Genomic DNA, 72089 nt, shown 5'->3' with positions numbered 1-72089 from the left:
GTGATATTATATAATCTTAAGTCATTATATAAATAAGGGAATAAAATAACATGATAAGTCAATTTTACGTTACCAAGAAGAGATAGCAGTTTTCAATCTGAGAAAAGTGTGTTAAATCTGACATTATCGCGTGCAATATCTGTGTTTTGCAGCGACAGATAGACTTTAGGCACATCACGTAAATATACAAAAACAAATTATCTTATACAGATGTTAGAAACATCTTTACTTAACTAGCGACCCGCCCGTCTTCGCACGGGTATCTACTTGATATCACATCACATCATCAACCCGTTTTTGTCCACTGCTGGACATAGGCCTCTCCAAGTGCACGCCACTGTGGTCTTTCTCCGGCTACTCGCATCCAGCTCCTGCCAGCCGCCTTGCGTCTATCGTCACTACGCCGTGCTTGAGGATGTCCTACGTGTGCCGAGACGGGGTCTCCACTCTAGAACGCGTTTCATTTTTAAAATATTTTATTTATATATTGTATAATATTTTTTTTTATATATAATAAAATATTTTATTTATAAAAATGAAATCTATTTCAGTTTTTCGAAGTGCATTTCTTGTCATTTATTAAGTCAGGTTTAATTTGAAAATAGCTTAAAAAAATTAACGGATTTACCTGAAATGTAATATTTAATTCATAATTAATATGGTTTAATATTATACAATTTCCTGGACCAACAAACACAAATGTTATTACGGTTAAAAAATTAAATATAAACTAGTTTTAATAAAATGCATTTGCAGTAGAAATATACGCCATTTTAATTTTTGTTTAATGAAACTTAAATAGTACGATCAAAAATTAAACACCATTAATTAACAGTTAAGACATTAATTACATTTTACGTCTTACTAACAACAGAAGTACATTTTACGTCTTATTGTTTCACAGAGCACGCTGTATATAAAACTCTCACGCGTAAATTTTCGGCTAAAGACCGATATACTTTAGACAAGATCTGAAGATGAGTCTGTTTATTCCCCTGTCAGATAACAATCGGGCCTTTACCTGTCAGAAGAGCAAATGCATCATCTGTTGCCAGATAAGAAAAATTTAAATTCGGACTATCTTTATCACGATGTTTCCTCAAGGTTTTGTTGTTAAACAAAATATAAAAAAAATACATTTATTTGTTTACGTATTTATATATTATAGTAAAGTAACAGCCTGTAAATTTCCCACTGATGGGCTAAGGCCTCCTCGCCCATTAACGAAAGGGCTTGGAACATATTCCACCAATGCGGGTTGGTGGAATGCACATGTTGCAGAATTTCGATGAAATGCAGGTTTCCTCACGATGTTTTCCTTCACTACCGAGCACGAGATGTATTATAAACACAAATTAAGTGCACATATATATAGTGTTGCTTGCCTGGGTTTGAACCCTAAATCATCGGTTAAGATGCACGCCTTCGAACCACTGGGCCATGTCTGCTGATAAATGTTAACTTTTATATATATTTAGGTGCTAAGGTATTTAAATAATTATTTCAAATAAATATTTCAACTTTAATATACTTTCTAAGCAATGGTAGCCTCACTTAGTTGTTAAATGACGATTCAAAAGTGCTTGTAAAAGCTCACTTGAATAAAGTTTATTTTGATTTTTGATTTTAATACCACAAGATTCTTTAGCGATATGTCCTGTTGCTATCCTGTCGCTATTGCTAACCAGTTCATATTGTAAATTATTATCTATACTTACTATTGAAGTGCATCAAGATACCGGACCAAGTGTTGACCAATCTGCTGTTTGCAGACGCATGACTTTGATGAACTCTGTGACAAGACTCATGAGCAGGATATTGTATATATATCATTATGAAGTTATTGTTTTAAATAATACATTATATAATTGTTATTACAGCCTCCGTACAGATCCTTAGAGCAAATGTTATAAGACGATAAGAAACCCAGTGTTTGCGGTTTCTTTTCGGTGGAATTTATATTAATTATTCTGGACCTTTTACAGAGGCGCCTCTAGCCCTTGAGGCGCCCGTGTGCAACCAATACCCTAGCACCTACTTAGGAGGGGGTCAAAATAGAATACTTGCAGTTATATTTTCTAAGGGAAATTCGGATACAAATAGTACAATTTTAAATGGTCGGGAAGTAAATGTGTTTTTTAGGAAGAAAGGGTTTTGAGATGGAATAATTCCCCGTCTATATCGTATCCCTCAGGGATGACTTGTATTTTTCGTCATACTTAAGCGAAAAAATATTCTTTTTCAAAACCGGAGTGAGCGGGAAACTGAGCATTTCGCACGAGTATGGACAAAGAGTTAATATGCTTGTAAAGAGTTGGTAAAGACGCAGTGTGGTGGCGCACCTTGCCTTGCTACCGGTATGTACCCGGCATTGGTCGTACCACGGGTGCATAGTCTTCAAGTTCCGCGAGCAAAGCATCTTTGGATGTGCCTTACACTGCACTATAGGTAAAGCTGCCTCTGCAATCTCTATCATATAATGTCTGTAATGTATCTCCAAAATAAAATGAATGCTTGTTAAAGTCCAAAATTTAGCCTAAAATTACTTTGACGACCTCCCCAGTCGAGTAGTGTCTCTTTCATGGATACGCCACTCCAAGGTCCCAGGTTCGATTCCCGACCGAGTCAATGTAGAAAAAGTTTATTAGTTCTCATGTTGCCTTGGGTCTGGGTGTTTTTGGTACCGTCGTTACTTCTGATTTTTCCATAGCACAAGTGCTTTAGCTACTTACATTGGGATCAGAGTAATGTATGTGATGTTGTCTAATATTTATAACTATTTTTTATTACTAAAAACTTTATTGGACACGTGCAAATTTGGCCGATTAACTAAGTACAAGACACGCCTGGCTCATCGTCATTGCTTTAAGATGATCGATCGATCAACTTGATAGAGATTTTGTTATTCCAATAAACATATCAGATTGAATTTATCTTAATATTAATATTTATTTTTACATTTTAGTGCTCAGCGCATCGATATTGGAAAAATTGATAATATTTATTTCTTGCAACAATTTTACTTCCTCGGAAAGCTACCATTGGATGTTACATACTTAATTTGTTCATTAAGCTCAACCCTAAAGCTGCAATTCAAAGAAAAGCGAATTCTGGTAAAATAATGGATGAGTTAGTAAGTCTTACTACGCAAGTAAATTATTAAACTTTCTGTTTATATCTTATTATTTTTACTATCTATATTATTATTTTTATTATCTATAATAAAATTACACAGTTATTTTTAACTTTACCGTTTCATAAAAGGCATATTATTTACCTTACTATTTTCTATTACCTCCACTGATGACAGGAGGACATTCATGTAATGCTCAGATCAATCAAAATAATGTTAGTTCTTATTTGTCATACATTTAAGGTCTTGAAGTAAATAATCCTCATGTAAGTAAACAATGCCTTATTTGTCGCTTTTTATTATCTTGTCAAATTCTATTAATTGGATTCTCTAACATATTCTTTAGACACAAAGTCACAACTCACCGCAAAAATCAATCGGAAATATTCGAAAATATGAGGAATTTTCTGTAATAATTATGACATTAATATGAATCATGATTTTATTATACGCTAAGTGTATGACCGAACATCGGTTTGTTGTTTTACAAATCCTATTCAAGTATTGCTGTGAATCGTCTATATAATAAAATAAAAGCGGTTGGCTCACTATACGACCTCTGTGGTCGAGTGGTGTGTACACCGGTTTTCATGGGTACACCACTCCGAGGTCTCGTGTTCGATTCCCGGTTGAGTCGATGTAGATTATCATTATTTTTTTTTATCATTGTCTTGGGTCTGAGTGTTAGTGGTACCGTCGATACTTCAGATTTTCCATAACACAAGTGCTTTAGCTACTTACATTGAGATCAGAGTAATGTATGTGATATTGTCTCATATAATATAATATACATATGACGTAATAATAAATTGTTGTACTTTTTATCAGCATAAGTTTATTATATTATTCGATGGTAGCTTCACTTAAAATATTTGTTAGATGACGATTCAAAAGAGCTTGTAAAAACCCTACTTGAATAAAGTATATTTTGAATTGTTAATAGAACATCATTTAGTTATGAAAATAAATTCGATATTCGAAATTCACAATTTGAAAGTTGCCAGTATTTTCCCTTTTGTAGCTCGGAAAGCAGGTACAGTTACACCCTGTTGGTCCTACGCCTAAACAAAACTCTCTACTAAAAATCACGTGATTTTCAATCTCATTGGATTCTCTGAAGGAATTAAAGAGACTTTAAACCTCATTACCGAAAAGTAACAATTCACCGCTTCAGCTTTATTTGAACTAATAGTTTAAAATTATAGTTATTTTTTTACATTGCATTATAACCAATATTGAGTGTAATGTAATAGTGTATAGACTTATGTTAGTAGGAAAGTACCTTCTCGGTTAAATAAATTTCTTATTTTTATGAAAATTAAAAATATATATCTAAATGTCATCTCACGCACACTAAGGCATGTAGTTAGCACGTGCGTCACTTACACTAATGAACGCCGATAATGATTTGACTAGCCGTAAGTGAATAAATCAATAACAACAACTCACACTATGCCACTCTTATATAATCCTAACTTTAATTGTTATTTAGTAAATAAATGAAATATTATTAATATCATTACATAATCATAATCATTACATATATAATAATCATTATCATTACATAGTATACAACAATGTCGCTTGCCGCTGTCTACCCCTATGTATGCCTAGATCTTTAAAATTACGCAACGGATTTTGATGCGGTTTTTTTTATAAGATTGACTGATTTGAGAGGAATGTTTCTGTGTATAATTCATAAACAATTTAGTAAAAGACACACTGATAATTTTAGAAGTTTCTGATATGATGTCATAGCATTGGACCCGTCCGAAGCCGGGCGGGTGTTAGTTGCTATTATAATAAAATAATTTCTTTTTTCAGTCGCTTTAATAACAGACCACACTGCCCAGATATTTCAGTCTGCTCTACACAGCTTCTATTATCTCCCTGCGTCTCTTGCATTTCCACTGTTATTGTCTTCTATTTTTAGTAAACGCGATTGTGGAGACGCCGGTGACAATACATTCCGTTAAAATGTGGGACATTATTATATTTGTTAAATAATGACGTAATGCAAAACTTGAAATAAAAAGTTACTTGACAATTTAAGTTATATCGCTGTTAGAATTACATTGAATTATAGCACGACCAGGAAACCAATGTTATTAATAACTGATAAGCGACAGGATAAAGTGTAACTATAACGCATACATAAAGGCAAGTGTTCTGAGTGATTACAATGACATTAATTTTTATTAATAATTAACTCGACAATATTCTTTATTATTTAACATGTCATGAAATATTTCTAGATAATTACAAACTTAGATATTAACTATAGTCTATTCTAAGCACGTGCGTAAAACCCAAATAAATACTGTTTGACGTCGAATTGACGTAATATATGTATGTGAAATTGTATCTGTCTGTATGTGTAACTGTATCAATTAAAATAATATTTTCTCGTATGAATTATTTTGTCCCGTCAAATTTAGTTGAAACAGTTATGTGTTGTGTTCTCCACAATATGTCTAACATATAATCGTAGTACTATTAACCAGTTATGCCACGTAATTATAAATAATCTGAAAAATTTACGAGTACATTATTATATTAACTGAACTTAAGTATATTCTTAGAAGGACATTTAAATGTCCTATTATAGAGTTATAATAAATGGAAAACTCAGTTATTACTCGTCTTTCATTATTTCCACCAATAAATAAATTAATGTACATTAGCACAATATACTAGCATTTTGTCACCAGTCCGCATAGTCGTTATTGTTAAGTATATATTAATTTTCATTTATATACAACGATAACTTTAATATAACAAATTCGTAAATGAAAAAATAAAATAAATTTAATTAATTATTGACACGAAAAACAACAAATAGCTCAGTAAAAGCCATGAGCAGAAACGTGATAAAAATACCAGAATATTAATTTACGACGATTTAACATGACATTTTTATATAGAAAAAATATTTGCACAAGGCAGTCTAAGTGTACGATAAAAATATATGATTTCCATGATTTATGGTCACCCTATTATCATAAATGATTAGTCTGAAAGATGCTATATAAACGTTTTCATTCAGCATCACACGGGCGACGACCGCGCGTACATGTAGCGCATAAGCTGTTATGTGTCATACACAACATATAATAATTAACACGTACAAGTAAATATATTATAAAGTCTATAAGGCTTGTGACTAACTGTGATATGAAATAATTTACATTTCTAATTACTAAGAATTTATTTGTCTGGTAAGTGAAATTATTCTTTTGATAATATTAGTTTAAAGTATCTTTGAGTTTACAGTAATAATGGTTCTCGAAATGTCTTATATTAATGTGCTATAATATATAAGAACTGTTTATTTATTTTTAATTCACAATAAGTGTATTAATCGTGATCGCATAGAATACCTAATAACATTTCCTGGGGTAAAATTCTACTATTTTCAACCGAATTACTGCATAACAGTACCTTTCATGTCGATGGCAATAAATTGACATTATTAGTAGAATTAGCCCCTGAACGATCCGCTATTCTGATTCTTTATCGTAAAATGAGTCTTGTATTACACAAGGTTATAAGAAACTAATTTTGTGTTAAGAGTTAGAACTGTGTCGTTATGTAAATATTTCTATCGTATTTATATCAAAGGCTAAGTTTGTGTTGGATGTATGATTAATATGGATCAATAATAGACAAATAGGCATATGTGCTTATTATTATTATTATTTTACTGTTACAATTCTACCCGTGAAAGGTACTGCATTGAATACATAGATGTATTTACTCAGAAATAAGTTATGAGTTTAAGTTTGATCCTAGGAATATTTTAGTGACGTTTAATTTAGTAACAGCTAATGTTTATTAATATTAAGTAAGATACATTTGTTGAACGTGTTAAACGACTTTTATATAATTGTACGATTATATTATATGTAGATTATATATAGTTCGTGTATTTAGGAAGGCAAGGCTATTAAGATCTTATATAAGGTATTGGGGCTATAACTAGAATATCAGTAGCAGACCAATAACGAGAAACGTCAACAAATATTGCAATTCTGAGTCATTTACAATCAGAATTTTATGCTATGAGGATAAAAGTGTTATATTTATTAGTATCACTTGAAACTCATAACATACCAGTACGTATGTAATATTGTATTGGTATTATTTAATTTATAAGTGATTTCGAATACGCTTTGACAAAGTAAAGTACCAGCCTGTAAATTTCCCACTGTTGGGCTAAGGCCTCCTCTACCATCAAGGAGAGGGCTTGGAGTATATTCCACCACGCTGTTCCAATGCGGGTTGGTAGAATGCACATGTGGTAGAATTTCGATGAAATTAGATACATGCAGGTTTCCTCACGATGTTTTCCTTCACCGCCGAGCACGAGATGAATTATAAACACAAATTAAGCACATAAATATAGCGGTGCTTGCCTGGATTTAAACCCGGAATCACCGGTTAAGATGCACGCGTTCTAACAAATGGGTCATTAATTAAAAAAAAATACAATTATTTTTTAATGTAAATGTATTTTCATAGTACGCCACATTTTTTATGTGTGTGACCAAAGAAAGAGTATAAATATTTATGATTTGATTTTATCTTTATTGATTCACCGATAATTTTATTTACATTTGTGGTATTACAAAAGGCGTTTAAATAATAACAAGAAAGGAGTATATTTATAGAAACAAGCATACTTTAACAAATAAAAACATTAGTTCAATATTATATGTTTACACGTACACCGGGCATATTTATAAAGTTTAGATGTAGTTAGATGTTTGATACAAAATTCGATAGGTTTCGAATTTACAGATTTTCATAAAGATATGATGATGAATTTTGGAAACACAAAATGAAACTTCAATAAATTCCAGAAAACGCGACTGCGATATTATTGTTATAAGTTATTGAAGTCACTTTTTTCTGTTAATTTATTTTATACATGTCTGTTATAAATATTTAATTTTATAGATATGTAATACCTACGTGCTTTCAATTGGGCGATATGTTAAATGGATATTGAAAAATCATTTTAGATGAGAATTTATTAAATATTTACTAAAGTTTATAATCTTATGATATAAATATAATGTTAACTTTATGGTATTCAGAAAAAATGAAGTTTTCTACGAGTGCGTTTTTTTTGGGAATATATAATTTGTTCCGAATATGATTACCTCTCTAATATTAATGTTCGTATTTTCTATATTAAACATACTTTTGTTACAGATCTCGAATATTTTGTTTATGAGATTATTAAGATAGACTTAAACACATCACAAAATGGTCGGCAATGAAACTTACAAGTCCAACGGTGACACTCATACAGAAATCGGTCAAGATTTGAAGGACATCAACAAAATAAACTCGATTAAATTAGAAATTAATAAAGAAATAGTACCTCATTACACTAAGGACGATTCGCCTCCAGGAGAGCGTGTTAAGTTTGAAGGTCTGGAAGACCTCGATAGTATATTTTCAGAAGAAGATGCTGATAAATTGCCACCTATCCCTGATGGAGGGTGGGGATGGGTCGTTGTCTTCGCTGCATTCCTAACATCTGCTTGTGCGGACGGCCTGGCATACTCCTTCGGTATTTTACACGAAGAATTCACGAACTACTTCAATGAATCACAATCAAAGACCTCACTGATCGGTAGCTTGTTCATCTCCATACCTTTAATATCAGGTCCGATAATGAGTGCTCTAGTCGACAGGTACGGTTGCAGAGTCATGACAATGGTTGCGGCTTTACTGTCAACTGTTGGTTTCTTATTGGCTGCCTTAAGTAATTCAGTGGAAATGTTGTGTTTGACTCTTGGTGTTATCAGTGGTTTGGCGATGGGAATATTTTATGTAACCTCAGTAGTTGCGGTTGCATTTTGGTTCGATAAGAGAAGAACCCTCGCAGTATCTATAGCGTCGTGTGGTATCGGATTTGGTACATTAATATATTCGCCGCTAACTGATTTCTTTATACAGCTTTATGATTGGAGAAATACACTTGTATTACTAGCTGGTACGATTTTAAATGTATGTGTCTGCGGTGCTCTTATGAGAGATCCAGATTGGATAATAATTAAAGAAAGAAGAGAAAAGAAACAAGCTAAAACAAGGTCCCGAAAATCATCAAGTGCTGGCTCTGTCTCTTTGAAATCAATTGGTGCCGAGTCATTGTATCTGAGTGCAGATGAACTTAATGACTTACTCAAAAGTGGTAAGAGTCCAGAGTATATTTTGGCAACGTTGACGACAACACTAGCCGCAGCTGAGCAGCTGGAGGCAACAACACAAGCGAACGTTGAACAGTCTTATAAAAGGGTACATTCGGACATACATTTGCCGACATTTATACAAACAGGCGACCAGGTACGTAATTTATAATACAAAAAATTCCACTATTAAAATTTACTATATAAATGCCCCATTTACCCCCTCCATTGGACTTAAATTATCTCCACGCCAAATTTCATCTCTATCGGTTCAGCTTTTTGAGCGTGTAGAGGAAATATGCCTATTTCCGTAGTAGAGTAACTTTCGCAGTTACAATATTAATATAGATGTGTGTGTGAACATACGTTATTATTAATGTAATATGATATTAATAACTTATGTCGTTATTTATTGTAGGTTCCATTTGAGGTTATCGAAAAGCTAATGACTAACAAACGTCTATACAATATAATCGTACAAAATTATCCCGATTTACTCACAAGACGACGATCGGAAGTGAATTTAAACGTGGAACCTTCCATAGCGAATACGCTGACGGAACCAGCTAAAATGAAATTAACGGTGATGGCAAAAAAACCTAAAGCAACAGCAGAAACTGAAAATTCCAAAAAAGCTGATGACGTAAAACATAGTCAACATAATGAAACGACAAAGAATGCTGTAGTAAATACAACGGATGCCAAAACAAAACAAGAGAAGCCAATGCCAACCAAGGCTGTTCCCATCGAGCCTCCTCAGCAACCGGGTTGGTTGACGAGACAAATCAACACAGATCATCATTATTTGAGGGACATGGCGTTATATAAGAATACGATCATGCATCGTGGAGCGATGATGAACATACCGAGATATAAGCTGCGGGCTTCGTCGTTACCTGATATTTACAGGAATTCCACTTGGTCATTGTGGTCGGGTTCCGACGATAATAAGGTTGGTAATGTTATTGATAAAATTAGATCTCTATCAATGGTTCTATGTCTAATTTGATTACACATCTAAAACTTTTAAAAAAATACATTACGTCGCAATATATTAAATGTATTGCTAATCAATTAAATTGCATATGACCCATTGGTATACATGAACAGTAATTACTAAGATTTTTTTTTTCGGATATATAAGTAATATATTATAACAATGACAAGACCTATAAATTTTAGCCCAGTTTTAAAAACTTAAATTACATAGTTCCGTAAAACAAACAGAACAGAAAATAAACGGAAAATATAGACAATGTTTGCTCTAACTACAGCAAAATAAAATTGACACCGTAAGGTATCATAAATAATATAATTATACGGTATCGTAGATTGATCCATATCTAGACTAAACAAAGGCTGAATATTGTGAGCGAACGGTAGAAGTTATGTATTTCAGAATAAACACAATAAATTATACAACAGGCGTATTAACGTTGAATAGACCAACTGCATTGTGCATTGAGGGCTTGAAAATAGTGTTTATTATTCATCTCATGCTCGGCGGTGAAGGAAAACATCGAGAGTAAAACTGAATAGGTGGAATGTGAATCAATAATATGTGTATCCACAAATCTGTTTCGAATGAGGGAACCAGAATCCAGATCCATCTTAAGCACAAGAAGCACCCAGCAACTCTTCTGCTCCTTAATAAAAGACCTTAAGAGACTTTCTTAGGTATCTAACTGATGGTCCAAGATTTGAAAATCATCGGAAATCATTGAAAAACTTTCGAACTTCAGTAATACTTTTTTTCAGAGGTGAAATGGATAGGAAACCTTTACCCTGCAGTAGAACCTGTATGTATAGGTTATATGATCCAACTATATTCTTAAACATACATATATATTTCAGAGATGGTACGACAAACTTATCGACGGCTTCAAAAGCACCTTCGATTTCAAGATGTTCACTGAGTTTCACTTCCTCATTTTCAACCTGGCGTCCCTCATCCTCGCGGTGTGGGCCATCATCCCTTACTTCTTCCTGAAGTCCTATATGACAACTATGAATATAGATGGAGGAGCCACGATGATCAGTATTGTTGGTATCGCGAGTGGGATTGGAATTGTGAGTATCAAATGTTGATAGTAACTTGATCTTTAGGCCATATATATAATAGTGACTCTACTTAGCTTGTTGTCTCATGGTTGTCGATACGTACCTATAAAATACTTTTTAAATCTTTCCTATCAATTGTATATTCATATGAAAGATTGTCCATATATAGATATTAGATACTTTACTGTCGTTAAGTGTGAAGCTTAGTATATTGACTTCAGTTTCGAGTATTTATAATATTAAGATTTTTTTTATCATTTTATTGTAACACTTGGACACTATAATATGACACTATATGATTATAAACAAAATGCATTTAAATAAATTATATCATGAAATAAAAAAATATATTTACAAGATTAATATAAAAAAGAAGGTAACTTATTATCTATCAAAGAGCAGTTAAATCTCCAAAAATCTTTGTCTTAGAGTGAAATTCTTAACCAAGCAGATTTATTTACCGTTCTTTACTTACTCTCAATTTTGATTGATTCATTAATACATATACAAATAATACTGTTATTAAAAATGAATTAACGTCAACAAGATCGAAAATATTATTATCTATTTTATCTCAATCACTTGCATCTGAATATGATAGAGATTTTTCAATCGTACAATACGTACGGTATATCTTATCTATTTTGAACTGTAAATATTTAATAAGCCTTTGGTATATTTGCCTTGTAACATAATGATTCTATATTAAGACTAATATGATTTGTAGAAAATGTGTTAATTGTCACCAAAACCTTGAACCGAAAATAGATAAACACATGTGTAAATAATAATTCAAGTGTTCAATATAAGCTTTAAGATTCTTCCATGACGTCATTAGGTCTTCTAAATTAACTGCAAAGTGCTCGAATTTCCACGGGATAAATATGCCATGTAATAATCTAAATATGAATTGTCCCACAGATCGGTAAAGGATTTCTGTCCTTCCAAACATGATTTGGATCTTATCTCATTAGGTTGCTCTAATGTGGATAGGTGGATACTCCTATATGATACTCCTATCCGCATTATATACCTTTCGATTTCTTCACGGTAACTCTCATCATCGTCAAGATTGATTATTAACTCTTATACCGCAATTGAAAACCTCATGATACTCGGCCAAATTTTAAGCGAAAATCTGTTTTTTAAATTCACCTGTTTCTGACCATTGACCTTATTAAAAGTACGATTGTATTGTTAATTTGAGCCTAACAGTACTTACTATTACTATTATGAGCTGAGATAGCCCAGTGGTTAGAACGCGTGCATCTTAACCGATGATTTCGGGTTCAAATCCAGGCAAGCACCACTATATATATGTTCTTAATTTGTGTTTATAATTCATCTCATGCTCGAAGGTGAAGGAAAACATCGTGAGGAAACCTGCATGTATCTAATTTAATCGAAATTCAGCCACATGTGCATTCCACCAACCCGCATTGGAACAGCGTGGTGGAATATGTTCCAAACTCTCTCCATAATGGGAGAGGAGGCTTTAGCCCAGCAGTGGGTAATTTACCAGGTTGTGACTATTTACTATTACCAGTTTGGAATAAAGAAAATAATCCCCGAAAATATATCCGCTTTAAAACATCAAACTTTTACACAAGTGACAGAAGATACGATGATTTTTGGAAGTAGACATCCATAATGATAAAAAATTCGATTTAAATAAATGTTAAAATAACAGATAACATTTGAAATAAATAGTAACATGGCTTACTCTTTGCAGGTTGCGTTGGGCTGGGCTGGTGACCAACCTTGGCTGGATGTAACGAAAGCATTTGCGGTATGCCTTTTTATCTGTGGCATCTCTATCGGCGCATACCCTCTATTTATCACCAACTATTGGGCTCTCGCCGTGATATCCACAATATTCGGGCTCTCATATGCCAGCTCGTATTCTTACACGCCAGCTATTTTGATAAAATTGGTGCCTATTGACTATTTCACCCTCGGTTATGGTCTTATCTTGCTGAGTCAAGGGCTTGGACATCTCATTGGTCCTCCACTTGGAGGTAAGTTGTTTTTCTTTACACATTAACACATAAAACGTGTATGACACAGTACTTCATGGTTAATTTAGGATTTTATTATAATGCTAAGCCTTCTGTAGTTCATAGTTCATGTATCAGTTGCTACTAACACTAAGAAAAAGTTGCAGTTACATTACAGTTGCAGTTAATACCTTTTTTTAATTATCTTCGGGCTTACTCATGTGTCTGTCTCTCTAATACTTTATTATCTACGTTATAAAACAAAACTAAACCCGGTATCTGATTATTATGTAAAAGGATTGGTTATAGATTTTTTTTTTTTTTGATTATATACCCGGCTTCATACGGGCGCTATAGTAATCTATATACAACTTTTTAAAAACTGCAAAAATTATAAAAAGAAAAACTCGCGTTTTTTTCCGACAACTAGCCGGCAATAATGTGTTAGCTTTCTAATTTCAATTTATAAAAACAGAAAAACTAAAACAGTAGTTTGCTGGATACCAGATTAGTAATAGTTGTAAGTAAAGCCGATACTAGCCGCTTTTAAGACCTTTTTGAATTGACAAAAATTACAGAAGCATTTCAACATAATTATCGTATTTCAAATATATTCAGTAGATACGAGAAAATGTATTAATTTAGTTATTTCATTCGTTCATGAAAATAAATATATTATTAATAAATATTTAATTACTTTTCAGGTCTTCTTTTTGACATAACGAATAGTTGGGATATTACATTCTACGTCGGCGGTGTGTGGGTGATAATTGCGGGAGTCTGCGTTGGTATCATTCCCTATACGGAGAACATGCGTCTGTGTGGTTCGGCGCCACTGCTTAATGATGCTGAGGAAGCTCAAAGCAAGAAGTCTGTGAACGTGTAACCAAAGTCATTATATAAAGATGTTTTAAATTATAAGATGACGTTTTTCTTTCAATCCATCAATTTTGTAATAGAAACTTGCGACGATTGAAATTTTTCAAAGAAATATCACAAGCTGACCGTCTTAACATAAACAAGGATATCTTGCCCATTTCCTAACCTTAGATTTTCGCATATGAAATAAAGTAAAAATATGGACAAAATATTAGTTAACAGTCCTAAAACAACAATTTTCTTATAAGATCACAATGAGAAATCAGAATAATCTAATTTAAATTAAATTTTAAGTACACTAATTATTTTCAATGATGCAATGCTCCAATGCCTTATTTTAATAATATCTCGTAATAAAGGTTGTCTGTAAGACATTCCTTGAATATGGCCGGGTTGTACTATCTCTAATAAATTGTTATTATTATTTGTATTTAACATTTTTTCTTGTGAATAGCCTTTTTGTGTTTCTTTCTTTCCAAAATGTTGATATAAGGACATATTACTATTGTCAGAATAAGTAGTAATATCTATTATAAACTCATCGATAGACATCAAATACTATTTAAATTGTTGACGATTTCACATTGTTAAATTATTTCTGAATCCAAATAGTACTTGCCAGATTTAAATATAGAAGAATAAACGCTATATAAATCAAACTCATTATATTTATTATTATTTATTATTATTTATATTATTCCACGTCTTCCAAGAGGACCTCTAGCTTGAACTCCTGCGAAGATCTATTCATCAGCAAAAATAAAAAATATTAAGCGCCAAGTGTAAAGTAGAATAAAATAAAGGCACGGGCAAATGTGAGTCCTTGGATGTTGTTAAATTAAATTAAAAAAGTCGAAACTCAGGTATGATTTGAGGAAAAATGTAACATACTTTTATTCGTCCGACATCGCATAATACCGAGATCGCATACTTTTAGATAAAATATAACAAAACAATGTTTGATCTGATAAGTCTGTTCTCACTAATGGCGACTGATCACGCAATAATTCAAACAGGTGTATAATTACGACGTAAAACAAGATGCCTAGAATGTATAAGCAAGTTATCATCAAAGCCATATGACCACATGATCCATAACTGCGAATATATGCAACCTTTATGGACTAGTATTTAATTCTTGTTTTATTTTTTAAATTATGTTAGAATGGCGATAGAATTCACCCTTGACCAGTAAGATATACCAATCCTTAAACTGTCAAGGATTTGTAAATCACGACTGGCAGGGTCGGTCTGTTTCTATAATATAATTAATAGTTTTCTTTTTTGAACATTTTCGACTCGTAAAGAGTGACTATTTACAGAGAGCTATTTTCCAAATTTTCGTATAAGTAGTTTTGGACCATTTTACGGATAAACTAGGTTTAGTAAACCCTGTATAAGACTAGTGCTGGACTTGCAAAGGCCACTTTGACTTTATGGATCAAATCTAATATTTATCAGTACAAAATATAATAATAAATAAAATATAAAAATATAAAAATAAATAATACATGACATTAGGTACGGCGAAACTGGTTAAAGTCGGTTTTCTGATCCGACTAATTTCTAAACGCATATTGGTCGCCTGTTGCATCATCTATATCAGTGATTCCCAAAGTGGTCCAGGTGGACCCCCAGGCGGGGGGGGGGTCTATAAGATGTTAATGGGGGTCCATGAAAATTTATCAGTTTTTCATATTAAAGAGCAAAAATGTAAGCAAAGTTATATTACCTTAATATTTTTTTCTTATTAATATTCTTTTAATAAGTAAAGTGTTAGAAAACTATTTTTCGTTTTTATTTTACCTTGGAATACAGAAACGTAAATCAGAAGCGACACAATTTTTATTTATTGGCGACTTTAAGAATGTGGTAGAAATGTAACAGCAGAGGGTAAAACGAAACCAATAAAATTTTGAAAGTGGTCCACGAGAAAAATACGTTTGGAAACTACTGATCTATATTAATATTGTAAATGTGAAATTAACTATGTCTGTCCGTCGCTCTTTCACGACCAAACCAATGAAGCGAATTTAATGAAAAATAGTGTGAAGCAAACTTGAACATCAAGAATGGACATTGCCTACGTTTTTACCTAATTCGTAACAACCAATCTCCTAAAACGCAAAAGAAGCCGGAGGCGACCACTAATAATGTATTTCAATTACAACTAAGATTAAAGTAAAACAAAATTACAGTATATCTCGTTACTAATAATACCCGAAAGTACATAATAAAATGAAAACATTGCTACTTATATAATGCTTCTATTATTTACGTTTATTTATGTAACCTTATTAGATACATCCGTTTATTTGACTACATGCCGCGTAATCAAAAGATCAAAGGATTAATTCGTATGTAATTATGACGTAAAAACACACAGTGTTCACTCAATCACATGGCGTAGTGACAGAGTCAATTGTACTTCTAATAACTAGGACTGTTATTTCTGTTTCGAGGTCGATTAAGATCAAAAGAAAATCCTTGTTATTTAAAGGTAGTTGAAACTTGGAATTCCAGGGGACTCTTTAAAGATTTCTTCACGATGCTTGTGTTTGCTTGCTTTGTTTGTTTTAATTGTTGGTTGACAAACTTCAGTCTCGCTTACTAGACATTCGTAGATAATAATGTTGTCTTAAATTTTCGCGATTATTACATATTCACTGGTAGACTGTGACTGACCACGAACGCTGTAAAGTGCTCGAAACGTCGGGATATCAAAAATAATTAATATACGCGATTCAAATCCGTTATAACTAGTTTTATTTCAATTCGTAGATAATGTTGAAATATCGAATTACACCAGCTAAAAATAAAAACCATAATAAATATACTGTTTTAAATACTTATACTACTAAAATCTTAAATAGTATATTGTATATTTTTGTACTTCATTAAGCATTTGTAAATATGTGTATAATTTATTTTAATTACTTAGGGTACGAAGATGTCTTGGAATTTAATATTTATCATACTTTTAAGGAGTGGAGTAAATAGGGCGGTGCCACTTGTGCCCAGGCACAGGGCGCAAGAATAGACAGACTTGGCAGGACTATTGTTTTTTCGTTTTGCTCTTGTTAAGATTCCGCTGACCTAGGGGGTCTACTCGGTAAATGGCTACGGTACGGCTACGGTACTCGATTCTAATACAAACTTACTTACGTGCTAGTATCATTAAAAACATACATCGCGCTCATTTTTTGGCAGCGCACGAGCGTATTTGTGTTTAGTGTTTATCGTTAATGGGCAACGCATTTGCAGTAGTGAACCTGCGGTTATAGTGAGTGTGACAGTAAAATAGGCAAAGGGTCTGCTAAAATAGGGCGTAGTTATAGAATCTCGAAAAGGGCGCAGAAAAGGCTATTTACGGCACAGCTTTTTAGGTTCGTTGATACGATCTTGATCGAGAAAAACAACACAATGGAAACTTGTTTTCATAAGTTACAATTAATAGCGAGTAAATTACTTTGGCTCTAGGTAACCACAGTTTTACAGTAAATGATATCGCAGATAGTTCTTAGTGAATGACGTTTTAAATAATTGATCTTCTAATCGATCGAGAGCCACCGTGGGTCCAATTGTGATATTCTGCTACGATATTCTAGAACTAGTAAATTGCTATTGTTTATATTGTATAGTTTAAATAATAAATGTATAGGTACATATAATAAAATTGGAGTGTCTGTTTGTAATATTAAAATAGTCCTTTTTTATCAATCAAAATAAACTTTATTCAAGTGGGCTTTTACAAGTACATTTGAATCGTCAATAAACAATTAAGTGAAGCTACCACCTTAATGCATAATATTTATTTACACATGCACGGTACATATACCAAAATAACATTTTTTACATTTTTTTCGGTCTGTCTGTTTGTTTGTTCCGGCGAATCTCTGGAACGGCTGGACCTATTTTGACGAGGCTTTCACTGGCAGATAACTGATATAATAGGGTAACTTAGGCTACATACATTATTTTGTTATATTCAAACCCGTACAAGGTCGCGGGCACAGCTCGTAGTGTATACTAAACAGCTTCAGAGGCAAAGAGAAAGTAAAAGGGTAAGAAGAAAAAAAAATACGTACATATAAACGTATTATACTACATATGACGACGATGGCGTTAGATCAGTGGGACGCAAGTCATCGGTAAGAGCTTCTGGTACTGGGTTCATTGGGTAGGTCTCAGAAAATTAACCACAAAGATGCAGTATGATAGTTCTTGTATTTTTTTTTGTAGGTAATCAGAATCACTAATTATAAAAAAGTGCATTTAACTACCATAATTGCGTTTACCAACGGTTTCGTTTGGATAGTCCGAACTGTATCTATAGTAAAATTTAGCTTCCGACTCGACGCTCTCAAAAGAATGAATAATGTGACAGTTGTACCTTCAAATTATTCCGAACACATGGCTTATTACGTCACGGCCTTCACATCCCACAACTACAACAACCTATAAATTTCCCACTGTTGGGCTAAGGTCTCCTTTCCCTTTGAGCAGACAAACCAAGCTGTTCCAATGCGAGTTGGTGGAATACACATGTGGCAGAATTTTTATGAAATTAGACACATGCAAGTTTCCACACGATGTTTTCCTTCACCGCCGAGCACGAGATGAATTATAACCTTACATCGTGCCTTAAAAGATGAATTACATACACTTAATTTTAAAGAGTAAATAAATTTATTTGGTGGTAGGGCTTTGTGCAAGCCCGTCTGGGTAGGTACCACCCACTCATCAGTTATTCTACCGCCAAATAACAGTACTCAGTATTGTTTGTTCCGGTTTGAAGGGTGAGTGAGCCAGTGTATCTACAGGTACAAGGTACATAATATCTTAGTTCCCAAGGTTGGTGGTACATTGACGATGTAAGGAATAGTTAATATTTCTTACAGCGTCATTGTCTATGAGTGATGGTGACCACTTACCATCAGGTGGCCCATATGCTCGTCTGCCAACCTATACCATAAAAAAATCTCTTTTCAAATCTAATAAAATCAATTTTATTTAAGTAAACTTCACAATGAAGCGTTTTTGAATCGTCAACAATTAAATACTACAACCATTTCGGAAAGCAGCTTCTAGCGAGAAGAAACGGCAAGAAACTCGCATAGTTGCTCTTTTCAAATAAACAAATTTACAATGCTGTTATTGTCAGTAATTAGTGTCCTATGATGGAACCCGAGCCTAACTCCAGGCGTTTCTTTCTAAAAAGTACTCTTTTAATCAATAATATGATTTATTTATTAATTTAGTCTTAATAATCTTTTTAAATTTTGAAAATGGTAATTTGATTATATTTTCCGGTATCTTATTATATATGAGTATACGTGCGTGCTTATATCGAAGACAGTAGCCAATATTACTACAGAAATTATTTGATACAATGCAATGTAGAACATACTCAAGATAAGCTTGAGGGATTAGCTCTAATCTCCTGAAGTAGTTCTTATCTACAAAAATAGTTTTCCATCAATCATAATGCATAAAAGATAGTTTCATCAAAAGATCAATCCATTTTTTTGGCATTAGTTTAAATAATGACAGCGATAAGTAAATATCACACCGCTTGGTTTATTTTGATTCTAACAATCAAATCGTTTTCAAACAAATGTTCTACGGTATTTGAAGAATAGTAATCAATAACCTTTATCAATGACATTTGAAAAGTACGGTTTGCAAATGATATTATATATGTATTTTTTATTCATCACGGTCTTGATTTAAATATTGAAGAAATTTATTGCAAAGTGTATTTAGATATTCAAGTTACGTATAGCGATTATATAAATTATTGGTATTATAAAAATCGATTATCAGCATGCTGCCGGGTTTGTTAATAATTAAAATTACAGCTGTAATTCCAAAACACAGCTTAAAAATCATAGTATAAATAATTAAGATTAATTTACCATTTACGTACCATAAATGGCATAGTATCAATTTATGTATGTCAAGCAAGATGGGCCAAATTTCTAGTCCGAATTAAATTTAGCCCAGGAATATATTATAGTCTGGAATAGAAGTTACTTTTCACCCCGAAAACGTACATAAGTCCACCTCTCCTCTCAATCGCAAGCGGGTGTAGCCGTGGGTGGAAACTGGTAATGTAATATATATAGAAGGTTATTTTGTATGTAAATGAAAGATACATAAAACTTTATACAATGACAACTTTATTGAAATCCATGAAATGACAACAATTTGACCGGATCAGACTTACAACAACAGCAACAGTGAGCTCATTACCGTTCACTTAATCGATAAACGTAATCGAATAGACCTATAATATCAATTTATTCGATTCAAAAACAAAAATCAAGACGTAATTTAAACGATTTGCAAATTGTAATAGCGCTTTGTTGACACCCAATTACTAATTAAGCTAAACATAAATTTAATCTAATTAATTAATCCGTTACATTGATATTAATCTATTAAATACGGAATAAATGATCTTAAAAAAATATTCAATTAAGTATATATAATTCAATACTTTGTTATATAAAATAAAATGCAAAAATAATAAAACAGTTTCCATATATCTTTTTTTTTCCAATTTAAACCTATTATTTATATCATAATACAATATTTAATTAAATGTATATAAATAAATATTTAGAAGATTTGTCTCTTGAGTGCGATATAGAATATTTCGCGAAGGCTTCTAAAGCTGTATAATTAATTAATTTACAAACTATTAAGACGATCTCAATACATTTAATTCATAACAAGTATTAATAAACATTCAATTTTATTTTTAAAATTAATTAAATATTCTTATTAATTACTATTAGTTTGAATTTAAGAGAAAAGGGTTGGAGGGAATGTTTTTGGTATAGAAATGATTTTTAATACAGAATTTAATTCTTGACTTTGAAATAAGCGTTAATTTTAAATATAAATTAAATTATCGAATATAACACGTACTATATTTAAGTAAAATAAATATTTACAAAGGAAATATAATTAATTTTATGAGTATTTAATTTAATATAGGACTTATTTGTTCTACAAGTTACATTAAAACCCTCGAATTATATTTAAAACTCTTGTAAAAATACCGATGTGATATATATTTTTAATTTTTTAAACGTGCTTGTATAATAAATTTTACTTAGCTTTATGTTTTGAATGTATAAGGTAAGTGAAATCAAAAATATAACCAAGTTGAGCGTTTTATGTTAAGTGAAATTGACATTCAGCTATACGTAGAGCTACTCTGTAAGAATAAATTCGAAACTCACTGCCGAACACGACTACGAAATGTAAGATAGTGATAAGCGACTTCGACTATATAACACATATCAAACATCTTCTCTTGTTATACGTATCAAAGTAGCGTATCACCGTAAGTCGGTTACGACATTTCACGAGCGAGATGCGTTCTCAATTCTTGCAGAATAGCACTGCTTTTTACTAAAACTAACTCTATAAAATAGTAGTTAGAAGAATTTTTAAATTATTATTTATTTTGTCTTTCACCAGAACTATAACTATACTTACATTTAATATGCATAATACTGATTTTATTTTATATATGTTTCGACTTAGATCATTTTGTTGCGTAGAGAATATGAGTCACAGATTTGGAAAACATATAAACATATCTTTATTTAACTTCTACGAAGTATATATTGGTATTAATACTAATGATCATCAAAGAGGTAGATTTTGAGAATACATTTATATCTTACGTATTAAATTTTCATAGCACATTCATAAGAATTTTTCATAAGGGATTTGAAGCTATATAACATTTAACATACAACCCATTTATTAATAAACGTTAATATATCTGATATAATAGGTATATATATTATATATTATTTTAATTTTGAACTAAAATTCTGCTAGATAGATCAAAAAAGAAAAACTATATCTCACAATATGAATATGACGAATATTCTACTATTTTTAGGTAGTATAACTACTCACATTACACAATTAAAACAAAAAAAAAAATTGAACCAGATCCTCGTTCGTATTTTGTTATAACTAATAAACTATCCAGAGCAATTATAGATACGACAATATTAACGTTTATTAATTCGATTGTTGATATGAAATGTTACTAATATAGGGAATTGTATATTTAAGAAATATATAAGAGTATATATAAAAGAGAAGGGAAGACGTATTATCAACAGACACAAAAATACTTAATTATATATTTACACTTAAAACTAATGTGATATTTAGAGCTTCATAAACATTCAAGACAGCCTTTTAATATGATACTTTTTACCCGACTACGACTACTATTCCATGTAGGCTACCTACCTCATTATATTAAATCCAAAATGGCGGATAAGACATGCAAGATAAACTGACCACCTTACTTTCAAATCCTGAATTTATACATATTATACACCTGACAGGGAATATATGCATTATGTTTTGGGGTACAGAAATCATACCCTACCTGACAACCAACAATTATATTATTTTTTATCTATCATATATTTCGAATCATATAATATATAGCTTTGTGTTTTTTCGTAGTCGGGTCAACTTTTTTTACACTTATTAAATACTTATTGTAAACGTGCTCTCATAAAGGATATAATATATTAATTTCTTTATAATATACGAAACAACCAATTTATCTTATAATCTATAACAGTAAAAATGCATAAGATTCTTTAATGTCAAAAGCCTCTGACAGGAATGCATCGCGTTTTGACAAGCGCAATACGTAAGCATTCTGTTTTATCAATAAAACATCAATTTTCTCAACCCATTTTACTATTTTCTTTTGGTTATATTATTCATTATCTCTTTCTGCTTCCATAGTTGTACTACGTATATATTTTTTAATTCACGCGAAGAAATACGTATTTATAAGATAGTGAAATCGACTCAAAACGAATACAGTATCGTTTCCCCGATAACATCCCGATTTGAATTCGATTACAAAATAAACGTCAGCTGAATCGTCTCAGTTACGATACGTCTACTAACTCCGGATTCTGCGATAGATTACCGATTCTATTTGTGTTAATATAATAAGAAAATGGCTCAGCAGCAACGATTAATTCTCAACTCGATTGCGTTGAAATGTCAATTTATTAATAGATTTTTAATTGCAGATTTTACCGCGCCATCTATTATAGTGAAACTTCTTTGACCATATTATTAAGACATATAAGAAAAGCACGAAGAAGTTAGTCTTCTGCCACGAGTGTAACGCATACGCATTATATATAGTTGAGTTGAGTTATGTACCTATGCTATGTTTCTATCATGTTTTTTTTTCATTGAAGTGTGATGTTTATCCATCATTAAATAAATTATACAGTTTGATTCTAGAGTAAAATCCTTAGAAATATTTGTATATATCATACGTTTCCTTTGAGATGGTTAGCAATTTATGTAAATGCAGTTGTTTTACAATATTTCAGAAAGCCTACTATTTCACAACATTGTAACAATTTTTGTTGATAACTTGAGATACTGGCAACATTTGCCACCAACGCCAAAAATATTTAAAACTGGCAATGAAATATTATCAGTTTTCAATATTTAAATGTTCTTGGTTTAAAATTTTGTTAAAATTTTTAACAAAATGTTCAACATGAGAATCCTAACTATGTTTCAAGTTAACGATTGCGTATAGGCTATTAACAACACTAACATTAAATGACATAGAAAAGGTCGTAGAAAAGGCTTAAGACATATATTCTCACTTGAAATCACTTTAGGTTACATCAGAATTATTAATATTAAACCTTATTGAAGTAAAACTATTTCGTCTTCAACTTTTAAAATATATTTAAATTCGGAATAGAAATACATTGGAATGTTATTTTTTTTTTGTTTTACCTTCTTAATTTGCAAAGGCTTAATTGAATTCGGTTTTTTATTTTTAATTTATAAATTTGAACTTTGAAAATTGAGTAACTAGGTATATGTGTATACCTACATACACAATAAATGTATTTTTCATTGAACATAATTAAGATAAACAATTTAATTTGGTTTGTTTAATTTGGTTACTTATTTAAAGGAACATTTTATGCCTGTGTATTAAGGAGTCTTCTACAAGAAGATCCCATAGTAACAATACTTTAGACAAAGATTAAGGAGCAATGATAATAAATAAAAGTTTCCTATTTCCACACGAAAGTAACAAACGTCATGACATTAATACACTATAAGAAATAAAATTAATAAAACTCCAAACAAATGGCAACATTACAAGGAAACATTCTCAATCTTTTTCGAATTGGTGAGTTGACATATTACATGCAAACAGTTCGTAATGGTTCGTTAAAATATGATTGATTGAATCTACCAATCACGCGCTCGAAACTTTGCTTACCCGAACAAACCAACCAATGACGTGTGATTAGTAGTAGCGACACAAGACCATCAAAAACCAAGGCGATCTTACACTGTTACTTTATTCGAATCGTCAAGACAATATTGTATTTTACTTCAAAAGCTAAGAAAAATAGTTTTATTTCAACTAACAATACTTATGTAATTTTTTTTATATATTACCTTAGCTTACATACGATACATTTACTAAATATTTGGCTTTAATTATATTTATAACGATCAGAAATATAGTAAATTACATTACATTTAAAAGTCAGGGAAAGCTTACAGACAAAGAAGTATTTTAATACGTACCGTATTGTAATCATGTAATTATTTATCTGTAAAACATTTACGTACAGATACTATTGTACGTACAGATTCTATGACGTTTTATGACCAAACACAAAACCTTCACATAGCCACATCCCTAAACAATCGGATATAGTGTTTATTTTTATTTTTTTTTGAGAAATAAAACGAATTTTATTAAATAACGATACCATAAAATTTTATTTATTAGACATTAAAAACAAAAGTGAAACATCCTAAGACCATTTTAATGATACTGCTTAGATCGTTGATTATTTGGACAAGAACAAAACTATTTTGATCTCGTTCTCACATGTGATTTGAAAAAGAGATAGCATGATAGCTTCCTACAATACTGTCAAATTTGTTGAACTGTTATGTAAGATAATATTACCATAACAAGCCAGTTCTAGTGACAATTATTGTCCTTAGTAACTATTATTTTGAACGCCAGTTTATTTCTGATTTGAAAAGTAAAATTTACGATTTTGAAAAAAGGTCTCATTTGTCTACGACCAGCGATATTCGCTACGAATAATAGTGTTCTTATTCACCCTTTATCTCTGATTAAGACCATCTGACAGATGTCAAGAACGCATTTTATAAACAGTCGAACTTTAACTATACCAGTTTTGACCAGTTTTTCAGGAACTTGCTCCGTCTAATGTCATCAGTAGCGTCAAATCAATATTTTGTAATATTAAAATTAGTGAGTACATTCCTTTGATAGTTTTGTATAGCCCAGTATTGACTAGTTCAGTATAGCCCAGTCCACAAAACAAACTCTAAAAATAAATGCCCTTGCGCGTTCATTGGTTCATGCACGTGACCTTGAATAAACAAAACATAGCATCGACCAATGAAATCAAATCATTTTCTTCCCTAGGAGTTCGACTCGTGGAATGGACTAGAAATATTTTTATACAATAATAATCTACAATATCACGACCATTTTGTTTAAATATATTTATAATATAATAATACTTTATTTTAATACTTTCGATATAATTAAATTAGTTGTATTTAAATTAATAAAAATGATATGATTTATTTGATTAGTAACAATTTAAAAATTGACAATGAGCAAAAATCAATTTAGGATTAAGTTTGTTTAATATGTATAATAATTGAATTATTATATTTAATATATAAAAAATAATACGAATTTATTATTTTTATAGATATCGGGATCACTGTAATATTAAATAGTTATTTAATTATTTTTCTTTTTCTTAAGATTTTTTTACGGTAATACCTGATTATATTAACATTCGACGTCTATAGTGTTATTTTTAATAATTTTACGTTAGGTTTTTTTTCTTTAGAAGTGTTTAGGTATGTTATTTATTTTAAGGAATCACAGATAATAAAAACTCTTTAATTTATAAAACTAATATAAGTATATATATTAGAATTGTAATAATAATGATAAGGTCGAACTTTGAGGTAAATAGTGACTTTTTATATAATTTTCAATATAAATATTTTAATCAACTTTTTAGATTCCGTGTCTATATAAATATTAGATTATATTCTTTTAGTAACTTTTTGATTTGTTTTATATTATTAAAATAATTAGATTTAATAGAAAAAAAGTATATTTTGAGACGTTGTTTGAGCATGTACGTATTTTTTTTTTGTTTTATTAAAATATAGTGTCAACACAATCTAGAAGACATAAAAACATTTTTGAAGGCGGAAAGTGTCATATATACCTTACATAAAGTACATGTAGTCTAGCGTAATTTTAGATGTGTTGTGTGTTGTAAATATTGAAACTACCGTAAAGCGTTTTTCGTGTATGTGAGCGTATCATGTTTACATAATGTCATGAAAGGTATAGTACACAACTTAGATGTAGCATCGGCAAATTCAATAAAACCGATTAGTACCGATTTAAACACCCAATAGAAACAGCTCACTATCGCGCCATTCTTTGCTATACAACCCTAGAAAGCAAGTGCATGTAAATCGACGTGTCAAATTCACGAATATATTAGTTCATATGATATTACAAGTTATTACGCTCGTGTAAAGATCATATTTACATAAGAAATAAATATTGATAATTTGGGATAGTGTACTTAATTCGGATGTGATCGGTTTTACGCATTTTGCAGATGCGACATCTAAGTTGTGTCGTACTATCAATAATTAATTGGAAAAATATATTTAATTTAATTTTAAACAAACAAAACTAATACAATTTATAGTAGAGCCTTGGTTGTATCTTCAGACTGAGCTTAGAACCTACCTAATTGATTTTTTTTTTAAGACTGATCGTGCACAAGTTCTTAAATACTACAATGTTTATTGTTAATGAACAAATTATTGATAGTAAAGCGTATTTATGGCAATTATCGTCATTTGTGTGGATAGACTACTGACGTGTAAAATATTAATATAATGTTTTTCTTAAACTTCATTTGTGAGGTATTGTTAATAGTCTAGTCTGGACTACTACTGTGATATTAGCAGTAGAGTTAGTGGTATCAGGTATCATGTAGCGGGCAAATGACATGACTATAGCCAGACACGAGTAGACTAAATATTCTAAAATAACACAAAAATGTTAATATACTTAATTTTTCGTACTGTTTCGTTTGAGCTGTCGAAGCTTTTAGTTGAACTAAATCCTGGCTACGCCCATATCAAGTCAAGATGAGTGAGTACACGGTAGTGCAGTGTAGGAAAGAAGTGTGTGCATTGTGTCTAGTGGTCGGCCTTGAGGGGTGCGAGCGGCGCCAGCGCGGCGAGCGAGGCGCGGCGGCGCAGAATTAGTGGTCTCAGGTGTCATGTAGCGGCCAAATGACATGACTATAGCCAGGCATGAGTAGACTAAATATTTTAAAAGTAAATGTCAATATACTTAATTTTTCGTACTGTTTTTTTTTAGCTATCGCTAGCTATCGAAGCTTTCAGTTGAAAAAAATCCTGGCAACGCCCATATCAAGTCAAAATGGTAGTGCAAGAAAGAAGAGTGTGCACTGTGTGCGTCTAGTGGTCGGCCTTGAGCGGCGCGAGTGGAGCCAGCGCGGCGAGCGAGGCGCGGCGGCGGCGCTGCGCGGAGGGCGAGGCGGGGGAGGCGGGCGCGGGGTGCAGGCCGCCCGCCGAGCCGCGCGCCGCCCGCGGCTCCAGCTCCAGCGACAGCGTGTACTGCCGCTCCTCGGGGATCTCCAGCGAGCGGTCCAGCAGGAACTCGCACACCTGCTCACAGCCGGGGGGGGGGGGGGGGGTCGTTGTCACATAAAATGCAAATGCAATATCCTAGGAGCTCAAGAGAGATAGCACCAAGTATTTTGTAGCTTAACAAAAGTTTTATTAGTTTTTTCAGTAGTGACTTCTGAGTGCCAATAATACTGCTTTGAAATAGAAAAATTAACATTTTTTAAACTATGTACGTTATCTTACCTTTGGTATATGATCGATTTTGTAAGGAGTCTGTTGAAAGTTCCTGATCTCACGAATCACATGAGCAATCTAAAAAAGACGTATTAAAAAAATTAAAAATTGTTGATAACAGGTGTTTATAAAGTTTGGATAAGGGAATAGCATTAACATCTGAAATTTTTAATATATTAGAACATTTTTTTGTATCGATACTTACCATTCTCATTTTGGAGAAATTCAAAAGTCCCTCTGGAGTATAATTTGAAGTGCCTTCTTCAATAAACGACAAGTCCGATAGATACATTCCCAAGTACGGAATGCAAGGTGGATCGCATCTATAAGCAATAAACCATTTTAAACACTATATATTGGGAAAAAAATATATAAACCTTCCCGAGTGGATTATTGTGTCTTTTTACAAAAGACAATGTCAAATTGAGCTTTTCTAAGCCCCTTGTATAAAAATTCAAAGGTCATATTCATTTTAGATCGATTGTGTATAACAATCGAAATATTTTCTGAAGAACACCATCGTAACAAAAAAACTCCATTCTCTTATAGATTAAACATGAAAAGAGAACTTGGTAAATGTATAAACTGACCTGTGCAAGGCATCTCTCAAAACTCTAAAACGACATTCTGATGACGTCAACGTCTGCATTCTCTCTATTGTTTGTTTACTCTGCAATGAATAAAAAAGATCAGTAAATTTATCCTCCATTCATATACGTTCTGAGTAATTATTGTACTGATTGAATACTCACAGTCTTGGAGACCTTGTCCCAGGTCTTTTTCAAACGGAAAATAGACGTGTTGGAAAGAGCAGCGCACACCTGCAGTACTCCATTGAAATTATGGAGACATCGAGCTATATCAGCTACAGCTGCCCACTTTTCAATTGCAGCTACCCGACCTATTATTTATTTTATTTTAAATTTACTATATCCTTTCTTTCGGGTGATCTTGTGCTAACAATAACCTAACGATTTGGTTTTTGCCTCAGCGCGTACAAGTTTCTCGCGAGGATGATAAATGAAATAAAAGTTCGTCTGTTAATATTACGGATGATTCGAACTCAGCTCAAAAACATGACTCGTGTTCGAAATCAAATATCATATCAATACAGACAAAAAAGCAACAATGTTTTTTTTTTAATTACGTCTAAGATTCAGCCAGATAAAGTTCTATTTGAGTCTGGTTGAGATTCGGTTACAAGTGATTAAAGCTGACCAAATTAAATTGGTCATCTGGTTACACTACATCTCTCAACAGTTATAGTACAATTTGATTTATTAATCTAATCTTACGATTTTCGGCAATTTTTCGCGCTTTTGGGTCGTTCTTCAGATTGGCGGAACCTAAGGGAGAGCCACTGTTAATCCTTGATTCATTCTAGTTAAATAATTTAATACTAATGATTGTAATAGTTACCAGTCAGGGTGTACTTCTTCAGAATCTCCGATATAACGAGGTTTGAGATATGGTTGAAATGAGCCGTCATCATGAGTATGTGTGGCGCGCGCACCGCTTTGTCGCTCTTCGTCCAAGCTTGGCCCAAGAACTCCCTGTATGATGAATATTTATTTAAATGATCTCAGACAAACATAATAATAGTCCCATTTTAGTGCAATTAACTTAAAATCTTCCACGTGTGGATTAACCCGCATAGGAGCAACATTAACGCGATTTTACCATATTTGAAATCAGAAAATAGTAGACTGAAACGAAAATTTTCAATTGAGGAATGTACAGGTAGGTTTTCACAAAGCTTCGCAAAAGGCTGTCTGGACAGACACTATCGAGTCATGAAGCAGCAATTAATAATCATTATTATAGATTTTTTTTTGTTCAAAAGGATAAGACTTTGTAACTAAAGGCACTAAGGACATCATCTTAGATATTGGATTGGATTGGCCATAGCTTGTATGGGAGATTTTCCTAAAAGTACAATGTATATGGGCTGTGAATTTAATCGTATGAGCCAATTAGACCAAAAGCGTGTTCTAGATAGAACAAAATAAAATAATATGCTTACTCGCTATGAATCGAACTGAAGATTTGATAATCCAAGTACGTCATCTGCTCCGCAATCTCCAGTGCTGATAATGTTTCGACGCTCTCTTTAGTAGGAACCTGGAATAGAAAACAAAGCAGTAAGCTAATCAAATTTATTCTTTCAATATAGAAGCATTATCTTTCTCTACCCAACGAAAGTAGGTGAAGGTTGTACAAAAAAGATCCGATGCTTTAGTTTTTAAATTTATAAAGTGGGACAATTTGGATAATGGTGACGTGCGATATAAAATATAATAACAAACTTAATTCAGTAGAGCTAAAATTGAGATCGATAGGCCCAATTAAACATCAGCCAGTATACCTAAAATAGCTAACATCACTGAAGTATATTGTCCAGTTAAGTACTGGTATTTATTGAACAACTTCTAATTAATCCATCGTCACATTAGACAAATAAAATGAATACGTATTAAATTAATTTCTTAAACTTACTCTTGGTGGTATAAACAGAGCTTTCAAGTCAACAGCTCTATCTGGAGCACGTTCCAGCAGACGCAGTAGCTGTGCTGCGGATTTGTGTTCAGCTGGAAGCAACCCTGGACTTGCTTCAATCTCTTTGAGGAAATCCATTGTCATTCCCCGGAGACGTTCATCAGACCAGAAGTCTGAAGAATGCTTGGACACCCAGTGCCTGGTGAGGCCAATAAAATGATTACTAAAATAATTTGATACGTTGATATTTATGAAGAATTTTGTGTCAAGAAGTTTCTGAAAGTTTTACAACAACAGCCTGTAAATTCCCACTGCTGGGCTAAAGGCCTCCTCTCCCTTTGAGGAGAAGGTTTGGAACATATTCCACCACGCTGTTCCAATGCGGGTTGGTGGAATACACATGTGGCAGAATTTCTATGAAATTTGTCACATGCAGCTTTCCTCATGATGTTTTCCTTCACCGCTGAGCACGAGATGGATTATAAAGACAAATTAAGCACATGAATCAGCGGTGCTTGCCTGAGTTTGAACCCGCAATCATCGGTTAAGATGCACGCGTTCTAACCATTGGGTCATCTCGACCTTCTGGTTTTATGTTGTGACAATATTTAAAAGTTATACCTTAAAACGTTCAGCACTCGCATGGTGGCTGCAGTTGATATCACCGAATCGCGCCTCGTCTGCGGAGGTGATGTCGGTGGGGGAGACCTCGGATTTGATGAAGCCGAAGTTGCCACCGCGAACGCTACCGCCGCAGTGGATGTACTGCTCCTAATCAGTATATGCCATTAAATAATTATGACTTATAAAAGGACTCAATAAAACGAATTATTTCATAATTATATATAGTATAATAAATTTTATTAAACAAGAAAGAAAGATGCAGTGAGAGAGATAAATGTGTCTGTGATATAGAAACGACAAAGCATGCATACAGTAAATAATGACAAGACAGTTGGAAATTGAAAAAATATATAAGTACAGAGAAAGCGAAGACGGAAGAAGAGGAATTGTCTTAAATAAAAACATGATAGAAAGAAGAAAGATAATTGCATAGTTTCATGATAAACATTATAAAAAAATATATTTACTTTTCGACGCTATACTCACGCTATTAATCGAAAAAGGTGTTTTTAATATCAAGAATATATTTATTGCTGGTGATCAAATACTGCAAATATAATTATCCCATTAACGCACAAACCTTAGGATCGAATGCGGCTAAAAGCAACTCATAGTCTACATTTTATACTTTATATGTTAAGCTGTATTACAATATATTATCATGTAATAAAATGTTCATTGGAGGTGTATATCTGAAAGTGGACCGAATTCGTGCGACGTATTATGGAAATACACATGTCGGAAGAAACAGGAGGAAATGGCTTTGGTCGTTGATCTGACATTTGGAAAAGTATTTTTAGTAAAATGGGTTTGCAAGTTACCATCGCATTCGAGACGATTGTCAAATAATAACGACTCGCGTTGCCATGACACTTACAACTTACAACTTGGGGTTGACCCGCTCTTAAAATTAAATCAGCCATCAAATAATATTAGCAATTACTCCATTCATTAATTATGAAAACAAACAAACTAAGCACGCGCCGTTATACATATGTATGTATATGAACAAAACATTTGGAATTTAACGGTTAAATAAATCAGGACACGGTATCGTGTAGTGTATTTCGTATTTGTGTAACTGCAATCATAACACGAAGTATTTGGAAAACTACTTTTTAAAAATTTGGTAATAAAGGGTAAAAGTTGCAGAATCTAGGTAAGCATTTTTTTTTTACAAGGTTCCGCTATGCGTCTCTACTCTGATCTACTATTACCTCCACCGCCCACTCACCACAACAGGTCTTTTCCAAAGCTGTTAAACGAATGTTCATAAATAAAATTATATTAACTGATAATACTAGAATTTCACAAACGATCTATTCCAAAATATATTGGAATTGTAATGAATGCTGAAACGATTTAGTTACGAGTTTAAGAACACGGACAATCGTGCAAAAGCTGACGATTTCACCGAAGGAACTTTAGACCATAGATAAAAGTATGTACCATGCTATAACACTGATAGTTAATGAAAGTCCGTTTTGTGCTTAATTTACATAATGATGATAAATAGTATTTTATAGTCAAGGAATAGAAAAGATGACTTGAATTATTTAAAAACGATCGTATTACCTCCTGTGCGATTGACGGAATGATGTGATGACAACCCCAGCTTTAGATTGACTGGTCTCGCGACGGTAATTCTGGAAAAAAGATCAAGAATAATTCCCGGAAGATCTAAATAAGTATAAAGAATAGGACGGTCAAATTTTATTTTCATTAAAGTGAGTAAACGAAAATAAATTCTACATGTAAGAAGTCTAATGTAAGAGATCTAAGTTCATGTGTTTTTAAGTACCCTGTGAAACTGTGACATTTTATCTTCTTCACTTTCATCACTTTATCATATATCCTTCATCGACGTGAAACATAATGACGCGTGATGGTAGAAAAACTGAGTGTTTACACTAAGATGGGTTTATTCAAAGCTATCATCGAAAAATATTTATGTTTTGTGACATCTGAGAGGTCACAGAAGTTCGTGGCTCGGAACCTCCCCAATAACGGCTAATACTTTCAAATATTCCATTAGTAAAAATTACCTGCATTTGTGACACCTGAGAGGTCACAGAAGTTCGTGGCTCGGAACCTCCCCAATAACGGCGTCGCTCACTGTTGATCGACGAATTGGTGCATCGCCTTTCACTATGGTTTTATATTAAAACTCAAGCATTGAATTTCAATTTCACAAAATCATCCGAAAAATCTTGATATTTCCAAAACAAATATTATTTCTTTAAGGTTAGTGATAGAAGTGCACTGAATCGATTTAGATGTAATTTGGTATCACAAAAGTTTGTGGGCTATCGGTAACGTTATCCAAATTGTAAACACGGTATATTTCGATTTCTTTTATATACTACCTCACTGAACGTCTAGGCAGAGACCTGGCAGCTGTGTCAGAAGCGCGTCGCGGCTCTGCCTTCTCTGCACCTGCAGGCGTTTCTTTCGCTCCTTCTGAGCGGCGACGAGCGTCCGGCGCCACGCCTCCCGCTGACGGGTGTAAGCGCCGCGGGCTCTCGGACATAGTGCGAACACGCTAAACATACAACAAAATATTACATAACACCTTAAAGTATACATAGTTTTGTCTGAGAATTTTTGTCTTAATGTGTACTGGTATATGACCGTTTTGGTGAAAATCTTAGATAATAGCAAAAGAGTGCATTTTTTATTTCTTTTGTCAACTCGAAATCCGTGTTTAGACCACAAGGTTCCAGATTCATATCCCATCGGGATTACGAAAAACCTATATCTATATTAATATAATTAATGTGAAAGTAACTTTATTTGTCTGTCTGTCACACTTTCACGACCAAATCGCTGAACAGAATTTGGTATTGTAACTTGAATTCCAAGAAAGGACATAGTCGCGAGCTAACCGCGGGCGAATTCTAGTAGTATATAAAGCCATTAGTTTGGCACATACTCTTTTCATCATCATATTTTTTGTTTGGAGTCTATTATGAATAGTAATGAAATTTGAATACTAACATTACACACCTCCGAAAAGCGTTGCGATATTTTAAATTTATCATCGATTTTATACTTATTTTTCTCCGGTTCCTCCTCTTTGTATTTTACGTCTTCATCGCTCTGATCTACGAGCTCAATGCTTTCATCTTTTACGATGGAAGCAGCTGCATCATTATCTTTAACTGGTGTTGTAGATTCCGTTTTCGATGTTGTTTCAACTGGACTTGTTTTCTTTGGACTTCCAACGAGGGTTACGGAACTTTGAGCTCCAGGTGAAGATGGTGATGTTCCTACAACGTCACAGTATTATATATGCATATTCTGTATAGTATTGTATAATTTTAGGTACTTTACTTTTGATAAATGAAAAGGAAGCAATTGTTCTTTATACAGTATCAAATACCTTTAAGTGTCTCATTACTGGAAGAAGTAGCCATAATTTTAGGTATTTGCAAATGACTGTTGTCTTCCTCCACCTAAATAAAAATAACATCATCAGCACAAATAAAGGAATATTCTAGATAATCAATTAAAATTAAAGTAACACATACTTTGCTAACGGTCGATGTGCGACGCGACGGTGCCATTAAATATGGTGACAATTTATCGTCCTCTTCACCTGAAACGATTATAATTTTTGTAATGGATTCAGATTTCATACTGAAATAAGGTTAAAAAAGAGTTTTTAAGTAAATATTACTTTTTCTCGATCCTCGCCAGAATCTCGATTGCCAGTCTCTGTCACTGTATTCTGACCCGTAACCTAAAATTAATATAAACCAATAACCAAATTTTATCATTATCTAAGTTCTATAAATTATTTACCAAAAAATCTTAGAATTTTCTACAGTTTAACCATATAAAACGAAATAGTTTTTATGCTTCACCTGAAACCGAGCTAGCACCGCTGGCCTTCCTAGCAGCATCAGTGGGTGGTGCCAGCTCCATATCCTGCTGTGATTGTTCGTAGAACACCTGCTGCAAAGCTTCAAGCACCGTCACGCCGTCGGTAAACACGCGGTAGGTCAACAAGAACGTGTTCAGGAAGTCCACGGAGAGAAAGCGGAGATCTAAAAAAAATAACACATCTGTAGCGTGTTTAGGTTTTATAAATATTTTGAAACGTCAATAATTTTGTCCATGGTATGATTTTGTCCCCCTTCTCGTGTGGGCCGCGGTAATGTGTGAATTGTGAGTGCGCTACCCTTCAAAATTAGCTTTTGTAACGGACTATTATCCTTCTCCTATAACATCACCCATCCCCTGGGCGTATTCTTCGAGTGTGTGAAGACGAAGGGAGTGCTCCCAAGAAGATAGTATCTTCAAAAGCAAGAGCCCAGATTTTGAGGTAACAACTCCCCTTTTTAGTCAACTAAATACAGTCCATTTATCTTTCACACATCTATAGACTTATTGAAATTAAGATGCAAATTTCATATTCAAAAATTTCTAACCAGTTAATCTCTGTAACAATCTCTGTGGAGTTGCAGATCTTATTTGTGGAACTTTGCATGAATTAAGTGTCCTGCTAAATCTTATATCCACGTCGTCTGTGAACAATGCCCTGTCCGAACGACAGGCAGGCAGACTGGCAGAGGCGGCTCCGCAAGATCCACATGCTCGAAGAAGCTCAGTTAGTGCTGCACTTTCCATACATTGTGCTAACTCGCTGGTCCATGCTGCTTTTTCTTCAAGTGTTGCCGCAACTATTGTAGAAGATACATATAATTATTATTATACAAGCATTCTATTCATATATTATGCACTCGACATATTCTGTCACTGGACCGTAATACTCGATATCGTTATGATTAATGGTTCCGTATAAGGGACATATCATCTTAGTTTTCAAGATTGTTGGTATAAAAATTGGGAAATATTACTTACAGAACAATGTCTATAGGCGCGTTTGGGCTTGTTTTATTAACCATTGGTATATAAAAAATAATTGTATTTTTTGCCAACACTTTGGCCTTCCGCATAAAAAGGATTGAGAATATATTTTTTCTATATTTATACTACTATTGAAATAAAGTGTTAAGATAAAATGTAAGACTTGTTTAGAATAAAATAGGATATCCGTAATTAATTATAATAGATTTGAAAACTATACCTAAATGAGCGCAGATTTGTTCTCCTTTAACTTCTACGAGTATTTTGAAATCCTTTGCTTGGTATACATCTCCACCTGGCGACGAACATACCGACGCAGAATCTATATAATAAAAACGTTAATTTTATATAATGTACTCAAACAATAACTTTGTTTGGAGGAGAGTCACTTGGTGGTAGGGCTTTGGGCTAGCCCCGTCTGGGTAGGTACCACCCACTTATCAATTATTCTTCCGCTAAATAACAGTACTTAGTATTGTTGTGTTCCGGTTTGAGGGGTGAGTGAGCCAGTGTAACTACAGGCACAAGGGACATAACATCTTAGTTCCCAAGGTTGGTGGGACATTGATGATGTAAAGAATAGTTAATATTTCTTACAGCGTCATTGTCTATGGGTGATGGTGACCACTTATTACTTCGCCATAACATTTAAAGAAATACGTTATTAATTTCAGAATAAGTACTAACAAAATAAAATAAAAATATTACTAATTACTTTATTTAGATTCGTATTTACCATCATCGTCATGATTAGACGGATCTTCAATCAATAATGCATCATGTAATGGCAGTCTACCAGCAGGTGGTAGATGCAATCTTCCACCAGCAGCTCTGGTTGTTAAGAGCAAATGGTTGCTAAACAGAAACGCCTGGCGAGCTTGCAAGTTTGCACGGCGACCTTTACCGACCACTTGAGAAAGAGTACCTAAAGATGAAAAGAAGGATAGAAAACATTATACATATGTAATTAATAGGAAATCAATTAATTTTTGGTTAAAATGTTGTAAATCTACCAAGTTGTGTCAAATCTCCAATGCGTATTGGTGGATATTTTTGATACATATTATCATCCAATAATTGCAGGTTTCCTAACAATGTCTACCTTTTCCCCCAACGCCAACATTGTACAAAATAAATGATTAACAAAAATTTCAGTGATGTTTGCCAGGCTTCCATATAGATTCGATTAAGATAGCCATAATTGTTGTTCACTTTTCCAAACCACTGGCTATCTCAACTCATTTTAAACTTTTCATTGTAAACGTACCTTGTCTTATGAAAACTTGATTAACATCTAGAAGAATGTCGCACCCTTCAATAATCATGCGCTCCACAGCCAGGTTCTTCCTGAGATTCTCCGTTTCGCTGACCTGAAATAACAAACATTCAAACTGTCAAGCTTGATAAAATCTAAGTCTGATGATGTATTCTATGTAAAAAAATATTATCAAAGTCAAATCAAAGTCAAAAATCTTTATCAGTTAGATGTGAATCTTACACTTTCTCAATGATAGTCAAAAATCTACCACCGTTTCGGAATTTAAACCCTCAGATCTAAGAAGAAACGATGAAAGAAACTCAGCAGGGGTATATACAAATACACCTTTTTTTAAATTCATTTTTGTTAGTTGAAGCAGCCTGGAGGCGATTATCTCAGTCCAAAGGTGTACAACTAGTAAGTTATTAGTATTGTCTCCTATAGCGAACAAATACCCTTTTATGATCCCTTAAAATTTTACAATTGTACAACCAACTTTCATAATCACTAAATAGTGGAAATTGTATTACCTCATCGTGCATTTGCCGCGATAGCTCCTCCAGCTGCGCGCGGGCATGTTGCAAGCTACGGCGCTCCACGTGATCATGAGGCGTATGGGCAAGCAGCTCGTGTAGTGTAATTATGTACCGAGGTATCTGTTAACCACACATATTGTTTAGATTACATATTTGGACCTGTAACCTAACTTTTCATACCATGTGAAAACGATCTTGTGGCGCCCGCTTAAAAGACGGTGAGGGTACCGCTGGTTTATTAGTGGGTATTCCAATCCCCAATTTTACTTGCGGGAAACGCGTAATGCTTTTTTCCAGCGAGAAAAAAGGGCCAGTTCCATTCTACCCAGACACAAAGCAATCTTCTTTGTTGCTAAGGTGTTACCAGTTGTTATACATTTACGCAGAGTATAATATTCAGCGTGACAGTTGATTTCGATAAACCGCAGAACACATCGGTGATATTCACTGTCACAATTCAATATTCAGTGTCACATCACTTCTTGGGATACACACGGATATATTAGTGAAGAGTTTTCAATCGAAACTCCCTATAAGTAAGAAATCTATGGCGTTTCAAATAATTATTATATATCAAATTAAAGTTTTTCATTTGGCTAGATTCAGCGACTTACCTGGTGCATGGGATACGTCAAAAATGTTTCTAAGGATCTTCCCTGACAGGCTGGTTTGCCTTCCAAGCGTGCCAGTAACTGCGTGAAGGGCTGACTTTGCTTGCACTCCGTGAGAACTTGGAGGGAGTAATGGTGGTTCCTTACATACTCCTGGTAGATTGTCAACATCGGGAGTAGCATGTCGAATAGGTCTCCTGGATACAAAACATAAGTAAATAAGATAAATTTAATGTATGCCAATAAATCCTGTAAAATCAAATACAGCAAAGTTTTGGATATTCTTTACTAGTCGTCGCCCGCAGCTTTGCTTGCGATGTCTTTTCTGAGTTCAAGTTTGCTTCACACCAAATTTCATCGAATTCGGTTTATTTATTTGGTCTTGAAAGAGCATCAGACAGACAGAGATACTTTCGCATTATGTTACAATAATTATAGATTTTATCACGACATTTGAGTATACAGTGTTATTGGTAACTCGACGTATATCCGTTAGGAGGTGATAGGGGTGACTATTTGCAATAATTTTAACCCCCATATGCATGATCTAAAGGTAAACCATTTTTAAGTTATCACGTTTTTTAGATTTTTTCAAAATTTGTCAATAATGCAACTTCGTTCTGAATTTGTATTTTTGACAAATTATTGCAAATAGTCACCCCTATTACCTCCTAATGGATATACGTCGAGTTACCAATAACCCTGTATACCACAAAGAAAGCAACTTTCGAATCTTTAAGTACTAATACGATGTTTCTAAAAGTAAGAAATATGTGATCAGATAATACATTACCTAATACAAGCGTCGGCCAAGACTCCATTCTCGAGGTGAGGCCTTTGAAAAATATCTGGTGCAGGAAAAGTACTGTTTCACTGTTCAGAAAAATTGAGTTCACATCTTCGTGTGTGCAAGGTGGCTTCTTGGAGCTCGCTGCCATTTTGAAAGGCCGCAGAAAACATGTCACCTACAAAATCACAATTTAAGATTTTTTTGCACTCATATAAGCATTATAGAATAAAGTTTGTTTAAATTTCGAATATTTACACGTTGACATAGAGAGCCAGATAAAATAGTGTATAAAATCAGTAAGTAGACAAATTTATCAATAGTGCGCGCATTGCTATGAAAAAACGTAAAGACGCTGACAGTTTCGTCACGGACTTGTTCGAGGGTCAAATGTCACCCAATTGTCACGTCGTAACATGCACGCAACTCCAAACATATTCACGGACTTGACAAGAGTGACGAAACAGTCACCGTGACAAAAATCACCGGTGCGCGCTAGCTCTTAGTATTTTGCATTTCTTATTGATATTTAATATTATTTCGCACTAATTACGCGTTAAATACCTTCCAATTAAGTGAAAATAGAAATAGGATATTGAAATTTTTGACTTCCGTAATCAAGTGGTGTGTACACCGGTTTTCATGGGTACGCTTCTCCGAGGTCCCGATTTCGATTCCCAGCCAGGTCGATGTAGAAAAACTTCTCTAGTTTTCTACGTTGTCTTGGGTATGGGTATTTGTGGTACCTTCATTACTTCTAATTTTCCATAACACAAGCGCTTTAGATACTTACATTGGAATCAGAGTCATTTATGTGATGTTGTCCAATATTTATTTATTTATAAAATGTTAAACATATTGTGCATGTCAAAGTTATATATAAAATTGCAGAAGTTATGTTAATGCTCAAGTGATCCAAATGTAATTCATTTTTTGAGTAATAAAAGTATCCATAATAAGCGTAATCTGTAATTAAGATCTACGCTTAATATACATTTGGAATAAAAACCACAGTGTACTTTTCTGATTTAAAATTAAAACCCCTTCATCATAACCGAGTAAGATTATGAAAGTAATCTTGCATTTCAAATTTCCCTATAAAAATATATAAATACATTTCTAGGAAACCTACCTTCTACCCTTTAACTTATATAAGAGGAGGAGGAGAGATCATTCTCAGAATATGTCATTCATGCAATAGGAGATAGGATCAAATGTGTTCAGAGTCTACTGAGTAAAGGTATTTATGTATCTCGTTCTCACTTACCAAAATTTCCATTTGCTCCAAGTATTCTTCCTCCGCTTCAACCATTTTGAAAACAAGACTGCAACCGGAAAGAAAATATTTACTATAGTACAAGAATATGCTTGAAATATATCTGAATACTGTTCCCGCACTGTGTTAATTTGCTAAGAGGCGAGATGGCCCAGTTGTCAATATTCATGTGCTTAATTGATGTTTATAATTCATCTCGTTCTCGACAGTGAAGAAAAACATCGTGAGGAAATCCACATGTGTCGAATTTGATAAGAATTCTGCCACATGTGTATTCCACCAAACCGCATTGGAACAGCGTTTTGGAATATGTTCCAAACCTTCTTCTCAAAGAGAGGAGGCCTTAGCCCAGCAGTGGGAAATTCAAAGGCTGTTGTTGTTGTTAGTTTAATGTAACAATAAAAACAACAACATAATAATAGTTACAAATCAAGAACTATGCTGTAAAAACTATTGTAAGTAGAAGATATGTCACCTGTTCCTTTTTCTCATACTTTCAGCATGAGGGCTCTTGATGTATTGCTCCACAATTTGCTTCCATCGACGTCGACAAAGCCATCCACGGAAAAAGCTCTTAAAGATTTAAATATATATAATGTAATGCTGACTTTTGAATTAATTTGGGTTAATTTTTGTTACCCTTTAGCTAACATGCATATATTAGCTATAAAGGGTAACAAAAAGGTAAATAAATTCATTCTGAAATCTGAGTACCTGAAATTTTTACAATATAATTTAATATATTGCACTAAATTTGTGATAAAATGAATCATATTTTTAAAGTATACCTATCTAGGATACCAATAATGATCTAAATGTTTTGTTATTTCCGTACAATACTTTTAGGTTTCTCATAATATAAGAGCTTAACTAGCTCAAACAAAATTATTTCAAAATTATTTCTTACGCATATCAATAATATTTTTGTTATCTTTTAATGAGAATATAATGAAGTCATATATTCTTTAGTTCCAAAAGATTAATCCTTTGTTATATACCTGAACTTTCTTAATCTTGCGCAGTTCCGTGGGATCGATTTCCTCAGAATCAGATGGCGATAAGCTGGTAGTAGATGCTGTGCGCGTAGCAGGTTCATGTTCTTTCTTGTATGCGCACAGCTAACAATATTTAAATTCAAAACATTAAGTGGAAGAACCAAAAGAGTAATATTAAATTAAGGAAAATAGTAGCAACTAAAAATACATACTAAAACATGAATGATTTATGCAAATGATATAAATCATAGCAAATTTTGAATTATTATCTCTATGAAAAGCTGATAAAATACCAACTGCATGAGATTGGTTTATTATAGTTGAATTTTGTTTACTATAACACAGAATCAAACGTAAATAATTATTATGAAATATGGACAATTTTATATGGATTATGAACAAAAAGTATTTATCCTACAGTAATTTTATGTATAGTTATCTCATTTCTTTCTTTCCTCGCTTTAAATCAAATCAATCAATTTTATTCACATAATAACTTCACAATGAAGCGTTTTTGAATCGTCTATAATAAAATACTATCACCATTACGGAAAGCAATCTCTAGCGAGAAAAAACGGAAAGAAACTCGTATTGTCACTCTTTTCAAATAAACAGATTTACAATGCTGTTCTTGTTCTTGCATCGTACGTACAGACATATTGACTGAAACCATATACATCATGCAGTTGGTTTCTGATGTATTTTAAGTAAATTAGTGGAGAGCCTACATGAAATAATTGAAAGCATAGATCGTTATCATGTTTATATGATATTTTTAAACATTTCTACCTCGAGTACCTCGGTTCTCAGTTTCTTTACTTCGTTTGCGAGTTCGTCGCACTGCTGAGCGTACTGCCAGCGCGACGTCCTCTCGCTCTCAACTACTTGCAGCAGATGAAGCTGTTTCTGTTCCAGCTCTTCTTTTTGAAGCAGCAGCTTGTTGAAGCTGGGGGCAAAATTAGATGCTATTTACCTTTATTGATAGGATGTTTGTCATTGATGATGGCAGGCTTAAAACCAGAAAAGCATAACTAAAATATAATAAATTTGCGTGAGCTTAATTTGTATCTATAAGGTATCTCGTGCTGAATGGTGCAGCAAATCGTTATGGTTACATAAAGTGAGGACAGTATAAAACCTAGTCATCAAAGCCGAAGGTCAAAAATGTTTTATTCAATATAGAAGTATTACACTTGCTTATTGATAGGTACTCAAAAATCTACCACGAATTCGGAAATAAACACCGCGAAAAATACTCAGCGATTTTTTTTTGCTCTCTCCTATTTTGCATTTATTATTTCCATCCAATAAATATTTATTTAAAAAAAATATGCTAGATGTTATTATATTAACATCTAGCATATTTTTTTTTTATTTGAAACAGTCTAGAAATTATAATATCATTCCCATAATGTGCAATCGACTCAAAAATCATATTAAACGATTATTTTAAAAATTCTAGACAACATAGAACGGAGACAGCTTAATTATTCCTTTTCGAATCAATTTACAGATTGTATTAACGATCCCAAAAGATCCAAAGCATCTCATCAACGAGATTCAGAGTGTGTAACCAATACAATAATCAGAGCTGTATTTATTAACTGACCTAATTGATGTCCTTTCAGTTTCACGTTTGAAAATGAACATATATCTAAGTACTAATATACATTAGTTTATATAAAGAAGCTTAGAATATCTTCCTCGTTTATGCTAAAGCTTTAATAATTCAGGATAACTATGATAACGGGCGGAACGTGCTTGGAAATGTCAGCGCGACCTCGACCTGGTTGCCATGGCAACGATACCTCCAGTGACGTGCAGCACCCAGGAATACAGGAATTTGAATCCTTTTATATAATACATAGCAAGGTATAAATAGATATATTTATACCAGGGTTACCTCCTTTAGAAGCGTTCTTTGAAACTAAGTTAAGGAAACTGTTAAATATTTGATAATAACCACAGAAATCTGTACTTATATACTTATTACTTATAATAAATGTGAAAGTAACTCTGTCTGTCTGTCTGTCGGTCTTTCACGACCAAACCACTGAATCGAATTTGAAATTTGGTGTGAAGCATACTTGAATTCCAAGGAAGGAGATAGGTTACTTTTTTTGGCTGACACATGACAACCAACCAACTAAAACTCGAGAGAAGCCGCGGGCAACAACTAGTGTTCCCATAAAAATCGATTCCAAATGAAGATCAGACTGTTTGGTTTTTAACGTTTAACTTTGAAAATACGAAGTGATTTTTTAAAATACAATCAATCTTCTTTCATCAATTTTCTCCTTCCTTATCGTGAAATATTGTTGTTGCAGCATATTATTCGATACAAGATTTTATAGATGATAAAAAAGCGTGGATATATTAATTTAAATAATTGTATTAACTAACATGACTTTTTAAAATGTTGAAAAAGAGTAAATACTGAGTTTCTTACCGGTTCTTCTCGGTAGAATCTACTTTCAGAACCGGCGGTAGCTTCACTTAATTGTAAAATGATGATTCAAAAGTGCTTTATATTGATTTGCGATATTGATTATGCGTTCATTTTGATTTTGTTTTTGATTTTGTTAGGATACTATCAGTAACTGCATCAATTAAGTTGTTTAGTTAAGATCCAAGACGGTCAAATATTAAATATCTGTCCATATATCAGAGGTATGATTTTGGTAAAATTGTTTTGTTTCAAGAAAAGAACATGGAATGACTTATCACATTAATTGTCTAAATTTTAATAAAGTCTTAAAGCCGGTGAATTTGTAAAGAGCAGCTAATTATATAATAAATCGAGCAGACCTAGCCACGTGTTGCCGTGTCGTTGCCGTGTCGTTGCCGTTTCACGTTGAATTATATTCTATGGTAATATTTATCAAAAGCCTTTTCTGAAACACGCAGAATATAATTCTATAACCTTTAAGTCAAAACACCACTATATGAGTTTTGTAAGAATCAGATCAAATCAAATCAGAATAAACTTTATTCAAGTATTTTTACAAGCACTTTTGAATAGTCATTTAACAATTAAGTGAAGCTACCACCGGTTCGGAAATTAGATTTTACCGAGAAGAACCGGAAAGAAAGTCAGTGGTTACTCTTTTTTAACATTTAAAAAATACAGTCATATTAGTTAAATACAATTATATATGTATGTAATGTATCCTGCCTGAAAGTCAACAGGTTGTGATATAGATACAGTGATCTTATTTATTTATTTATTAACTTAGGACAACCAACAGTAGATACAATAACATATTGAATACATACAATATAACAACTTAAATTGAGGAAAATGTTCTAATAACTACAGGTAGTCTCGGCATGCACTTATAACATTACAATACAAATATTTTATAAAATATTTTTAAGTGAAAACAAATACATATAACAATTCGACTAAACTGTTAAATAATCAAGAAATATTATTAATTAATAATTAGAAAATAAATATTAAAGCATTACCCATCTAAACAAAAATTAACATTAATATTTATATTTCTCTAGATTACAACATTTTATTGAATTAATTGATCTTATTGTACAGTACCGAAATATCCTCCAAAGACGCTGAATACTTTAAATCATTATTGCATTAATATATGTAGATAAATAATCAATTTATCTTTATAAACATGATTTATATAAAGCCATGAACATATTACAGAGCTAACTGCTGTGATTCGCCGCAGGATAATCAATATTCAATATGGCAAATGAAAGCTCACTATGCTCGCACTGAGTGTGCCCCTGGGGCTTCGCTAGAAAGAGACGACCTATGAATCCAATTTCAGCTTTAAAATGCAATCGAATATGAGAAATCCAATTTTTATATGTAACATTAGTAGGATTGGATTATTAAAATTGATACGAGATTGGAATAGGAATAAATAAATATCGTGAAAATTAAATGGCAAAGTGAATCCAAATTTTATATGGTATGTCAAGGCCGTTTTCATATTTTACACGAAATTTAAATATGTTTAATTGTAAATATAGATATTTGATAATTATAAAAGGAATGCGAACGCCTTTGAAATCAGCTGGTATCCCTACATTGTTTTTTTTAGTAGCTATATGTAGACAGACGAGCTATTGCGACCCCGGATGGTAAGTTTTGACTACCCATAGAAAAAACCTCTGTAAAAGATTGACCTTATATCGCTAATCTAGGGAACTAAGATGTCCCTTGTGCCTGTTGTTACAGCTCACTCATCCATCGAACCGGAACAAAACATTACTGTGTACTGCTGTTTGGAGGTAAAATATATAATGCAATGGTAGGCACCACTACCCTGATAGGCTTATACACTAACGTACCACCCAGTAAATTTAATTTCTATGATAAAAAAAAAATAAAGTACAAAGGATGACCGAAATAAAAGCAGAAGTTGAATAACTTGCCCAGACACCTGTTACACACAATGTACGCCGCGTATAACAGTGCACGGTCATTTCTAATACTCAGTACATCATAAATTGCTACGATACTAACTATCAAATTTAACTCATCATGATAGCGACGATAAAACACCGAAACAATGTCAGTGGTTGCCGATACACGATCTCTGATATGTTTTCCCTTACAGCAATAAATACTCTTAAAGATTCCGAAAACAACATAAATAATGATCTGATAATTAACCAAAGAGGAAATGCCAAGATAATAAGGGAAGATGTACGTAATGACATTTTATTCTTAGACAATATTTATTTATAGTATAATTAATTCAACATTAATGTACTCAAATATATTTGGGCATACAAATATCCTAGTCATACGAATAACATTTGAAATAGGGAGTTTCGTATTTTTTCTGATTTGCGAAAAACAACTACTCTGAGTGATCTTGAACTATCATATTATTTCAGTCTATAGTTTTGTGTTGTATAAAAATATTATGAGTTGTATATTATTTGAGACATAATTTTATACTAAAGTAAGTAATCGGGAAAATGCCGATTTAATCGAACGTTGCTAAAACTACATCAGATTAGACACAGGTAAAGTTTTCATAGAGTTATAGACGTATAAAATATTTGCACACAAGTGAAGGCTAATCATCGTTTGACGATCACATATTATGTTTAAATATTTATAGATTGAAAAATAAATGAAACGTATTTTTTGTATTGAATTAAGTAATTTTATATCTTAGCTGTTATCATTTTCCAATTTAGACCAGTAGTTTTAGATATATGAACGTCCGTCCGTAAACGTCCAACATCTGGTCAAAGATCTAAGGGAGAAAGCTTCGAGATACATCTTACAAACTATGTAAATAAAGGAATAACAAAACTTGTCTTCGGGCGACCGATGAGATGTATAATACAGTACAAACGGACAAATCGCATACAAAACGTTTTCGAAAACAAAATATACTTTACTAGCGACCCGCCACGGTTCGACACGGGTGCTATACTGATACTAAATATACTACAGACTTTATTTATTTACGAAATCACATTAAAAACTTCTAAAATTATCAGTGTTTGTTAACGATTTGTTCATGTATTATATACGAAAATCTTCCTCTCGAAACACTTTATCTATTTAAAAAATCCGCATCAAAATCCGGTGCGTAGTTTGAAAGATTTAAGCGTACATAAGGATATAGTGACAGAGAAAAGCGACTTTGTTTTATACTATGTGGTGATTTATAAAATTATTTTTGAATCGACATATGAATTAAATGTAGAGCTAACAATTAAAAGAATTTTTATTCAATACAAGATTATATAGACAAAAAAGCGTGGAGCTAATATTTGTCAACTTCCGCAGGCAAGATATTTTACATACACGTATATGCAACTAACTAACATGACTTTGCATTTTTAAATGTTGAAAAATAGTAACTGCTGAGTTTCTTGGCGGTTCTTCTGCGTAGAATCTACATTTCGATCCGTTGGTAGCTACACTATATAGCAAACTATATTTAAACTATATTTAACAAATTAAATGACGATTTAAAAATGCTTGTGAAATAATTTGATTATTGATGATGATGATGAATTTGAATATGATTAAATTCATATAAATCCTGCCTGAGAATCAACAAATATTAGGTAATACAAATAAACAAGAAATTGGCGTTAATTTCAAATAACATAACCTTAATTCAATTCAGAATTTGGGACGGGCAGCATTATGTTTTGGGAGGCAAATTGTTTTAATTGGAAAATTCCAATATGGAGGAGCGACAGGTCGATCGCTTGTGAAAATATTTAATCAATTTTCGCGCAGTTTGTAACCTATACCCGTTAGCGTAGAACATCGAATCTGTGTTTTGTGAAGGTCATTTTAATTTTGTTTATTATAAAGTTTTACAATTATTTTATATTAATAAAGAAGAGAATGTGATTGCATCAGAAACTTTTCAATCAAATCATTTTTACCTAGTATAAAACAAAGTCGCTGAGATGGCCCTGTGTTTAGAATGCGTGCATCTTAACCAATGATTGCGGGTTCAAGCCCAGACAAGCACCACTATATACAGGGTTACAGGTTAAGTCGACCGAAATCCTTTAAGAGAGGATAGATTCCATCATTCCTAACCGATTTGACTATGGAACCCCATATCCTAAACCTAACCCTTCTCAAGTTATTGGCCTTTGAATTTATTTTATAAAAATGACAGATTTTTTGACGATTGCCCCTATATTTTTGTTTTGTGTCCTAATTTTGTATTATTTTTGCTATTTTTGAGTAGAAGATTAGTTGCTTTATTATTTTAAGCTACAAAACTGCCAGTAACTATACCAAATGAGTCGTAGTAGACAGTCAATTGTTAAAAAAAATAATTACATTTAAAAAATATATTTTTTATTGCTAAGATATCTTTAAAAAAGTCTATGACAGATGTACTGCAGATATGCTAAAAAATATTTACGGCTCTTCAGCTTTCCGATAAGGTATAATAACATAGGGTATCATTAGAATCCTTGGAAAAAATCTTTAAACAAAGACGCCCGAGTAACGAACGTTAAGCCGCTCGCAGCGCCTGTTGTCCTGCAATGAGTGCGAGCGGGACATTTTTCAATGTAAATAGGTACGAGAGGCATAGGTAAAAACTATTTTGTTGTTATTGTGTGTGCTTTTTGGTAATTCCTTAATTCCTTATTCAGTCTGCTTACGCGATTCGTCCGTGGTAGATGCGATACATAGTGCTCTTGGTTTTTTACTCGATTTGGCTTGTTTTCTGGACTGTTTCTTCCTATTCGTGACTGTGCTTATTAACTGGACCTTGATTTGTATTTCTGATTTGGAACTGTTGAAAATGACGACCTTTACAAATGAAGAATACGCTGATATTCGGATTTGTTATGGGCACTGCAACTGTTTATCTTCACGAGCACGTGAAGAATACTAATAATACTAATAAGAAGACTAATATCCGGAATACGGCGGCCAGGATAACGTACTATGTATCATATTTGTTATGGGCACTGCAACTGTTTATCTTCACGAGCACGTGAAGAATACATAGTACGTTATCCTGGCCGCCGTATTCCGGATATTAGTCTTCTTATTAGTATTATTAGTATTCTTCACGTGCTCGTGAAGATAAACAGTTGCAGTGCCCATAACAAATCCGAATATCAGCGTATTCTTCATTTGTAAAGGTCGTCATTTTCAACAGTTCCAAATCAGAAATACAAATCAAGGTCCAGTTAATAAGCACAGTCACGAATAGGAAGAAACAGTCCAGAAAACAAGCCAAATCGAGTAAAAAACCAAGAGCACTATGTATCGCATCTACCACGGACGAATCGCGTAAGCAGACTGAATAAGGAATTAAGGAATTACCAAAAAGCACACACAATAACAACAAAATAGTTTTTACCTATGCCTCTCGTACCTATTTACATTGAAAAATGTCCCGCTCGCACTCATTGCAGGACAACAGGCGCTGCGAGCGGCTTAACGTTCGTTACTCGGGCGTCTTTGTTTAAAGATTTTTTCCAAGGATTCTAATGATACCCTATGTTATTATACCTTATCGGAAAGCTGAAGAGCCGTAAATATTTTTTAGCATATCTGCAGTACATCTGTCATAGACTTTTTTAAAGATATCTTAGCAATAAAAAATATATTTTTTAAATGTAATTATTTTTTTTAACAATTGACTGTCTACTACGACTCATTTGGTATAGTTACTGGCAGTTTTGTAGCTTAAAATAATAAAGCAACTAATCTTCTACTCAAAAATAGCAAAAATAATACAAAATTAGGACACAAAACAAAAATATAGGGGCAATCGTCAAAAAATCTGTCATTTTTATAAAACAAATTCAAAGGCCAATAACTTGAGAAGGGTTAGGTTTAGGATATGGGGTTCCATAGTCAAATCGGTTAGGAATGATGGTATCTATCCTCTCTTAAAGGATTTCGGTCGACTTAACCTGTAACCCTGTATATTTTTAAATTACCTTAGCCTTTAAATTACCCACTGCTGGGCTAAGGCCTCCTCTCCCTCTCAGGTTGGATGGTTTTGGAACATATTCCACCACGCTGTTCCAATGCGGGTATGTGGAATGCACATGTGGCAGAATTTCGATAAAATTAGACAAATGCAGGTTTCCTCACGATGTTTTCCTTCACCGCACACTTATGCCATTTAAGTTTCCACTACTGTTTTAACAGGGAAGTGGACTAATTTTGATGTTACATAAAATATAACTATTTATGACAACGTAAAATTTTAACGTAATATGGTTATGGTTAATTACTAATAAGTATTTTTCACAATATTATAAAATTCACTTAAACTATTTTTAAACAGATCAATGTGGTTATATTTTCTATTATGAATATTACAAGATCTTAGAATATAAGAATTTTTGAAATAATTAGTTTTACAAATAGGTATTGAAAAAGTATCCTGAGAGCGAGCGTTAAAACGAGAACATTTAAATAAAATCTTACTGAGCAGATATGGAGAATCAATTAAATTATTTAATATTTTGTAAAGAAACATTTGGTCTCTTTGTTCTCTACGTTCTTCAAGTGGCATAAAAACAGAGTCAGGAAAAGTAAATTTGTATCGCAACCTCCTGATATATTTGTTTTGTGTATTTTCAATTAAGTTGACATATTTTGCATATTGTGGATTCCAAACAGTTGACGCACACTCTAAATGTGATCTAACTCTAAAGGTATAAATATTTTATACCTGGAAACCAGCTTCCATAGCACTCAATACTGTATGCAAGAACTCACACAGATACATATATAAAAGTGATATTCCACTCATTGGTAATTTAAGAAAATACAGAAACTATGAACACTACTAACTTGAAATTTGACAGATATCTGCTATTTTTTTTTTATGTTATAGATTTGCGGACGAGCATATGGGCCACCTGATGGTAAGTGGTTACCATCACCCATAGGCAATGACGCTTTAAGAAATATTAACTATTCCTTACATCGTCAATGCGCCACCAACCTTGGGAACTAAGATGTTATGTCCCTTGTGCCTGTAGTTACACTGGCTCACCCACCCTTCAAACTGGAACACAACAATACTGCGTACTGTTGTTTGGCGGTAGAATAACTGATGAGTGAGTGGTACCTACCCAGACGGGCTTGCACAAAACCCTACCACCAAGTAAGAAAGATTTCCAAAACTCCACCCGTAAGGGTATAACCCGGGGTTTGGAAGTTTGCAGTTTATATTTATGGGTATAAAAAGCTTAAGTCAATGGCCTGTTATCAACCAACAGGAGACCGAACGTATAAAAAACTTTTCATACACATATTTATACTCCAAACTAATGGGTACTACAAATTCATTTACTCCAAAGTAATACAGCAGTTACTTATGAACTAATAAAATGTAAATATTAGGGAATTAATCTTCTTACTTCATTAACATTACGAATTCAAATACATTGCCGTGTGTTCGTACAAGAATGCAATCATTTAACTGAATTATTCGGCGTGACCTCGGCGCTATGTTAACCAAATGATTTCATTTTACGAGATAGTCCTGTTCTCAAGCAATGTATATACAACTGCAACAGCCTGAACATATCCCCCAAGTGAGTTCAGGACTCCTCTCCCTTTAAGGAGACGGTTAAGAGAATATTCCGCCACTAAGTTCCAATACACGTTGGATACACATGTGGTAGAATTTCGCTTAAATTAGACACATACTACACATACACAAATTAAGCATATTAAAATGCAGTGCTGCGCCTGGGTTTGAATCTGAAATCATCGGTTAACATGGTAGCCGGAATACTATTTCCACTTATCTATGATTCGACGATTGGTCATCTCATATCGATACGGCCAAAATGTTCCACGCTATTGACGGACAAGGAAAAAGAAAAGCTTATGTAAACAAGTACATATTTAGATATTGTTAATGAGGATAAGTTTATACGAAAAATATATGTGAATAAACCGATAGAAATATAATAAATATAGTAATATAAAAGTATATAATAAGACTATAGATGTAATAATATTGTATACAATTATTAGTTACATGTCAATAAAAACAAATTGTATGAACTCACAAAATACAAAACAACAATTGAAAATAAACTTAATCTGCTTATAATTATGTAAACGTTGAAAATCGTTATCAGTCCATGACAAAATACTGTAGCTAATTATATTCTGAGTGTATTTAATGACCAATGTAATTTCATGAGTGTAACAACTAGGATTCTTGGCGGTTTTTTTGTGTACAAAGTACATTATTAGACGGTATCTTTTACAATGTTACAAACAATAAAAACATATCTAATTTGGCTTAAGGTTATAATATTATATTAAATAACAAGGTCGAATTAGAGTACAACGTTTCGTAAGTAAAATTTAAAGACAATAATTTCGACGCAAAAAGGTTTTAATCGTGTCGCGTTTAAATGAGCACGAGATTTATTTTTACGATTTAACGGTCACCCTACACAGGCGGATTTTTTATGAGGCCGCTGCGGAAATTGGAACTCTCACAGAACGAAATATGATATTCTTCGAATTAAAAAATGCTATATGTAAAATAAATAAAAAAAATTAAATATTCTCTTTTATTCGTATCGTTTTTACTTTCTACGTAAATTAAATTCGAACGGAAATAATATCAAATGCCAACATACATAGTATTTAAATTTTATTTCAGTTTTAAAACATCAATTACATTATACATTTTTTTAATAGATTGGCGCTGTTACGTTTCGGCATTCCTGACATCGCCAATGCCCTACCAAATTTGGGAACTAAGATATTATGTGCCTTTTGCCTGTAATTACATTAGATAACTCACCTATTAAACTGAAATACAGCTAGGTATACTAAGTATTGCTGCTTAGTCGCAAAATATCTGATGTGGGGCCATACCCAGAACATTTGAATAAAGCCTTCTATCATCATGAAGAAGAATTATAAGTTGGAAATAAAACTAGTCCAGTTTAGGCCAAGTCGCCTATCTTCGAAACACGTGTAGTTTTTCTACTCTCAGACTGAAAAGTTCAGTTCCGACGTTAAAATACTGTGATTTATAATTTGTGCAATGAAAACTCTTTGCAGAAAAACTTTATGACTTCTGACAGACAGTCTTCATATTAAAAAAAAAAGCAAATTACTTTATACGTGTTATAAAGATTGCTATGTTTCCAAAATTTAACTAATGCGAGTTTGAACAATCATGGTATAGACTAAATTAACAGGATTAAAAGCAAATCTGACGCAAACATATTTCACGTGTACTAATAACAAGAACTTGATTGATTTAATCAACATTATTTTGATTTTGAATATTATATAAAAAGTTGAACGTAAATCTGCCTTGGTATGTTATTCTATAATGCCGTTGTCTAGCTAAGCTCAATTATGACCTATGAGAAAAAACGCGGTAAAAATGTAACTTATCGATTCTAAGACCATAAAATAATTTCCAAAAGTAATCAAGATATCAAACAACGCGTATGTATAATAGAGATTCTTATTAATATGCCATCAAAAGTGAAAATCGATCAGATATCAGTTAGCAGCATTTACTTGGTTGGTAGGGCTTTGTTCAAGCCCGTCTGGGTAGGTACCACCCACTTATCAGTGATTCTTCCGCCAAATAACAGTACTCAGTATTGTTGTGTTCCGGTTTGTAGGGTGAGTGAGCCAGTGTAACTACAGGCACAAGGGACATAACATCTTAGTTCCCAAGGTTGGTGGCACATTGACGATGTAAGGAATAGTTAATATTTCTTACAGCGTCATTGTCTATGGGTGATAGTGACCACTTACCATCAGGTGGCCCATATGCTCGTCTGCCAACCTATACCATAAAAAAATGTTATACCACGGCAGAAATTGGTAATGCTAATGTTATATTATATACACATAGTATATACTAAAACTTTTATTGTGTGCACGAAGTGGGGTAGGATCGTTAGTGGTAAATTAAATTGTAAAACAATAGATCGTGTATCCAATTAAAAATGATTTTTGATCCCGTTATTATCAGCCGACGTTCCACAACCTTCTGGAATAAAAATGAATATTCCCGTTGAAACTTCTGTACTTAATATTAATCGAACTTTAAGGCTTTGTTTCAAATTAAAACTTAAGACAGAGTCTGTGTGATGCTAATGCCCTGTCTTTTATTAATCGTTGACGTTGAGTGTTGAGGTCGAAGGACTAGCGTATGGGCTACCTAATGGTAAGTGGTCACCATCACCCATAGACAATGATGCTGTAAGAAATATTATCTATGCCTTACATCGTCAAAGAGCCATAAACCTTGGGAACTAAGATATTACGTCCCTTGTGCCTGTAGTTGTACTTACTCACTCACCTTTCAAACCGGAACACAACAATGCTGAGTACTGATGTTTGCGGTAGAATAACTGATGAGTAGGTGGTACCTACCCAGACGGTAGGTACCTAGAGACACTAGCCAACCGAACCAGAAACAGATCGTTTAGTGATCAAGAAATGTGCACGAACATAGGTGAACTGTTTATTTCCTCTCATAATCCAATAGGACGTAATTGGGTAATTCCGCTACAACCGCAGGTGTGTATTATAAGTGAAAGCATAATAAATAATAATAATGTTAAGAGTATTTCCCGCTAGCATCCTGAACTCGAGAACATTTACTGAGGGATAATTCCACTTCCGAACCAAAACTGGATCGTGTGTTAGCAGAATGAGAAAAAGGCTGAAGCGCATTTAATGATAATCCTTCGATTGAATTGCGAAAAAATTACAAACTGTTAGTAGAATTGCGCCCTAGATTCAAAAGTACAAAGTCACGTTACACAATGGTGCTAAACTTCAAATGATGTACAAGTTAAAAGCATTTCATTATAAGTGAAGGTCAGGCAAGTGGGCCACCTGACGGAATTAGGTCACTGTTCCTTATTTATAACGCAATTTGTGGGACAACTTACTAAGATTCTTGGGGTTATGCGTAAAAAAGTTGTCTAATTACTTTTTTCATGATATAGATTTGCGAACAAGCGTATTTCCCACCGGATGGCAAGTGGTCACTGTTAGAAATATTAACCATACCTTTCATCGCCAATGCGCCACCAATCTTGGGAACTAAGATGTTATGTCCCTTGTGCCTATAGTTACACTGGGTCAATCACCCATCAAACCGGAACATAATTCTAAGTACTGTTGTTTGGCGGCAGAATATCTGATGAGTAAGTGGTACCTATCCAGACGACCCTACCACCGAATGAACTGCAGTTGCATGATATGTTTTTGCTTGTTTTTTTTTTTATCAGAGAAGCAGACGTACAAATGTCAATAAGTATTTACATAAACATTAGCTGTGAAATAACTTAAATGTGCTGTGATACGCTTTAGATGATGTACCTACCTATCACAGTTAAAATCGTACTCATCAATTTTTTACAGAAAGAATAATAATCTTAAGAACTCAAACACAATTACGCACAACATTAAGACATTTCTATAAAATGAAACTCCGAAACGTATAAAAATTAAAAAATATATATACAAAAAAGTATAAATAAAGTCCTGAAAATTGTGCCCCAAAAATCCAAGTCATGAATAAATTTATTTGCATTATTAAATAATTCAACCTTTTCGCAGCGTTGGGGCGGCTATTTAAAACCGTCGGAAATAATGATTGTATACTTTGCCGTCGGAACCTTTTGGTACCTACGGTGATTTTCGTGCAGCTTTTCAAAATAATTTCATTCATCCTTTATCTAAAAATACAAGAATATCTACGTAACCAATGGATTTAAAGGACAGAATAATATTATGTTATTATATATCTAGCCGAGATGGCCCAGTGGTCATCAATGATTGCATACCCTGGCAAGCACCACTGAATTTTCATATGCTTAATTTATATTTATAATTCAACTGAAGCTCAATTAATGAGAGCTGAGATGGCCCAGTGATTAGAACGCGTGCATCTTAACCGATGATTGAGGGTTCAAATCCAGGCAAGTACCACTATATATGTGTGCTTAATTTGTGTTTATAATTCATCTCGTGGTCGGCAGTGAAGGAAAAAATCGTGAAGAAACCTGCATGTGTCTAATTTCTTCGAAATTCTGTCACATGTGCATTCCACCAACCCGCATTGAAACAACGTGATGGAATATGTTCTAAACCCTCTCCTTAATGGAAGAGGAGGCTTTATCACAGCAGTGGGAAATTTACAGGCTGTTACTTTTTTTTTACTTTTCACTTAATGAGCTGCCATATTGAGAAATGCTGACACATGTAAATCCACCAACCCGCACTGGAGCAGCGGTGGAATATGCTCCTAACCTTCTCCTCATAAGGATTCCTATCTGAAAATTTCCTGAAAATTTTCAGTCTGTTACCACTACTACATTATATAGCTAATCCAAACTAGCCATACGTTTACGCTTGGATTACCAGCTTTATGAACATTACTTTCAATTCATTAATTACGTGATTTGGAACCCCAAAGGGTCGTACTTGTGACAAATGACTTGGAATATTCGGTCACCGTCGTGGACGCAAGTAAATACTTATTAGAAATGTTTTATTTTTAATAAAAAAGTAAACTAATAGCAACGTATTAGCCTTATTTCTATAAGCAGATACTTATTGTGATCCTTATTTGAATTGATGTGCAACAAGCGACGATCACAACAAATCTTTAACACCCTCTCAGAATCTGTTTTAATTTCTGAGGATCAAACACACTGAATATGATTTTGATAAAAAAAATGACGAAAAAAAAAACAAAATAGAAAATACCTTATAACTAATAAGTCGTCGATGCATATATCAGTGATATATAATAATAATAATAATCGTGTCAAGGGCGTGATTCTATTCCGTGAACAGAGATATACAGTCCCTTGATTTTATATTCTCAAACCCTAAATACTATTTCAGCAGATACAAATAATGTATACATTTCTTAATAAAGAATCTGTGGCATTGGCTATTTAGTGAAAATAAGAAATACAGAAATTGTTTCGGACCGATGTGTTTAGTACTCAGTATAAAAGTGTGATCGAGGAAAATGGTAGATTGCACTTCTCGGGAATGAGATGATCGCCTCCAGGTCGTTTCAAATAACAAAAATATTATTATATCCCGCTGAATTTCTGTGTCTCTGGTGTTATATTTTGAACCGGTGGTAGATTTTTGACTATCAATAAGCAAGCGTTATTACTTCCATATTGAATAAATATTTTTGACTTTGGTACTGAAGCTTTTGTATGCGTGCTCTGTATTACCTACAACCTGCAAAGCAAACATGGTGTATATCTGATAAACACTTTGTTTTTTGGAATAATAAAATCTTGAGTAAAGTTTTACTCAAAAAAACTTACTTATACAATTGGAAATATGTATGGAATCGTGATTGTTCGTCAGTTACCTGATTGTTCTTGAGTACCAACACGTTGGAATTATTCCTTTCAATATTTTCCTTCAACACATGACATGTGAACACTTTTTTATATTACAGCGCAGTAATAAACCGTTTCCTTTTACTAATTTTCAAACGAATCGTTTTGAGAATGTTGTATAGTACGATACAACTCAGATGTCGCATCGGCAAAATTCGTAAAACCGATCACATCCGAATTAAATACGCTATCCCAAATTATCAATATTTATTTCTCACGCGAATATGACCTTTGTATAAACGTAATAACTTGTAATATCATATGACCTAATATAGTCGTAAATTTGACGCGTCGATTTACATGCACTTGCTTTCTCTGACGCGTGAATCTATAGCGACGAATAGCGTCGAATGGCGCGATAGGGAGCTATTTCTATTGGTTGTGTAAATCGGCAGTAATCGGTTTTATTTTCATTCCATTGCATTTTCCGATGCTACATCCCATTTGTGTCGTACTATACGTAGTGCGTATGTTGTACCAGACATTGTTTGTAATTTCTTATACTTTCACCGACTCCATCAACATTAAAACCGCAACAGAAACCATTGCAATCTGCAATATTTCAGCTTGTGGCGAGCCAACACTTGAATAGGAAGGACTCTCACAAAATTAATTAACCAGTTCAGATGCATATTGTAGTCACTTATTTAAATCAGAGTAACAAACTACAAATATAGTGTTAGTCATACTAACTCATAGACTTAGTATTAATCATATTCAATTTTAATGTCTTATGTCTAAGTCTGTCTGTCTGTCTGTCTGTCTGTCTGTCTGTCTGTCTGTCTATCTTATCTCTAAGTTCCTTGTGATGTTTTTCTTTTTGTGTGATATGTTTCTTTTTTTTTTAGTATAAGGGCTTTTTAGTTTTTAGTTTTTGTTCTTATAATTTCATTTATTTATTTTCGTGTGCGCGCATGTGTTTATGTTTACCCAATAGTCAGGGGCAATCTGAAAATCAGTGCTGTGCATAAGCAAAGCTTATACTGAGATGAACCCCTTGCTACCTACACTGTGTTCTTCAAATTTAATTTTTTTTCCTGTATAATCTATGTAATGTATGTGTGTAGCAAAATAAATGGTTTAAATCGTTTATTCACATACAACATTTATATATAGTTGACTAGTAATCATCCGCGGCTTGGCTCGCGTTTCAGTGTGTTGGTGATTTTTTTTAAGTAAAGTTCATTATCATAGGCCAAAGTAAAAAAATATTTAAAAAAAAACTTGCCAACAAATTCCTATTTCTTTTTAATTGGCAAATATCGTTATTTTAAAATATTCATGCCAATCGATTCTCGCCCATTGAACCGAATCAACAATAGGAAATAAAAGATCAATATCCGTTAAAACAATTGTATCGCGAAATCGGTATTCTGTATCCTGTATGGAATTGGGTCAAGGATATGCCCCTATTAAGCCCTTGGGGAGCAGATCTAAGATAACGATGAGGCTACACTTGATAGCTGGGCTGCTCAATGCGAGTTAATTAACTGGTTATACTTACTTCTTACTTATAAATTCATATAAATTTAAATATAGAACTACGAAACGTACTTTTTTTTTAAATGTTCGAAAACAAATAAGTTTGCAAACACACTTACTCACAGATCCATTAAATGTAACATCAGTGAAGATATTGATCATATTTGAATAAAAATATAATTTGTTTTATGTATGTAATTGATTACACATTTGAAAATCGAAGACAAGTTTATTTATTTAAACAGCCTGCAAATGCCCAACTGTCCAGTTGAATCGTAAGATTTCCCTCTTTAGGGACGAAGAGATTTAATTCCACCACACTGCTCTAATGTTGTTTGATGGATGAATACACATGTGGGAGAATTTCATTGAAATTAAACACATGTAGGAAAACCTTCCTGGAAATGTTCTCTTTCACCGTAGATCACGGGATCAATTGTAAACAAAGACATTTCCACTAATTACTCAAAACTAATCTCAGCGAATTTCTGCTACATGTGTATCCACCAACTTTATCAAACTCAAATAACTTTATTCAATATAGAAGCATTACACTTTCTTATTGATGGTCAATTGAAACACTACCACCGGTTCGGAAAAGAAAATACCCTGACCTGAGAAGAACCGGCGAAAGAAACTCAGCGGTTTTTTTTTTATTTGTCTCATATATTATATAAACAATTTAATATGAGATGAAATAGCCAGGAGGCGATCGTTTCATTCCCAAGGTAAGCTATCGATCATAAACTCATTTATTGTATAGTAACCTTTTGCACACAAGCGTTCCTTATTAATTTTTTTAAATTTGGCAACAGAGGCATTTTGAACGCTTTCTGGGATCCTATTGTAAAACCGTATACATTGCCCCATAAAGGAGTTATTGACTCTATGTAGTCGAGTAACAGGAGTAACAAGTTTGTGTTTGTTCCTTGTACCAATGCTATGAGTATCACATTTTCTCATGAAATCATTAATATTTTTTCGTACATACATAACATTGCAGAATATATATTGAGAAGCAACAGTCAATATCTTGATTTCCATAAAATTATAATATCGAAGCACCGTGGTGGAATATGCTCCAAACCTTCTCTTCAATGGGAGAGGAGATTTAGCCCAGGTTTGGGAAATTTACAACCTGTTAATGATGTTGTATTAAGCATATTAAATGAAGGAATGCTTAGTTTGAACCCGCATTCATCAGTTCAGATACACGCGTTCTAACCACTGGGCCATATAAGTCATGTGTATCTAATCATCAACTTAATAAAATTGTTGGACGTTTATTTATACATTAAATCGATTCTATTAGACGGTGATTAAAAATAGGATGGCAGTCTTGTTGATTGACCTTGAAATATGTCAACATTTTTCATAACATGTTATTTATCTGAGAATAAAAATTACTCGTATTTTCCTGGATGGCTCGTGTAAACCATTCTGGGTAGGATTTAACATATATATTCTACCTTAATACATCAATACTTTTTTTATGGTACAGGTTGGCGGGCGAGCATATAGGCCACCTGATGGTAAGTGTTCACCATCACCCATAGACAATGAAGCTGTAAGAAATATTAAATATTCCTTATATCTATACTAGATCTAGAGTCGAGATGGCCCAGTGGTTAGAACGCGTGCATCTTAACCGATGATTGCGGGTTCAAATCCTGGCAAGCACTGCTGATTCATGTGCTTAATTTGTCTTTATAATTAAGCACATGAATCAGCGGCGAGATGAATCTCGTGCTCAGCGGTGAAGGAAAACATCGTGAGGAAACCTGCATGTGACAAATTTCATAGAAATTCTGCAACATGTGCATTCCCCCAAGCCGCATTGGAACAGCGTGGTGGAATATGTTCCAAACCTTCTCCTCAAAGGGAGAAGAGGCCTTTAGCCCAGCAGTGGGAATTTACAGACTGTTGTTGTTGTTGTTGTATCTATACTTATTACAGATTTGTTTCGGTTTTAGGATCCACTAAGCCTCAATATATTACATGGCGGTAGTGAGGGTACTACTGGCGGTAGGGCTTTGTGCAAGTTCGTGTATTTAAAAATACCAGCCATAATAGTCTGTGGAGTAATTAATGTATACATTCTGGTTTTTAATTATGTAATAACTACCGTTGATAGTGAGGTGTACTTGTCATGGTGTAAATGATCATATTGCGTGAGTTTATCGATGTAACAACATATATTGTTTTAGTAAAAATCATATATAATAAATATACAGACTTTTCTATTACAGGAGAGAACAGGCCAGGAAAAAAAAACGACTTCTTTTTTTTTAAAACCTAACAAATCCTAACAAACATCTCGACGACCTCCATAGTCGAGTGGTGTGTACCTACACCGGTTTTCATGGGTACGCCACTCCGAGGTCCTGGGTTCGATTCCCGACCTAGTCGATGTAGATAATCATTAGTTTTCTACGTTGTCTTTGGTCTGGGTGTTTGCGGTACCGTCGTTACTTCTGATTTTCCACAACACAAGTGTTTTAGCTACTTACACTAGGATCAGAGTAATGTATGTGATGTTGTCTCATATTTATTATTATTAGCAATACCCCAAATGAAGTGTGGAATTAGTAATATACTTATTTAGCCTCCTTTAAAGATTATCACTTGTATTAGGAGTGGGTACGACGATCTCAGGGGTCAGGATTGAACCTGCCACTCTTTACTTCGCTAGGCGGCCCGTAAGCCACTGCGCTATTGTCGAACTTCGACAATGAATTGACGAAATATCCTATCTTTAAAGTAATAAATAGTGTTAATTGTGGATGAAAGTTTTCTATTTTAAATAAAGATATGTTAATCAAGACTTGGTTACCTTTACGTACACAAATTTGATTGTATTATATACTACCCGCCCCGGCTTCGCACGGGTGCGACGCTGACACTAAATATACTACAGAATTTGTTTATTTACGACATCACATTAGAAACCTATAAAATTATCAGTATATCTGTACTTTATTTCCCTGTATTACACACAAAAACATTCCTCTCGAATCACTCTATCTATTAAAAAAAACCGCATCAAAATCCGTTGTGTAATATTAAAGATCTAAGCATACATAGGGACAGACAGCGGTAAGCGACTTTGCTTTATACTGTGTAATGAATAATGATAATGGTACAACGAAGCTATATGTAAATCTTATGTTTTTTTTTTATCTTTATTCCTCCTTAGATTGGCATACGATATATGGAATAGACATATTTATGCAGAGATTTGTAAAGGTATTTGTATTCTTATGGGTTTATACCCTTTATTCCCATGGGTTTATCCTTCAAAGGTAATGTGAAAATATATTTGCGAGAATGCAAAAATAATAACAAAACAAACTCTTTCGTTAATCATACTTTATACTGGTCAGATTTATTTAAATATTATTTTCTTAGATTATGTGTTTATCGAAAAATATATAGGTAAATGTATAACATCATATTATGAACCGATAAACGTTAAGCGCGAGTGAGAACGTTTTGCAAATAGATATATTTTAATATAGTATTAGGACCTTATTGTTATACAATATTTTCTAATACGTTTAAAAAAAAATTCGCAATGTTTTTTTTTAACGTAAAAAAATTTCAATGACAATTTTATTAAACATTTCAAATACATTTTTTTTTTCAATAATAAGACCTGTTTATTATTCTAATCCTGTTCGACGGAAACACCGGGTCAAAATTTAAATGTTTTAGATGATAGTACACGAGAACCGTCTGACGATATAAAGTTCGATTCTAGTGAACTAACTGCTAACAGCCGTTCAGTATTTCAAATCAAATCAAATCAAAATAAACTTTAATCAAGTAGGGTTTTACAAGCACTTTTGAATCGTTATTTTACAATTAAGTGAAGCTACCACCGGTTCGGATAGTAGATTCTACCGAGAAGAACTCTCAAGAAACTCAGTAGTTACTCTTTTTTAACATTTAAAAATACTAAGCCATGTTAGTTAAATACAATTATTTAAATTAATATTTCAACTACCTAGAGACTATCCCAGTGCCGTATCGTCTTATAAAGACCTACCGCTGTATAGAACACCTTTCCTGATAATGACAAAGTTAAGTACTCCACTATGCAGATTGTGTTTAAATGAATGTACACCAAACGAAAATTCAACCTTCCCCAAAAGATGCCTTATATCCCGTCCTTTCACTATGAAGAATGAAGTAGTTTAACAAAATAAGGACCTGAAATATTACGGTTGTTCGAATTGGAAACAGTTCAGATTCACGTGTTAATTCGGAGCAGAATATGCCATGTGATATATATGTCATCGTAAGATTACAAACATCGTTAGATTACAATCTATCTCGTGAGATTGTAAACAGTCTAAAGATCGTAAACGTTTATACAACTCACAATAAAATACATACAATTTCGATAGTTCATAATATTTCGGTTAGGTTATAGTTTTTATTTAAAATTACTCCAACATATTATAATCTACCGAAAAGTAATGCGTTAAATTGTAAACAGTATGTTAAGGTTTACAATCGTTTAACAGTTCACAATCTTGCGAGATACATTACAATCTAACGGTATTTACAATTTTACGGTGACATATGCATAGTATGTAAGTTTCCAACAATGGATCTTTAATCTCTGCATTACATCGACAGATCTTATCGTGAGCGGACGCGTGCCATACACGGTAACCACAGTATTTCAAACAACAGCTATTAAATACGACAGATGCTACTAGTGGCTTATAAAATACCTATATTAAAACGCATAGATCAGTTACTCACCTCGCTTCTCGAATGGCATCAACCCAGTGTACGCAGTCCACTTCAGACGCCGCGCGCAACTCATACTGTCTCTGACTCTCTCGCCGGTATGATATGGTGAAGCAGAACTGAGGAAATTACAGTTATTTTAATAATCTGGAACTTTTTTTGCGACTAGTATAGGTGGACGAGCAAATTCGCTATATGTTGAGAGGTCACCAAAGCCAACAGCTATGTAAGAATTATTAACCAATTAACCATTACCAATGCGATACCAACACCGGAAGCTAAGCTGCTATGTCCCTTGTGCCTGTAGTTACACTGGTTTTTACACCGGAACACAACAATACTGAGTACTGTTTTTTGGCGGAATATCTGATGAGTGGGTGGTACCTAGTCAAATGGGCTTACACAAAGCTCTATCACCAATTAAATTAAAAATGTATATACACTTTACTTAAATAGGGTAATCAAAGCACTTTTGAATCGTTTATTAAGCTACATTATCAAACTGAGTAGGTATTATTGTCAAGCAATTTATTAGATATACATAAGACTTTGATTGGTCACACCCGAATATTACTTAATCCTTTAATCCAAGGTGTAATGGAGAAAAATACACAAGAGCAGCGTATTAGGGTGCGCCTAGCTGAAGATGGCAATATTTTGGACCACTGGTGAACCCCATAAAGTCTCTTACAAATCTCTTTTTTCAAGCAGTGCTTGTACTTTGGTTCTTTTTGTGCTTGAAACGGGGCTGTACTTCTTTGCACATTTGCATGGATTTATGAACACGTCATTTTGTTGAAGAACTAATTGATTATATAAATTTCGTTTGCACGAAAATGTCAATAAATTGATCGACTTCTGACACTCAATAAAATTTTCAATTGACTTTATGTGTGTAGGCTCTAATAATGATGCAATGTAAACTCTTCCATATTTTGAACGAATCACTTGTTCATCAATGTGTTTTAGTAATTATATATTTTATCGTTCGTCTTCAGTACTAATAAACAGACGCATTACAAAATAAATATTTACAACAACAACAACAACAACAGCCTGTAAATTCCCACTGCTGGGCTAAAGGCCTCCTCTCCCTTTGAGGAGAAGGTTTGGAACATATTCCACCACGCTGTTGGCAGAATTTCTATGAAATTTGTCACATGCAGGTTTCCTCACGATGTTTTCCTTCACCACTGAGCACGAGATGAATTATAAAGACAAATTAAGCACATGAATCAGCGGTGCTTGCCTGGGTTTGAACCCGCAATCATTGGTTAAGATGCACGCGTTCTAACCACTGGGCCATCTCGACTCGTTAATAATAAATAAATAAATAAATATTTATACCTTAAATTAATACAAGAAGGTACACCTGGTGACCCCGACGTGATAACGGAATATCATTCCAACGATCTTATTGTTTTGTAAACAAGGAAACATCGGTATATTTCAGTTAAATGAGGGTCCAATCCGTGTGTGGACGACGTGACAAGCGTCGCAAACACGTGACTCTAGCCCACGTTAATGGCTGAATTTCTATCGTAACTATTCTTTATATGTAAACGTTGACAAGATCAGATATTTTTACTTAATATTACGAATAGTTTACCTTTTGGACTGGAAGTTCGGCTCCAAGATATGACTGATATTTTTAGTACTTTTTTTTATTGTATAGATTGGCGGACGAACATATGGGCCACCTGATGGTGAGTGGTCACCATCACCCATAGACAATGACGATGTAAGAAATATTAACTATTCCTTACATCGTAAATGCGCCACCAACCTTGGGAACTAAGATGTTACGTCCCTTGTGCCTGTAGTTACACTGGCTCACTCACCCTTCAAACCGGAACACAACAATACTGAGTACTGTTATTTGTGCGCTAGAATAACTGATGAGTGGGTGGTACCTACCCAGACGGGCTTGCACAAAGCTCTACCAACAAGTAAGTGTACTAACATAATATATAAATACACGTTTTTTTAACAATAGTAGTGCAAATATTATAAACAAGAACTTATATGTAACAGAAATATAAAAATTGTATAAACTTTTTTTTTTTCTTTGAAGAAAATATTTGTGATTTTGTACAGTCGCTTATTATTTGTGCTATCTAAATGGATTTGTCTACTTCATACCTACATATAATGTGTTAGTATTCAACTTACTAACATAAACTGGTCAAAATAAATGGATGTACTTACAGCATACTTCGCCTTATATATTTCTAATTATCTAGCGGTTGATTGGTTGAAACTAGATATCAGAAATAAGAGTATTATTACGGTTCACCAATCAAACAAATAAAATAATATAGTTACCGAAGCATTTCGTTCCATGGGCGCCTTACTGAGTCGCTCACAGTAGGACCCTTCTAGAAGAAGCACGCCGGTTGGTCGCGTGTTGTTCTCTGACTCGTAGTAGAAAAGCAGGTTCTACACAAATTAAATTTATTATTTATAACAACATAACACAACTTACACTATATTAAGACTGGCAACATCGCCTTAGTGACAAAAGATAAAGTATAACAATTATATCTATAAAGGTATTTCTTTTTTTATTTAAAGAACCCTATCACACAAAGGACTATGACGATACGTCTTCCTATACTAAAAAACTGGGTTTCAGATATGATGATCTTAATCATCTTACCCTCAAACCCAGTCTTACAAGATTATAAAGAAACCTAGCACCCAAGACATAGATAAAAAAAGGTAAATAATAATTACAGCAATGAAATATATAATGAGGTTATATTTGACGATCATAAAGATTATATATTAGATAATACGTACATTGATTGAAATGGGTTAGCTAGCTAAATCACGGGCTATACCGTTAAATAATATAAACTTTAATTAACTTATTTTGATTAGCTTCCCCGGTTTGTTATTGATGGAAACCGAGCGTCAGTGGAGGGAATATTACGCGGGGAATTGGAAATATATCGGTTACGTATTTTCCTTTAATAAGACTATGTATTTGCAAGGTAATTAATACATAACTTGTCGTTGTTCGTGGCTTCGCTCGCATTATGGATATTGGTGTTTAGATTTGGCATGGGTAAGTAGCCTTAGTCGTAGTCTTTATTGATTTAAGCTCAGCAAATTCGGTTTACTGGTTTATACGTGAAATATCAACAGATCGACAAAGCAACTCACATTTATAATATTAATATAGATGTCACAGACAGAACTTTTTTTACAGGTGTACGGACATAAGGATCACATTATTGTAATTTGTAAGTATCAAAACCCATTGACTTACATCGCCATACGCCATCAATATTGGCATCTATAAGACGTTATATCTCTTATGCCTGTAACTAGCACACCCTTACGGCCGTTTTCAATAATCTATCTATCCCTTGTTTCAGTCACTAAAGATAGCCAAATCTATCCTTCTGCCTTTACTTTGTTTTCAATTACCTATCGACGGTTAGCATTTCCTATCGAAACTAGCTATCTGTCATCGGGAGGACATATGCTTACTAGAGATAGGAAGGCTCATACGATTCGTGGTTACCTACGTTTCTATATACGTTTGAAGTTACTCTCGGATAGACGAAGCTATCTCTAGTAACGTCAATCGCTTATCCGTCAAATTCGGGCGATTGACATGAACTTTTTAAATATAAAATCTCTAATTTTTATTAATGGTGGAATATTGTAGCAGTGATGATAGTGATAATATGGAGTTATTACAAATTATAAATGATTGTGATACAGACAGTGACAGTGATTCCAATATTGTGCGATCACAAAAGAAGTACATGAATAAGATATTTTTTTTTCTTTGTGGAATTGGTTGGCGGACTAGCATATGGGCCACCTGATAGTAAGTGGTCACAATCGCCCATAGACAATGACGCTGTAAAAACATTAACTATTCCTTACATCGTCTATGCGCCACTAACCTTAGAAACTAAGATGCTATGTCCCTTGTGCCTGTAGTTACACTGGCTCACTCAACCTTCAAACTGGAACACAATAAAACTGCGTACTGCAGTTTAGCGGTAGAATATCTGATGAGTGGGTGGTACCTACCCAGGCGGGCCTGCACAAAGCCATACCACCAAGCTAAATGATTACGAATTTGCATGTCGATTCAGACTGAGCAAAGGTGCTGTGAATGAATTAAATAATTTAATTCAAATCTATTTGAGGGTTACATCTCAAGGTAAGGTTAATTTTGTCATTCTAATTTCCTTACATTTATTTAGGTACCTAATATCAAAATTCTCTCATGTTTTAACTGTTTTCAGAAACCATGGTATTTCTCCCTTGCATCAGATATTTTTAGCGCTACGATTTTATGCATTGGGCACTATGCTGGTATCTATAACATTACCGTGACTTTGTTAAAAATAATGCAAAATCAAACAAAACAAACACCTAATTACATTCTGATATTTTATTTTTATTAAAATTAGTTTATTATACCAATTTGAAATAGTCAACAAATAAAAAATAAATATATGAAGAACAAATTTTGAGCGTGACAGAGTTTCGTGGCTATCGTAAAACGAAACATTCGAAGAAGCTAAGATAGGTGAGAGGGAAAAGTAATCTATCGTTGGTCGAAGATAGATGTCACTTATCCTTGATTGTGAAACGCATATTAACGATAGATAAATTCTAACTGACAATCGGCGATAGCGATCTATCGGTAATCTTAGATAGGTTATTGAAAACGGGCGTTAAACTAGAACATAGCAATACCAAGTATTGTAGTTTACACAACAAATATATGCTAATTGATGCTCCTCTCCCTTTGAGGAGAAGGTTTGAAACATATTCCACCACGCTGTTCCAATGCGGGTTGGTAGAATACACATGTGGCAGAATTTCTATGAAATTTAACACATGCAGGTTTCCTCACGATGTTTTCCTTCACCGCTGAGCACGAGATGAATTATAAAGACACATGAATCAGCGATGCTTGCCTGGGTTTGAACCCGCAATCATCGGTTAAGATGCACGCGTTCTAACCACTGGGCCATCTCGACTCGACCGGCACACAGTTCCAGTTAATCTACGTATTTAACTTTAAGCAACTAACCTGGTAGAGGACGAACCAACGCAGCTGCCATTTTGTGTTGTCGGAACTCCTTTTGTGTAAGTATCCGGTCTGCATCAAAATACAATTACGTAAATAATAATACTTGAGTCATGATGTATTCAGTCAATCGTCGTTTGTGAACAACATTATCGAGAATCTTATCCTGTTTATTTGTTGTGAATTAAATACAAGTAATATTTCACAGTTACATTTGTTCGGAATTGAACCCGAGAACTTATATCTCATAATATATTTTGTACGTTATCAAAACATTGTGAGAAATCCTACACGTGTCGTTTCTCACTTTACGTACGGACATTATGACTTTTTATTGTGTTTATTTTATTATGTTCCCTAACACACTTTATTGTCGACTCACGTGTAATAATCGCTTTATAAATATCGATAATACAAATCGATATACGGAAGTACATGATATAGTGTACTTCCGTGGGCCCAGATTATAAAACAAATAATAATAAACAAATGATCGTAAGTGTTGGCACCTAAATTGATTGATTAGGATTTTTGTTTATATTTATTTCGACGCGTTGCTGACGTAAGTATGTGATTGTTTTGAAAATCATTTTTATTTATTTTTTATTTTACGTACTGCTCCTTCTATCTTGTACAGGGCAAAGAATAGGGGGAAATAGGAAAATTATTAATAATTTGTACATTTTGCCAAAACTCCAAATTACTGTCGCGATTTCGTAAAAGAGTGCTCAGACTAATAATATTGTTTAGCCTATGTCATCTCGATCTCGTATTGACTATCATGGTCAATACGAGATCAATGATCAAGTATCAAATGACATCGCCAAAGCTGAACAACGCTCAGAGAAGTTATAGGTATATTTAATAAGAGATAGTCATCATCACTGAAACCAGAACTCCGGAAGGGAGGAGCTCCTCCCTTGTACATCAGATTATATAATTTACCGCTCCCGCTTATGTCTGTGCTTTGTTACGGTGGTCGGGTTTCAATTCCTTATCTTCGACTTTATAACGAAACTTTAAAGATAGGGCAGACACGTGTATGTGATCACATTATTTGAGCATTAATGCTTTTTTCTGAGAAAGGACTGATTCTAAGTTGAATATTATTTAAGAAAAACAAATCTATTTCCTTAAAATGTATAAATTTTGTGGAATAATTTTCTAGAAGATTTTTAATGCATAATAATGTTTGAAGGTCCTTTAATTGCATATTACTAAAATATAAATCCTTTTTTCTAGATTTGACTCAAGCTTATAGCAATTGGCTAGACGAGAGTACGATCCTATAATGTTTCGCACTCTTGCAATTATGTTTCGTAATATAATCTGTGCCCATGGCTTGTACATTTTTATTATTATTATTATAATCTTACTATCAATGTAAACATGTATAACGTGAGAAAAACTGACAAAAGAAACTCAATTGTTTTTATGTAAAATGTTTTTTTTCAGCTTTGAATAAAAAAAAATATTGGAGTGATAATTTCACTTCTCAAATTATACTAATCATCTATAGGACCGGATTTGCAATTAGGTAGTGCAGAGTTAACCCGGGATTATTTTTTATAAATTTTATTATAACATTGATAATACAATTGTAAATGCCAAACATTACTCCTACTCGATTAGGCTGGTGATATGTCTGCGATATATACTTTAGCAAGTTAAAAAGCTAAAGTGAAGTCCTTTGCCCATGAGCTGCGACGTAGTTAATCCAGTTATCATCTTCGAACTCACTCTTTAATTTAATAACCTTCAACGCTGAAAATTCCCCTATATTCCCGGCCCATTGATTATATACCTACAAAAATTGACGACAGTCCGTCGCCGCAAAAAGAAACGAACGAACCATAATATTATTATTAATTTAAGAGCAACAGTACTTGTGGAATAACAAGTACCATTTCGAAATATTTTGCCTATAATATATTCCAGTCTTACTTAAAAAGGTAAATTGTTTACGTTAAAAGACGAAGGGCTGGTTCGTTTTTTGTCCAGAGGATCGGAATTGCGATTCAACGGGGAAATACTGCTAGCATTATTGCCACCATTGCACGCGGTCAAGATTTGTACAGTAACTAGTTTCAGTTTTAATTTGTATTTAGGCATTTGTTTTTAATTCTTATGTTAGTAAAATTGGATTACGTAAAAAAAGAAAAAGATCATGATATGAAGTCGATTATGCTTGTTCGTATGTTTCTGGACGACCTCCATGGTCGAGTGGTGTGTACACCGGTTTTCATGGGTACGCCACTCTGAGTGGTTCGGGTTCGATTCCCGGTCGAGTCGATGTAGATTACCATTAGTTTTCTACGTTGTCTTGGGTCTGGGTGTTTGTGGTACCGTCGTTACTTCTGATTTCCATAACACAAGTGCTTAAGCTACTTTTGGGATCAGAGTAATGTATGTGATGTTGTCTCATAATTATTTATTTATTATTTATTCTTACCTGTGAGTGATCATACTGCGCACGTTCAGACAAGGCGATCAGTTGACCGTCGTTGACACGAATCGATCGCTGAATCTTTGGACTCAACATTGTGTTACTAAAACAAAATAACCTTAAATTAAATATTTAATTATTATAAAATAAAAATATACACACGATTTTAAATATATATTTTTTTCGTATCAAAATAATGCTTTGTAATCTATTGATGATAAATTTTCAAAGAATTGCGTTGTTTTTAATTGAAATAATTAGCCAACATTTTTTTCATCGTTACGAATGTTACACGTTCAATGTTAAAACAATATTATTTACAATGACCAATATGACCAGGTAATAAAAAGTTAGGATATATAAAGACTTCAATATGTCATTGAAGGTAAATATTTTTATTATAGAATATTATTGATCTACTTGTCAATGATAAGGGTATACGAGTATATATCAATTTTGTAGTGCTGTACTAACTGTTTCGAGTAAAATAATAACTCACTAAGTTGTATATTTGATTTACATTTAAGTAAATGAGAACATAGTTAGTTACATGAGCGCGTAAAATGCCTTAAATAAATACATCAATATAAGAAGTTCGCTTAACAATAATATTTAACATTAATACTATAGTAATATAGAACAGATAAAAATGTTAAAAAATAAGCTTATG

The 72089-nt window shown here is 33.4% G+C and overlaps 2 protein-coding genes across 2 annotated transcripts; one reads left to right on the top strand and one right to left on the bottom strand.

Moving 5' to 3' along the window:
• The first annotated feature begins 6184 nt into the window (after window positions 1–6184).
• Window positions 6185–14312, top strand: LOC124534731. Its single transcript, XM_047110720.1, has 6 exons — window positions 6185–6351; window positions 8351–9490; window positions 9752–10285; window positions 11188–11403; window positions 13127–13412; window positions 14096–14312. The coding sequence occupies exons 2-6, from the start codon at window positions 8405–8407 to the stop codon at window positions 14275–14277; spliced, it is 2304 nt and encodes a 767-aa protein (XP_046966676.1). The 5' UTR covers window positions 6185–6351; window positions 8351–8404; the 3' UTR covers window positions 14278–14312.
• Window positions 14313–27908: 13596 nt separating this feature from the next.
• On the bottom strand, window positions 27909–71515 carry LOC124534924 (ras-specific guanine nucleotide-releasing factor 1-like). Its single transcript, XM_047110967.1, has 33 exons — window positions 71426–71515; window positions 68977–69045; window positions 66234–66347; window positions 63921–64027; window positions 42567–42714; window positions 41772–41891; window positions 41249–41346; window positions 40765–40822; window positions 39504–39675; window positions 38714–38907; window positions 38094–38219; window positions 37573–37675; window positions 37042–37230; window positions 36526–36627; window positions 35867–36118; window positions 35300–35482; window positions 35113–35175; window positions 34964–35031; window positions 34816–34888; window positions 34440–34702; window positions 33800–33975; window positions 33479–33581; window positions 33009–33079; window positions 32668–32688; window positions 31431–31580; window positions 30810–31008; window positions 30337–30434; window positions 29733–29866; window positions 29066–29214; window positions 28904–28983; window positions 28519–28636; window positions 28323–28391; window positions 27909–28118 (listed from the first exon to the last, which is right to left on the bottom strand). The coding sequence occupies exons 1-33, from the start codon at window positions 71513–71515 to the stop codon at window positions 27909–27911; spliced, it is 4170 nt and encodes a 1389-aa protein (XP_046966923.1).
• Window positions 71516–72089: the final 574 nt, after the last annotated feature.

The sequence above is a fragment of the Vanessa cardui genome, chromosome 13 (assembly GCF_905220365.1).
Source record: "Vanessa cardui chromosome 13, ilVanCard2.1, whole genome shotgun sequence".
NCBI lineage: Eukaryota > Metazoa > Arthropoda > Insecta > Lepidoptera > Nymphalidae > Vanessa > Vanessa cardui.
The sequence above is the reverse complement of the archived record's forward strand: the minus strand, read 5'-3'. Positions and strand labels throughout refer to the sequence as shown.

What these genes read in the sequence shown, in the direction of transcription:
- LOC124534731 (XM_047110720.1), top strand. Translation starts at nt 8,405, where the DNA reads ATGGTCGGCAATGAAACTTACAAGTCCAACGGTGACACTCATACAGAA. An exon ending in CGGGTTCCGACGATAATAAG is followed by an intron (nt 10,286 to 11,187) that starts GTTGGTAATGTT and finishes TATATATTTCAG; the next exon opens with AGATGGTACGACAAACTTAT. An exon ending in TCGCGAGTGGGATTGGAATT is followed by an intron (nt 11,404 to 13,126) that starts GTGAGTATCAAA and finishes TACTCTTTGCAG; the next exon opens with GTTGCGTTGGGCTGGGCTGG.
- LOC124534924 (XM_047110967.1), bottom strand. Translation starts at nt 71,515, where the DNA reads ATGTTGAGTCCAAAGATTCAGCGATCGATTCGTGTCAACGACGGTCAA. An exon ending in TAAAGAAACTGAGAACCGAG is followed by an intron (nt 41,892 to 42,566) that starts GTACTCGAGGTA and finishes AAATATTGTTAG; the next exon opens with CTGTGCGCATACAAGAAAGA. An exon ending in TTGAGAGATGCCTTGCACAG is followed by an intron (nt 28,637 to 28,903) that starts GTCAGTTTATAC and finishes TATTGCTTATAG; the next exon opens with ATGCGATCCACCTTGCATTC.